General features: G+C 45.4%; 2 protein-coding genes across 2 annotated transcripts; one reads left to right on the forward strand and one right to left on the reverse strand.

The window, feature by feature from the left end:
- Positions 1–19,450: 19,450 nt before the first annotated feature.
- LOC141050113 (olfactory receptor 11L1-like) lies at positions 19,451–33,182 on the reverse strand. The gene is made up of 2 exons (XM_073546946.1): positions 33,135–33,182; positions 19,451–20,371 (listed from the first exon to the last, which is right to left on the reverse strand). The coding sequence occupies exons 1-2, from the start codon at positions 33,180–33,182 to the stop codon at positions 19,451–19,453; spliced, it is 969 nt and encodes a 322-aa protein (XP_073403047.1).
- Positions 33,183–52,810: 19,628 nt separating this feature from the next.
- On the forward strand, positions 52,811–69,425 carry LOC141050114 (olfactory receptor 1500-like). The gene is made up of 3 exons (XM_073546948.1): positions 52,811–52,920; positions 52,966–53,153; positions 68,449–69,425. The coding sequence occupies exons 1-3, from the start codon at positions 52,811–52,813 to the stop codon at positions 69,423–69,425; spliced, it is 1,275 nt and encodes a 424-aa protein (XP_073403049.1).
- The last annotated feature ends 2,664 nt before the right edge of the window (positions 69,426–72,089 follow it).

Genomic DNA, 72,089 nt, shown 5'->3' on the forward strand with positions numbered 1-72,089 from the left:
TTTGTGTCATCAGCAAATTTAATCAGTTTACCCTCAATTCCTTCATCTAAATCGTTGATAAAGATGTTGAACAATACAGGGCCCAGGACAGAGCCCTGTGGTACCCCACTGTGTCACTGTAGCTGCATCCTGTCCCTATGCTAAACAGATCAGAAATACAATACAAGAAACTTGAACCAGAAGGAACAGGTCAAAGAAGAGGAGGAGGTTGACATGGCGGTACAGGTGGAAGAAGCAGGGCAGCGCGGTGGCTCAATGGTTAGCAGTGGGGTCCTGGGTTCTAATCAAACCAAGGACAACATTTGCAAGGAGGTTGCATGCTCTCCCAGTGTTTGCATGGGTTTCCTCCCACACTTAAAAGACATACTGATAGGAAAATTATATTATGAGCCTGAATGGAGACAGTGCCGGTAATGGCTGTAAATGTCTGTAAAGCGCTGTGGAAATAATAGCATTTTATAAGTGAGTAAAATAAACAAAATCAATAAAGATTCAAGAGAGGAGTAATACAACACTGTTTTTTGTTTTTTCTTTTTTTTTCTCTTTTTATATTGTTTTTTTTTTTTAGAACTGACTTAAAACAACCTAGAAAACTGTCAAAACTAAACCTAGAAAACAATCAAGACCTAAACTAGCAATCTATAATAAAGAGGCCTAGGTCCAAATGGAAGGAAAGGTAGATGTGGGGATATAGGTGGAAGAGACAAGGGAGGAGTAATTCGACACTGATTCTTTTTTTTTCTTTTTTTTTTTTTTTTAGGGAACTGACTTCAAAGAACATAGAATGGACCCACAATCATAAACTGACGAACTACAAGGAGGGACTGGAGGTCCAAATGGTGAAGGGGGTGGAGGAGGTAGAGGAGGTGGGCTTGGTCGTGTAGGTGATAGAGGCAGAGGAGTAGGTAGCCAACACAGTTCTTTGGGGTTCTTTATTTGGGGAGGAGGCACCCAAATGGAATGAATGGCAAATAGAGTTGAAGATTGCCTGGGTTCAGCTGTTATAGTTGTCTAGTCATCCAAAGATATGACCAAGTCCTGTGGGATCCACACCTGGTTCATTTTAAGGAATGTTAGGTTCCCCACGTTTTATATGGACAGACAGATGCATCTGTCTGTGATCACACCATCTGCTGTGCTAACAACATGTTCCGAAATGACACTTGCCGCAGGGTGGGCCAGCATTTCCAAGGCATGAAAGGCCAGATCGGGTCATGTGTCCAATTTGGAGACAAATAAGTTAAATGGGGCAGACCCTTCTGTTAGTAGAGGAGATATATGGACACAAACTCTTCCATGATTTTGATGTAGTGATGGTTTCTGCTAATACGTACCCTATTGCATGGTGGTGCAGTATGTTGTGTCATGCTCATAAAGTTCTGCCATATTTTTGCCATGCTGACCTTGCCTTCTGAAGTATGTGTACTCCACTGCACGTCTTGCTTGGAATTCAGATGTCTCATCATACACGTGGTGCACAGGTTCAGAACATTAAAGTCTTGCTTCATGGTCTGACTGCACAGAGTGCAAACTATCTGGCAGTGTGACCACCTCCTCCTCTCCCAAAGTGACATGTGGGGTCTAGGACCTAATCACCGTGAGATCATCTTCCACCAACTCCCCATCCCTGCTCTCTGTGCCGGTCTGCACACTGCAGAAATACGCTACAGTTGGCAGCTGAATTTTGTCATCATCTGACATGTCCTGTGGTGGTCCACTGAATGTGTGCACTAACCATCACATGTACTCATCCTCCAACATAAAAAGTGGTTGTGCATCAGTGCACACAGTTTATATCACTTCTTGGGCAGGGCTAGTTGGATGGGTGATGAAACCAAAGCCAGCAGAGTCATAAAAAGCAGAAGAGACTGCTGCATGTCTTGAAGCTCAGACTACTTGACTGGTTTGCAAGGGTGTGAGGTGAAGCTGGATGGCCAACCGTGCACTTTCTGCAGTGGACCAGGTGGAAGATAATATGAAGGAACTGAAGCCTCTCTCAGCCATCCAATCTAACATCTTCTCAACTTGTGGCCTCACCATTCGTGCATCGGTACTCGGGCATATAAAAGGACGCATAATGTCCTGTCGTTTGTGTGCTCCAGAAGAAGGTGTTGTATTTTGGCATGTAGCAGGTACAAAATGACCACATCCTCCCCCTGCATCAGCTACATCACCATCAGCCGCTACAACAGCACCACCATGGCCATGGCCGCGTCTTATATTTGATGCTCTCCTAATTTTTGGAAGTGCTTTTTATAAACACTATTCACAAAGAGATGTCGGAAGTGTAGATTTATTCACAACACTACTAAAAAAGACAGCAGTACAAAAAATTTTTTTCTTTGGCCTAGAAATGGCAACTAGATGGCTTTTTCCAATTATTTGTTTCCCAGACTACTAAAAGACACACACCAGTACAGAAAAATTATTTTATGGCCTGGAAATGGCAGCAAGACAGCTGATGCGATATATTTATTTGCAAAACTATGAGAAAACACACAGCAGTTGTGAAAAATGATTTTTGTGTACTGAAGCCTTTCAACAACCTTTATTAGACTGGTGAACCTGAATAGAAATCTATCTCCCTCTTTCTCGCTTCTGTAGAGCATAAGCTCTTACTATCACTTGGGTCCTCTCTCTCTCCTGTAGAGTGAAAGCTCTTATGGTCAGTGAGGTCCTCTCTATCTCCTGTAGAGAGTAAGCTGTTATGATCAGAGGGGTCCTCTCTCTCTTGTAGAGTGTAAGCTCTTATGGTCAGTATGATCCTCTGCCCCAGTAGAAAGTAATATCTTTGGTCAGTGGGGTCCTCTCTCTCTCCTGTAGAATGTAAGCTCTTATGGTCAATGGGGTCCTCTCTCTCCTGTAGAGTGTAAGCTCTTATGGTCAGTGGGGTTCTCTCTCTCCTTCAGAGTGTAAGCTCTTATGATCAGTGGGGTCTTCTTTCTTGTAGAGTGTATGCTCTTAGGGTCAGCAGGTTCCTCTCTCTCTTGTACTGTGTAAGCTCTTATGGTCAGTGGGGTCCTCTCTCTCGTAGAGTGAAAGCTCTTATGGTCAATGGGGTCCTCTCCTGTAGAGTGTAGACCATTATGGTCTGCAGGTTCTCCTTTCTCTCCTGTACTGTGTAAGCTCTTATGGTCAGCAGGATTCTCTCTCTTTAGAGTGTAAGCTCTTATGGTCAGTGGGGTCCTCTCTCCTGTAGAGTGTAAGCTCTTATGGTCAGCGGGGTCCTCTTTCTCCTGTAGAGTGTAAGTTCTTAACGTCAGCAGGTTACTCTCTCTCTTCTGTACTGTGTAAATTCTTATGATCATTGGGGTCCTCACTCTTTTTTGTTGAGTGGGTCATGGTTTGCACAGGAGTTCTTTGGCAGTGCTTCTAGGGTTACCACCATGTGGCCTCTCTTTGATTGGGGGAGGGCTATATTTACCCGCCCCTGTGTATGTGCCCATTGTGAGTTATACATCCAACCTTGGCTGAACAGCTGACCCTGTGAATACCTGTGTGTATTGCTTAGATCTGTTTGTGTGCTTGTGTGTGACCTGGACTGTTCCTCGTTTTGCATTTGTCTCCTGATTCGGTACTTCTCGTGATACTCCTGGTTTTGATCTCTGCTTTGTCCCCCGACTGTCTGCTTGTTAGTCCCTCTGGTACTTCGTATCTCTCCCCTTGGCTACCGCGCTGTTCTCTGATCTAACCTCGGCTCGCCTGACACTTCTCTGGGCTTCCCCACCTCCTGTCATCATCCCTGGGAGTTCAGGATCTAGCGCCATCTCCAAAACACTCCCACGGTGGTCACGTGCTGCAGGTCCTGTTCACCTGCAGGCGTGCTCACAGCAGTATCCCATGTTACAGCAGAAGTTCCCGGCTTTCCCAGCACGTCCCCAGACACTCGTATAGTCTCAGGGAGTAAGTCTGTCACGGTGTCCATTACATTAAGCTCTTGTGGTCAGCAGGTCCTCTCTCTCACCTGTAGAGTGTAAGCCTTTTTGGTCTGTGGGTTTTTCTCTCGTTTGTATAGTGTAAGCTCTTATGATCAGTGGGATCTTCTCTGATCTTCTCTCTTTCTACTATAAAATGTAAGTTCTTATGATCACAGGGGTTCTCTATCTTTCTCTTTCCTGTAGAGTGTAAGGTCTTGTGGTCAGTGGGGTTCTCTCTCTTTCCCGCAGATTGTAAGCAGTTATGGTCAGCAGGGTCCTTTTTCTCTCTCTTGTAGAGTGTAAGGTCTTACAGTGGGGAAAATAAATATTTGATACACTGCTGATTTTGCAAGTTTTGCCACCTACAAAGAATGTAAAGGTCTGTAATTTTTTTCATTGGCATACTTCAACTGTGAGAGACAGAATCTAAAAATAAAAAACAGAAAATCACATTGTATGTTTTTTTAAATAATTAACCCCTTTACCCCCAAGGGTGGTTTGCATGTTAATGACCGGGCCAATTTTTACAATTCTGACCACTGTCCATTTATGATGTAATAAATCTGGCAGTGTATCCCGGTGATTCTGATGTTGTTTTCCTGTGACATATTGTACTTCATGATAGTGGTAAAATTTCTTTGATATGACTTGTGTTAATTTGTGAAAAAGACAGAAAGTTGGTGAAAATTTTGAAAATTTCACAATTTTCCAAATTTGAATTTTCATGCCCTTAAATCACATTGATATGTCACACAAAATACTTAATAAGTAAAATTTCCCACTTGTCTACTTTACATCAGCACAATTTTGGAACCAAAATTTTTTTGTTAGAAAGTTGTAAGGGTTAAAATTTAAACAGCAATTTCTCATTTTTACAACACCATTCTTTAGGGACCACATCACATTTGAAGTCAATTTGAGGGGTCTATATGATAGAAAATACCCAAAAATGACACCATTCTAAAAACTGCACCCCTGAAGGTTGTCAAAACCATGTTCAAATAGTTTATTTACCCTTCAGGTGCTTCACAGAAATTTTTGGAATGTTTAAAAAAAAGAACATTTAACTTTTTTTCACAAAAAATGTATTTCAGATCCAATTTGTTTTATTTTTCCAAGGGTTGAAATTGGACCCCAATGTTGTTGAACATTTGTCCTGAGTACACTGATACCCCACATGTGGGGGTAGATCACTGTTTGGGCGCATAGCTCGGAATGGAAGAAGCGCAGTTTGACTTTTCAATGCAAAATTGTCTGTAATTGAGATCGGACACCATGTCGTGTTTGGAGAGCCCCTGAAGTGCCTAAACAGTGGAAACCCTCCACAGTTGACACCATTTTGGAAACTAGACCCCCTAAGGAACATATCTAGATGTGTGGTGAGAACTTTGAACCCACAAGGGCTTCACAGAAGTGTATAACGTACAGCTGTAAAATTAAAAAAATATTTTTTCACAAAAATAATTTTTCGCCCCCAATTTTTTATTTTCCTAAGGGTAACAGGAGAAATTGCACCCCAAAATTGTTGTGCAATTTGTCCTGAGTATGCTAATACCCCATATGTGGGGGTAAACCACTGCTTGGGCACATGGCAGAGCTCGGATGGGAAGTAGCACTGTTTGATTTTTTCAATGCAGAATTGGCTGGAATTGAGATCAGACGCCATGTCGCTTTTGTAGAGCCTCTGATGTGCCTAAACAGTGGAAATGCTTGGCTGCTCATGAATGTTGGGCCCCTGGGAGAGATGCTTGGCTGCTCATGAATGGGGCAGTTCATGGGGGGAGAAGAAACCTGAATCAGGCGGCCCACATAGGAGGAGAAGCAGCATAAACTGGGGGGCCACATGGGGAGAAGCAGCATAAACTGGGGGTGCCACATAGGGTGAGAAGCACTATGCCAAAAGTAGACTGCATTTGGGGGACAGCATTATGAAACAAAGGGAAACGGGGGTGCCTATATATATTATCTGGAGGCTGTTTTGGGCTATATATATTATACTAGCTGAAGAGCCTGGCGCTGCCCGGGCATAGTAACTAACTGTGGATAGTTATAACAAATTATAATTATCCTCCATCCCATAGTCCTGTGCCCATATACTCATCACACATCCTCCATCCCATAGTCCAGTGCCATATACCCAACATACCTATCCTCCATCCCATAGTCGAGTGCCCATATACCCATCACACATCCTCCATCCCATAGTCCCATGCCCATATACCCATCATACATATCCTCCATCCCATAGTCCCGTGCCCATATACCCGTCATACAAATCCTCCATCCCATAGTCCAGTACCCATATACCCATCACACATCCTCCATCCCATAGTCAACCATTATGACATCATAATGAGCGGCGGGGCTTGCAACCTATGATGACATCAGCGTCGCCATGGCAACCATTGTGACATCATAATGAGGGGCGGGACTTGATACACACACACTTATTCCCCATTATGTAGATAGGGGCAAAATTGTTTGGTGAATTGGAATGTGCGGGGTTAAAATTTCGCCTCACAACATAGCCTAGGACGCTCTCGGGGTCCAGATGTGTGACTGTGCCAAATTTTGTGGCTGTAGCTGCGACGGTGCGGATGCCAATCCTGGACATATACACACACACTTGAGCTTTATATAATAGTGCTGGGCTGTATATATCACCTGGAGGCTGTGGTGGGCTGTATATATTACCTGAAGGCTATGCTGGACTCTATTACCTTAAGGCTATGCTGAACTGTATATATTAACTGGAGGCTTTACTGGGCTGTATTATATATTTCCTGGAGTCTGTGCTGGGTGCTGTTTATATTACCTGAAGGCTGTTGCTGTACTGTATATATTAACTGGAGTCTGTGCTGGGCTGTATATATCACCTGGAGGCTGTGGTGGGCTGTATATATTACCTGAAGGCTGTGGTGGGCTGTATATATTACCTGAAGGCTGTGCTGGGCTGTATATATTAACTGAAGGCTATGCTCGGCTGTATACCATATTTTATTTAGAGGCTGTGCTGGGCTGTATATATTAACAACTAGAGGCAATGCTGGGCTAGTGGGCTATATATGTTATTTGGAGGTTGCAACTGGCAAATAATAAATACAGTCCAGCAGCACCCTACAGATATTATATCCAGCCCTGAATAGCCTCAATATTAGATATACAGTACATTTACGGTGGGAAAATCCACAGCAAAAATTGACATTGTGCAGATTTTCCCACTCTAAAAAACGCAGCATATCCGCTGTATATTTTAGTGGCACCATGCGGCGCGGATCTAGCACAACTGCACTTGCCGCAGCCGGCCACAAGCCCGATAGAGAATGAATGGGTCTTGCCGGATCGGTGCCACAAGTCGCCCTTTAGGCGGCAGAGGTGCGGAAGTCTGCCGGATCTGCTGCTAGTAAGGGGGGGGCCTGAAAAATTTCTTGCACAGGGGCCCACTACAGTCTGTGTCTGCCCCTGAAGAGGACTACAACCCCCAAAACACTGACCCAATCATGAAGTGTAGTGGGTGAAACATCGAACTTTGGGGGTGCCTTTGCAAAAGAGAAAGGACGACTGTAACATATTGAAGAGAAGATGGATTAGGTCATGTATCAAGAGATTTTGGCCACCAACCTTCTTTCCTCTAACAGCATTGAAAAGGTGTTGTGGCTGGGTCTTCCAGCATGACAACGACCTGAAACACACAGCCAGGGCAACTAAGGAGTGGCTCCATAACAAGCATTTCAAGTCCAGTCCTGAACCTATCAAAAAATCTTTAGTGGGAGCTGAAACTCAATATTGCCCATCGACTGCTCAAAACTTGAAAGACAAAATGCAAAATAATTATGTGAAAGTCCTACAATGTGATTTTTTTTTTTAGTTTCTGTCTCTCACAACTGAAGTGTTCGTATGATAAAAACTACAGACCTCTCTATTCTTTGTAGGCAGGAAAACTTGCAAAATTGGCAGTGGATCAAATACTTATTTTCCCCAGTATATATTCCCAACTTTCCAATTTCACAATGAATCTCTCCCAATCAGAAGTTCTAAATGTTAACCTCCAATCCTCTCTTGTAAATAAACTGAAGATCGCAACCCGGGGTCCACCGTGTGGTGATGGAGAAACCGCAGTGAGTAGACAATGGTGGAGCAAAGCTGTGAGCAAACACTGTAAACACACCGAGCTAAATGTCACTCAGTGTGAACAGAGTGCAAAGTACCTGACTCTGTTACTTCACAGAGTAGTAACAAACTGAGGGCACTCTAAGCTATGCCCTGTTAGACATCACAGGTGCACAGCAGTGATAACGCTAGTTGGAGTCTCTATAACTTAACCCCCTACTGATCTGGTGATTGAGCCTGCACTGACACATGGTTTGTACAAGTCAGCACATGCGGCGCCGCCGCCGCCCAATACAGGTGCTAAGCTCAAGTGGGAGTTCCCACCTTACATTTCCTGTCAAAGAACAAACTAGTAGAGCAGTAGCAACACACATGCATACAACTTCTGTCCGGAGGAGCCGGAATAAACTTGTCGTGAAGCCGGCCCTAAACACATGCACACTGGTTGGTAACAGTCCCACCAACACACACCATTGTAAGTGATCTTAGCGCACCAACGGGTATCCCAAAGATCCTTTTTTAGACTACACCTAAGTCGGCACAGGATCTCAGAAGCTGATGACCAACCACCTCACGAGCATGCTCAGTAGAGCGAATCCTGGACTTTTCCTCAGGAATGACTGCTCGCAATTGTCTATTGTTAGTTACCATAGCTGGACCTGGATGGGCATCAGTAACAACGTGCACAGCTTGGGTCTGAGCCAGATACTGGGACCGACATCTTTGCCGAGCAACATCCACTGTGGTCAAGACTGAATGGGAGACTTTAGGGGAAGATAAGGCTTGGGATCCACCCTATGCAGAGGGAGAATCCTGGCTCCTAGCAGATGGGCTTTTCAATTTTTAATTTTTTTAAGAATAAATCTGTAGCTTAACTCCTTTTCCCTATATCAACATAATTTTCCAGAAATTATGAACTCTATCTGAGCAGATTGTGATAGATAGTCAAAATCTACTTTCACGCGATTTGGTAGATGTCAGATTTTGAAATGAATATCCTTCCTTGAATGATCTATCTTTTTCAATCTCTTCCCATCAAAATTCCCTCCTCTTTCTTTAAGGGTATGTGCACACGTTGTGGATTTGATGCGGATACACAGTGGATTTGCCCCTGTGTCAAATGCAAGATGTCAAAAGCAATAATAAAGGATTTTGGGGATATGTCAAAAGTAAAAGAAAAGTCAAAGATGCTATAGGATTTTTACAGGATGAAAATGATGAAATGGTAAGACAGGATGTTGAGAAGGCTGAACTTTTAAATTCCTATTTTGCATCTGTTTTCTCTCAGAAAGGAAATGCAACATCAACTGTTATTCACTGTCCTATTAAGGGAATAGAAGAATCCAGGATATCTATAAACAGAAAGATAGTGAGGAAACACTTAGCTAACCTAAATGAATTCAAGTCTCCAGGTCCAGATGAATTACACCCCAGAGTACTGAAGGAGATAGCAGAAGAAATTTTTGAACCCCTCTCCATAATCTTTGAAAATTCTTGGAGAACAGGAGAAGTGCCAGAAGACTGGAGAAGAGCAAATGTTGTTCCTATCTTCAAAAAGGGGAAGAAGGTGGACCCAGGCAACTATAGGCCGGTGAGTCTGACTTCTATACCAGGAAAGATCTTTGAACAAATTATTAAACAACATGTATGTCAATACCTGGATAAGAATGAAGTGATTAAACAGAGTCAGCATGGGTTTCTAACTAATAAGTCATGTCAGACTAACTTAATTTCCTTCTATGACGGTATCACTGATTGGGTGGATCAAGGAAATGCTGTAGATATAGTATATCTTGACTTCAGCAAAGCATTTGACAAAGTCTCTCATACAATCCTTATTGAAAAAATGACTAAGTATGGAATGGACAAGGCAACTGTTAGGTGGATTCATAACTGGCTTAGTGATCGGACCCAAAGAGTGGTCGTAAATGGCTGCACATCCAGTTGGAAGAATGTCTCAAGTGGGGTACCACAGGGCTCTGTCCTGGGCCCTGTATTGTTCAACATCTTTATCAACGATTTAGATGAAGGAATTGAGGGTAAACTGATTAAATTTGCTGATGACACAAAGCTAGGAGGGATAGCTAATACTAGAGAAGAGAGAGAGAGGATTCAAAAAGATTTAAATAAACTGGAGAAGTGGGCAGCAACTAACAGAATGGTTTTTAACAGGGAGAAATGCAAAGTACTACATCTGGGCAATAAAAATGAAAAAAGCATATATAGAATGGGAGGAATAGGGCTAAGTGACAGCACATGTGAAAAAGACTTGGGTATACTAATAGATCACAGACTGAATATGAGTCAACAGTGTGATGCAGCAGCAAAAAAGGCAAATGCAATTCTAGGATGTATTAACAGAAGCATACAGTCTAGATCACGTGAAGTCATTATTTCCCTCTACTCCTCCTTGGTCAGACCTCATCTGGAATATTGTGTCCAGTTTTGGGCACCACATTTTAAAAAAGACATCAACAAACTGGAGCAAGTTCAGAAAAGAGCGACCAGAATGGTGACCGGTCTGCAAACCCTGTCTTATGAGGAAAGGTTGCAGGATTTGGGAATGTTTAGTTTGCAAAAGAGAAGACTGAGAGGAGACTTAATAGCTGTCTACAAATATCTAAAGGGCTGTCACATTGTAGAAGGATCAACTTTATTCTCATTTGCACAAGGAAAGACTAGAAGCAATGGGATGAAACTGAATGGGAAGAGACACAGATTAGATATTAGAAAAAACTTTTTGACAGTTAGAGTGATCAATGAGTGGAACAGGCTGCCACGAGAAGTGGTGAGTTCTCCTTCAATGGAAGTCTTCAAACAGAGGCTGGACAGACATCTGACTGGGATGATTTAGAGAATCCTGCTTTGAGCAGGGGGTTGGACCAGATGGCCCAGGAGGTCCCTTCCAACTCTACGATTCTATGATTCTATCCGCTGCAGATCCGCTAGTGATTTACAGTACAATGTTATTCTATGGGGAAAAAAACCGCTGTGCAGATGTTGCGGAAAAATCCATGCGGAAACGCAGCGGTTTATTTTCCGCAGCATGTCAATTCTTTGTGCGGATTCCGCAGACTGTTTACACTCATTCCATTATAGGAATCCGTGTAAAAATAATAGGTGTAAAAATGCATGCCAAATCTGCACAAAATCCGCAATAAATCCGCAGGAAATCCGCATAAAAAATGCACGGATTTTGACCTGCGGATTCTGCCAAAAAAAAGCAGATTCCATGCAGAAAATTCCGCACAGCAATCCGCAACATGTGCACATACCCGAGGGGGCGTTGAAAAGACAAAGCAAAATCACTCCTGTGTCCCTGAGTTCTGAGTCGCCAACGAGGTCGCTCATCGTTGTTATGGCGTCAAACACAGCGATGAGTGTTGGCCAGCGGGACACCAATCATCAAAAAATGGCCTAGGACTTTCAAGCATGATCAATGATATCGCAGCGGGGGGTCGGTCACCGCTATGTGTCACACATAGCGAGATCGCTGGCGAGGTCGCTGTTGCATCACAAAACCTGTGACGTTTCAGCGATCTCACTAATGATCTCTCTATGTGTGAAGTACCCTTAAGGCATAGGTACAGAGAGAACAAAGCTTCAGGCCTCCCCCATTGCAAACTCTTCCATGGTTGCATCCTCCGCATGTAATTATCTGAGAGATAAACAAGGGAAAAAAACGGCACAACCAATTATAGGGGATCAATCTATAGCAAACTCAACAAACATGAACTAGCAAAAAGGGAAAAGACAGTATGCAGTGAAGTAGGGATCGCCCAAATAAATAATATATTTTTTATTAAACAACAGGTTTAGGCCTGCTCTGGCAGTTGGTTTATTCGCAGAAGCCCTGACACTGCCCTCCTGCACACTGCACGTTCCCTTGGAAACCAACTGATTTTCTGCACGCTGTTGTCTTTTTATCTTAGCTATGTCCCCTACTCCTAGGTGCAGAGGTCGGTCCGGGGCCCTAAGCTATCCCCCGTAAAACCTGGGGACAGCCCCGACAGTTTCGGATCCATCACGGAGTAGGTAGGCCTGGTCCGGGTCTTCTCCTTACATTCTCCCACTCTTTGTGGTTGCCATTCCACGGGCGAGAGTTCCTGCAGTAAGCGGTTACATTCTCCCATTCCTTGAACGATTTGTCGCCAAACAAAATGATCCTGATCATACCATTTAGGGGTTTTTCCTGCTGTCGAAAGTTCAGAATGTCGTAAACTAGGAGTTTCCGTCAAATCCAGTTGAGTAGTTGAATCACATTGAACTGACAGGGACGGGGACATGCCCATTTATGGTGAAGCAGCCATTTCAGGAATTTCATAAGTTCCAGGTGTTTCGGATATTAGCACTCCTTTCGGCCTCACTATTGGTAGCCTCGGATATTCTTCTCCTTCATTATTGCTATGAAATAAGGGAGGGCTCTTGGCAACATTGGGTATTTGTTCTAAAATGGGATCCCTGGACACACAGGGGCAGAGCATGTTTCGGTGTACTGTGAGAGTGGGAGCATCTTCTTCCCCCTCTGGATGGACTTTGTAGACAGGTCCTTCAGAACTGACCTACCGCTTTACCAGGAATGGTGTTTTTTCCAAATCGATAGTCAAGTTTATCTCGAGGGCGCTTCTCTCGTACCAACACCCAGTTTCCGGCCTGCAGAGCTGTCCCTCGTAGAGGAGTTTTCTCAGAATGCTCCAACTCTTGAAACTGAGTCTGTACCAGGCGATGTAGTGTTTGCAGCCAATGGCAATGTTCTTGTACCGAGGTGGACATGCCCATCTATGGGTAGTCCTCCTCTGGGTCCAGCTCCAGCTCTCTGATTCGTTGCCTGTTCTGCCAAATAGCAGGGTGTAAGTGGTGTACCCTGTGGTGTGATGTACTAGGTTGGTTTATACCCACACCAGTTCTGCTACAAATTCAGGCCAGCATGTCTTACAATCTTCCTCCAGGGTTCTCAAAATCTGAATGAGAGTCTGGTTGAATAGTTCACATGCTTCATTACCCTGTGGATGATAGGGCGTCATTTGAGACTTCCCAATTTGGTACGTACAATGTAGTTCCTCCATCACTCGTACTAGAAAACAGGCTCCCTGGTCCGAGTGTATCCTCTTCGGACAGCTGTACATCTGCATAAAGTTTTTACAGATGGCATAGGCCACGGACTCCGCAGATTGGTCTCGGGTAGGAGTCACAATGAGAAATTTGGTGAAATGATCCACTATTACCAAGCAGTGATCATACCCTTGATGGGCCGGCTCAAATGTCAAATAGTCGATCATCAAGACCTCCAGTGGGGCCGAGATCACAATAGTTTGCGTGGGGGCCCTCTGTTCAGGGAGTTTAGGACAATTTACAGCTTCTACAATGTTGACACGCTTCTTCTACTTTCATCCTCAGTAAGGGATGATAAACTAATTTCTGTAGCCATTGATAGGTCTTCTCTTGGCCGAAATGTGCTCCTTTTTCGTGTGCCTCCCCGGCCAGTTTGTGCAACAGGGCCTCGGGAACTACCACCTGCCAAGTGATGGATAGGGCTCTCTATAGCTGAATTTTCCTGTACAACAGTCCATTCTTTAGGTGTAATCTCTCCCATTGTTGAAGAATTTGTAGGGCCCCAGGAGACAGGGCCTCCCTCTCATTCTTGCTAGTCAGATGTTTGCGAGCCACCCACTGCCAAATTTGTGCAAGCTCTCCATCTTCCTGTTGAATCTGCACCCACTCATCCTGAAGTTGTCCCAATATATCTTCCTGGGGCTCCATTTGTACCTGCGTAGCTGCCAACGTCCTGGCAGGACTCCAGAACCCAGGGACCTCTTCAGCCTCAAGCTCTTTGTTTCAGCTAGTACCAGGCTTCTCATGTGTCACTCTGGACAACACATCCGCATGAGTGTTTTCAGCTCTCCTTCTGTAGGAGATCTTATACTGGTATTTAGCCATTCTTTCCACCCACCGTTGTTCCAGGGCCCCTAACTTGGCGTTTTCCAGGTGGGCCAGTGGGTTGTTGTCTGTGCGCACCAGAACTTCAGACCCCGACAGGTATTCCATGAACTTCTCCGTCATGGCCCACACTAACACCAACAGATCCAACTTGAACAAACTGTAGTTTTCTGGATTTCATTTGGATTCATGAAGAGAAGGACTCGCGTAAGCAATCACTCGCTCCTTCCCATCCTGAATCTGTGACAACACAGCTCCTAGTCCATGCAAGCTTCTATCAGTATGTAGAAAGAAGGGCCAAGAGAAGTCAGCGTATGCCAGGACGGGTGCTTCTGTTAAAGCCACTTTCAAGGCTTAAAATTCTTTCTCCTGCCGTTCTCCCCACTGGATTTCCCGTTTTTTGGATGCAGATGGAATTCCTCTCAGTAGCTCTAATAATGGATTCACGATGCGAGTGAAGTTTTTCACGAACCATCGATAGTACCCAGTTATTTCCAGAAAAGCCCGGACATTCTTGACAGTCTTCGGGGTGGGCCAGTTTTGCACTGCTGCAATATTTCATGAGACGGATGTACTCCTTCCGCAGAGACCACATGTCCTAGGTATTCAATTTGGGTTCGGAACTAATGGCACTTGGACAGTTTTGCCATTAGTTCATGTCTCTGGAGCCGGCTCAGTACTTGCTCTAAACGCTGCAGGTGTTCTTCGAATGTAGTTGCATAGACAATAATATCATCTAGATAGATCAAAGTGGCATCGAAATTCAGGTCACCCAAGCACCTGTCCATCAGTCGCTAAAAAGTTCCAGGAGCTTCGTCCAGCCCAAATGGCATTCTATTAAACTCAAACAGGCCCATATATAGTATGAAGGCCGTCTTCGCTTGGTCGTGTTTGGACATCGGCACTTGCCAATAACCACTGGCCAGATCTAGTGTAAAGAAGTATCTCACTTGTCCCAGGGTGGATAAGGACTCTTCAGTCCAAGGTAGCGGGTATGAATCCCGTACAGTGCAGGCATTTAACTTGCGATAGTCTGCACAAAATCTCAGAGTGTCGTCTTTTTTTCGAACTAGGACTATAGGAGCAGCCAATGGGCTTTGACTTTCCCAGATGACACCATTCTGTAACATCTATGACAGCATTCCCTTCACCTCCTGGTACAGCTGTGGAGAAATTTGATGGTATCGTTTTCTTATGGGCTCAGAATTACCCATTGGGATCTCGTGAGCAATTACAGTGGTGCACCCAAAATCATACTCATGACGAGCAAATACGTCTTGATAGCGTCTAACTACATCTTCCACCTGCTGTATCTGCTGCGGTGTGAGCTCTGTTAGTTAAGCCCGCATTTATTCTAAGATTCTTTGCCCTTTTCTTTCCCGTGGGGGTTCCGACATTGAATGAGATTCTACTGCTACAGTCCAAGGGTTTCCTTTTTTGCAGTCAACTGTACGGTCTGTAATGGTATCAGCTCCTCCGGCATGCCGACTATTTTTGCTATTTTACACCTGGGGAAAATTGTCAGTGTGTCCTCTCTCAAATTTACACATCTCATGGGCACCTTCCCATCTTGAACGGTAGCCAATGTTCGGGCAATTAGGAGTCCGGGTGGTAGGTTCTCTATAGCAGCTGATTCTAGTTGTACTTCCACTTCATCCAGAGCGGTGCAGGCCCAGACAGGGACAGAGAGCACGGTCTGCCCCGGAGGTATTTCAAGACTGTTCACAGCCGGAATGACCACTTTGCCCAGCACTTTTCCATTGCAGGAGACTTCTTGTGTCTGAGCCGTCTGAATCAACTGTTGAAATATTTTCCTTTGAGGTGTTCGAGGGCTACATTGTCTCAGAAACAGGTCTGGGGACTCGTTGATAAGCAAACTTCTGAACTCCTTAAGCACATTCATCACCAGGGTAACAGTATATCCACACTCATTGTCACCTGAAGTCAATACCACACCTCTGCATCCCAAATCTTTGCCACCGACTTTAATTTGCATTCATGCCACCCCTGCGACCGGGATGGGGAGCTGATTGGCGAGTGTCAACTTTATTACCTGTCCCCACTCAGGCCTCATCGCTTCAGGGAAATGGTTTCTGAAATACTTCTCGGGCATCGTGGTTACTTGCGAGCCGGTATCTACTAGACAGCGTACGGCCCATTCATCTATTTCGGCCAAGACTAACGGACACATTGATACTAAATTGGTGGGATTTCTGGTTCTTCTTATTGGCTGTTCTGGCTCTGGGTGGCGCTGGAGAGGGTGCTCCCATTGTGGGCACATCCGTGCCATGTGCCCCAGCTCTCCACAGAGGAAGCAGGTAGGAAGTTTCTCCTGCCTAGATACTCTTCTGCCCCTTCAAAGTTCTGAGAAAGCTCTGCTCCCAGATGAGCTCAGCGAGGTCACCTTCTTTTAAGTTTCTGTTAAGTCTTCCCTCAACTATTGGATTTCTCTCCACAAATCTTCCACCCATCTGGGCGCAGCCACTGCATTCATGGCCACCTCTCCGCTCTGGATCTTCACCACCGAAACTGTCTCCCCTTCTTCTTGCTTACGTGCGCATGCCTCACTTCCAACTTCTCCAAAGGTCATGTGTGGGTTCACATGCAAGCGCTCCCGCAGAGCCTGTTTCAGCAGCGCATCTCTCAAACCGGTCACTAATTAATCACGCAGCACCAAGTCAATCAACCCTACCCCCACTCCATCTTTCCGGGATATGGCAGTGTGTATTTCCTGCAATACATTCATGAACTGTGTCACGGTTTCCCCCTCTTTTTGAATCCAGCTAAACAGTCGCATACGCAGCTCTCCTTCATCTGTGGGGTTCCCATGTGTTTCCTCCAGTATACATAACACCTTGTCAAGCATATCCTGCTGTCTGGGGAGCCATAGCATCACTGAGTCCCTCGCCTCCCCTTCCAGGGCCATCATGGCAACCTCCGCCTGTAGGGTTGGTATCTTAGAGTGCATTTTCATCATCCCTTTAATACGTTCAGTTCAGCTCCACAACCTGGTGTTACTCCCATTAAATTTAGGTAGGTTGTTTAACATTGTGCCCAGAGAAATGCTGGACTTAGAGCTCTCCCCCGACGCTTGGTCTGCCCCCTCCAGTAGACTGCATCCTGCCGACTATGCCAAGTGTTAGCAGGTATTAAGATGAGGTAACAGGTCGGAGGAAGAGCAAGGGTTAACGTGGGGTTTAATTTAACAGGTATACTCCTCGCAGGGAAAACAGTATAAAGGGACACAGGGTATGTAACCCAGGGGGAAAGGGTGTGAAGAATAGGGAAGGAAGTTCAAGATTAACAAACTTATCAGTCAGACGACTTCAGAATGCGGTTAGTTCAGTATGTGGACGTTGGCACCAAAGCAGTGGCACGTAAGGGGTCCTTTATGGTCATGTAAAAGGTGGCATTCTGGATCCTGGTGGCAGCGGTGATTCCTCATGGTCTGGTGTAGTCCTGGAAAAGATGACATCTTGGCTCCTGGCGGCGAAGGTGATTCCTCGTGGTCCGGTCGGTGATCGGTGTGTCAGGAAATGACGAGCCGGACAGAGCAACGTCTTTCCTCCTGTCAGTGTACAGGGACAATGAGTCGACTCAGGTACAAAGGGAAACCCCTCACAGCGGGTGTCCCAATTCTCCCATCGCTACGTGCGCGCACTGATATCCTGACTGGGCGTCCTGTCACTCACGGTCAGCGTTGTCAGTGGGGACCAGGTACGTCATTGTCGGCAGTCTCTGTTAGCGGCTTTTAGCCTCTGTTGGTTTAAGCCTGCTCTGGCAGTTGGTTTCTTCGCAAAAGCCCTGACACTGTCCTCCTGCCCTCTACACATTCCCGGGGCAACCAACTGCATGCTGTCACTCTTTTATCTTAGCCAAGCCCCCTATTCCTAGGTGCAGAGGTCGGTCCGGGGCCCTAAGTTTTCCCCCGTGAAATCTGGGTGACAGCCCCAACAGTTACGGATCCGTCACGGAGTAGATAGGCCTGGTCCAGGTCTTCTCCTTACAGAAGCATCTCTGACTAATCAGACCTCTAATGAGAACAATGGTGTAACACTTTTACTCCACCTAAAGGACTGACAATAAAACAATCCAAACCGACAAGAATAGAGTTTACTGGAAAAAAAAAGTTAAGAAACATTCTTTATAGCATAATGACTTGTAGATAAGATTTATTTAAAATTATAATTTAAGCAAACCAAAATTTATTTGGATGCTTATGTGGCCACAAAATGTACCCAAGTAGATGTAATATAATGAACACGTTTTTTGAGGGTTATATACCAACAAAATGTAATCCAGACCATGGAATAGTCTAAGGGTGAGCAATATAATACCAATACATTTTGATAAGATTTTGGAGGGTTATATACCTAGGAAATGTACCCAAGAACACGTAATACTGTATGGATGAGTAATCTAATCCTGAACTATGTTTATACCTTTTTTTGTAAGTTTTACATGACAATGTAATGCAACACTAAACTGCATTTTTTATGAAAATACAGTATTTTTACACTGTAATTGATGTAATTATATAGTCATAATGTCTGTTAATAACCAAAGTATGCATGTGCACCTACATGTCACACTTGTACAAAAAGGTGCGATATCGCTTGTTCTCTTGCAAAAAGGGTTTTAACCATATAAAAAATGACCAATTATTTAAATCAGATATATGTAATATTTGTATTTCTAATGTTTTAAGACAAAATTGAAATCTAGTGATTTTCACACTGGTCACAGTAGATCTTTTACCTTAACCAAATTCCAACCTTAGACGTATAGTTACGTCCGAGGATGGCCCCCAGTGTTTGCCACTGGCTCTGGTGATGAGCCTGCAACTTTTATGGCACCTGTCAGCTGATTCCATGTTCGTGTGGTTCTTACCAGGAAATTGAATGTCCATTCTGATACCCCACAACTAAGGTAAAATGTTTGGTCCTCTCGCACTGCACCTGACTTCCGAGTGTCATGGTGTCCAGAATTGTTCTATGCAGGACAGCAGAATGTACAATGTCGTTGACCTCCCTCGCACTCGTGCAGAACCATTCGGGAGCTATGACAACCTGAGTCTTGCGCAGTGCCAGATTACCGAAGATTCACATTTTTTTTATCATTTTAACCTATTTGATGGCACAGTATGGTTCATAAAGAAATGGCAGCTAGTGGATGCCATGTTGGTGAATCCGCACAGAAGCAAATTTTAAAAAATACGCAATTAAATTCCACTCAAATTTATTCAATCATCCCTAGCACACAGTATACACTATAAAAACATGAATTACGGTATATTTAATTAATTTCCATAAATGCAATAAAAATTGTTTATTTTTTACTAAAGAAACATCATGAACAAATATGTTTATTGATAACGTTTTCAGAGGTTATCACAATCTACAACAATACATCAACAAAGTCCAGTAAAATCATGGAAGCTGAATTAAACATAGTTTGACCATTTTTGACAAGTACTCTACCAGAGATTAGAGATATTTCAGAATCGCTTCCTGCACGGCTTTATTAATATCTTTATTTCTAAAACTATAGATAATGGGATTGACCAATGGAGTAACCACAGTATATAACAGTGATAGGATTTTATTAATATCTGGTTGTGCTTTTGTTAGAAAAATATAAACACTGAACAGAGTCAGGTAGAATATGAAGACCACAGCGAGGTGGGAGCTACAGGTGGAGAAGGCTTTCTGTCTACTGACATTGGACTGAATCTCTAAGATGGCACGGACAATATTACCATAAGAAATAACAATTATCACGCTGGGAATAATCACAAAAGCAATGCTTCCTAAACATATTAGCAGTTTTAAAGGAAATGCATCAGAACAGGAAATTTCCTGCAAGGGAACAAGATCACAGAAGAAATAGTCCATGATATTTGGCCCACAGAAATTTAGCCTTGATGCTGTTAATGTATAGATAATTGTAGTAAAAAAACTAGCCAACCAAGAATTGACTACTAATCGCAGGTACAATCCATCTGTCATGATAGTGGTGTATCGGAGGGGGTTACAGATGGCCACATATCTGTCATATGACATAACTGTGAGAAGAAGACATTCAAATAATTCTGTAACACAGAAGAAAAAATATTGAGTCATACAGCCGGTAAAAGTAATGGTAGCTCCATTATTCAGTAGAATGTAAAGTGTGTAGGGGACAATATCAGTGGGCAACAAGATGTCACTGATGGACAGTTGTGAGATGAAGAAGTACATTGGAGTGTGGAGGTTCTTGCTGGTGGACACCAGTGTGATGATCAGGACATTCCCACATATCGTGACCCAGAAGACTACAAGAAGCAGACAGAAGATTAAAATTCTTAGTTGTAGCCTGGCTTGAAAGCCTAAGAGAACAAACTGTATGACATCAGTCAGATTGGTAACCTTTAGAAAAAAAAAAGAGAGAAGACCTAAATATCAACTTTTGTAAGGAAATATATTTGGGTAGTGTCAATCAAGTCTTGTGAGCCCTCAGCAGGACATGCACTGGAGAGGAGGCATATGTCTACTATGAAAGTAAAGGTACTGTCACACTTAGCGATGTACCAGCGATCCCAACCAGCGATATGACGCGGTCAGGATCGCTGGTACATCGCTAGGTGGTCGCTAGTGAGCTGCCACACAGGCAGATCTCACCAGCGACATCGCTGGGGACGGGGGTCGCTACTTACCTGTCACACCAGGCGATCCTGCGTCCTCCCGCCCGGCTCCACGCGTTGCTCGTCCTCACAGCAGGAAGCGCCGCAGGAAGCTGACGACGAGAAACAGTCCTGAACGTTCTCGCGCGATCAGCGATAACCAGCGGGGGAGCCGGTCGTAGGTAAGTATCAGACACAGAGATATCGCTAGCAATATCGCTATAACGTCACTAGTTATAGCGATATTGCTAGCGATATCTCTTAGTGTGACATGCCCTTTAAGCAAGATGAAAGATCTAAAGGAAGCTAGAAATGTCAGACAACTGGTTTTCTGAGTTTTTTGATTAGGGTTTTCTCTGGGCCCATAATTGGATGACCAAGCCAATAAAAATGTAAATTAGTTATGGCCTCTGGAGTGTAAAGACATAAATACTGTATTTTATATGGAAAAGGAATGAAGGAAAAGTTGTGAAACAAACCAAAATGTGTGTGTTAGGCGTCAAGTTCCCCCCACTGCACAGGGGGAATCTCAAGCCATGTTCTCTGCTGTCTCCCATTCTTCAGCCGCAGAGGTTCCTGCTCAGCAGAGATGTTGGTACCAGCGTTTTGCTCAGGCTAATGCTATGTGTTTGGTTGCTGCTGTCGGCCCAGTTTCAGCTATAGCAACCAGCATTAGTCAGCGGCGAGCAGATGCTTCGGGGTCTAAGTCCTGCCTTTCTCCATCTGAGCATGCCCGTGAGTTGACCGGTCACTTGTGGTCGGAGGTCACATGTTCAGGTCCTCAAGCAGCTTGGATTGGGCCATCAGCAAGGTCCCAGAAGGCTGCAGTTATAAAAGGATCGCACGCCTGTATGCTAGTATAGACCATGTGTTGTCTGTGTTGTATGCACCGATGAATGTCTCTGGTGACTGAGTCATTATGAAACCCCAACCCTTGGTAGGCATGTGTTGTGCAGCCCTGCCAGCTAGTGCATAGGTTGATAGCACAGGTAGGAGGCAGAGTCAGCGCCTAGCACCAGCACCCAGTAGGGGCATTCGCCAGTGCAACGTCATGTTCTTAGTGGGTCTAGAGAGGCTCTTACCCCGCATTCTTGGGGCCGAGTCTAGAGATCGAACACTAGCGCAGATTCAGCTGTGCCCAGTGACTGCTAACAGGGTCCAGTATCTGTGCTCTGTGCAGCTCTGTGAAAGAACAGAGCTCTTCGCAGCTATACACATGGTGGCGTTTAACCCATGTGTGTCCAGTGCAATACTGCCATTTTATGTCCGCCATTACCGAGCAGCAGTTAGCATCTCTGCACGGTGGACCCCGGGCTGCGAACGCACCTTATTAACATCTTTATATTATTTGGTGGGTTCCGCCTGCCCTAACATTATACTAACCAGAGTTTTACTAGTAATGGCAGATGAACAAGGACTACTGTGGTACATCCAGCAGCTGGAGGGAAGGCTGTCGGCTCTCGAGCGTACAACCTCAGCTGTGGATGTGACTGCAGTAGCTGTTCAGGCAGCTACTGAGGATGCAGCCCATATCTCCATTGTCACACCTGTTCCGACCTTCTCCTGTCTCCCACTGCCTGATAGGTACTCAGGCGATAGCAAGTCATGTAGGGGATTCGTGAACCAGTGTGTGATACAACTTGAACTGCTAACTGCACATTTCCCCTCAGAGCGGGCTAAAGTGGGATTTATTACTTCACTTCTGTCGGACAGGGCATTGGATTGGGAGCGAGACGATCAGAGTGCTCTGTGATTTTTGAGCACTCTGAAGCAGGTCTTCGTTGGACCGGTAGTCACTCATGATACGGCTCTCCAACTGCTGGTATTGACTCAGGGCTCATCCATGGTCAGTCACTTTGCTGTCGACAGAGGGGACTGGCTGACCAGGTGAAAGATGTTAAGGCCAGTAGGGAGATTCCGGCCACACTGGAAGAGCTAATATCAGTCTCCACTTGCATTGAACTTCGATTCTCCGAGCGAAGGTAGGAGTCAGCAGAGGTAATGGTTGGCTCCTAGCTTCACCGAGCTGCCAGAATTCCTGGTCCAAGCGTCAGAGCCTCAGGAGGCCATGGGGGTATCACGAGCAGAATCTAAGTCTCGGACCGCTTGTGCACTCATGGTCTGCCATGTCTGTCAACAGGCTGGACATTTTGCCTCCAGATGACCTCAGCAGTCGGGAAAGTGTACGCATCTAGTTGCTATTGGAGGAGGCTAACTAGACACAGCGGCCTTTTCGTCCAAATTGTCCTTCAAGGGGATACTCACGCTAGGCCCATCCACTCATGCGGTAGAGGTTTGTGTAGATTCTGGGGCGGAGGGCAATTTCATGTCGTCAGCCTTCACCCAACGGCACGCAATACCTCTGGTGATGATCACCAAGCCAGTGATCGTCCAAGTGGAAAATGGGTTGACACTGCCCTCACAGATCACACACGAGACCATCCCATTTACTCTCACCATGTTTCCAGCCCACCAGGAGATAATCTCCCTATTAGTCATACCCGAGGGTATTGATGAAGTGTTATTAGGAGTAACATAGTAACATAACATAGTAACATAGTTTTGAAGGCTGAAGGAAGACCTTATGTCCATCTAGTTCAGCCTATTTTTAGTGCAGCTGTTCTGCATTGTTGATCCTGGGGAAGGCAAAAAACCCACGGAGTAGAAGCCAATTTTCTCCATAGGGAAAAAAATTCCTTCCCCTAAGCTGGGTCAACCATCTACCTATAATATTATGTTATTCGTAACCTTCTATACTGTTACTCACAAGAAAAGCATCCATTCCTTTCTTAAATTCATTTAGTGAGTTGTCCATCATCACTTCCTCAGGAAGAGAGTTCCAGAGCCTCACTGCTCTTACCGTGAAGAACCCTCTTCTATGCTGGTGCAGAAATTGTCTTTCCTCCAAAGGAAGAGAATGCCCCCTTGTTCTTGTCACAGTCCTTGGTACAAACAGTTCATTGGAGAGATCTCTGTATTGCCCTCTGATATACTTGTACATATATATTAAGTCTCCCCTAAGTCTTCTCTTTTCTAGAGTAAATAGACCTAATTTTGATAACCTTTCTGGGTATTGTAGGGAACCAACTCCATTTATCATTTTAGTAGCCCGCCTTTGAACCCTTTCAAGTTCAGTAATGTCTTTCTTGGGTACCTTGGTTCTGCTACCATTCTCCTCATATTGAGTGGTCCTCTGGGAGAATATTGGGATGGAGTGAGTCTTGTGAAGGTAGATGTCAGAAGGAATGTGTTCAGGTGGCTTCTACAGCAGTGCCCGCAGGTCTATCCTCTCTCCCCAAACACTATTGGTCATATGCGGACGTATTCTTCAAGAGAGCTGCGGAGACCCTTCTCCCCACCTCTATGACTGTCCTATTGATCTCTTACCTGGTGCTGAGCCTCCCCGGGGTTGAGTCTATCTGTTATATCTCCCGGAGTCGGAAGCAATGTCTCAGTACATCAAGGAGAACCTAGCAAGAGGATTCATTAGGAAGTCAGTGTCACCTGCAGGGGCTGGGTTCTTCTTTGTGCAGAAGAAGAATGGGGAGTTACGTCCCTGCATAGACTACAGGGGTTTCAATGCTATAACCATCAAAAATAAATACCCTCTGCCTCTAATCTCTGAGCTCTTTGATAGGTTGCGGGGAGCGAGGGCATTTACAAAATTTGATCCGTGGGGTGCTTATAACCTGATACGCATCCATGAGGGGGATGAGTAGAAGATGGTATTCAACACTAAGGATGGTCATTATGAGTGTGTTGTGATGCCCTTCAGGCTTTGCTCCTGCCATTTTCATAGACTTTGAATGACATCTTCCGGGATCGGTCGTAGTCTATCTTGATTATATAATCCTCTACTCTCCAGATATAGATTCCCACCGGAGAGATGTCTGCAAAGTGTTCAACCTCCTACAGGCTAACTTCCTCTACACAAAGCTTGAGAAATGTGTTTTTGAGCAGGAGTCCTTGCCTTTCCTGGGCTATATCATCTCGGCCCAGGGATTGGCCAACGATCCTGTCAAACTGGAGTCTGTAATGAACTGGCAAGAACCCCATTCTCTTAAAGCGGTGCAGTGCTTTATGGGGTTCATTAACTACTATCGCCAGTTTATTCCCCACTTCTCAACTTTGGTAGCTCCCCTGGTTGCCCTCACCATGAAGGGAGCTGACCCCAAATTATGGTTGAAGTCTCCAAGGTCTTTCTGTCTATAAAGTCACATTTCGCTAGCGCTACCATTTTACATCGCCCCAATGTCGATAAACCCTTTGTCATGGAGGTGGATGCTTCTTCCATAGGTGCTGGAGCTGTCCTCTTTTAGAAGGATGCCCAAGGTCGGAAGCATCCTTACTTCTTTTTTATCCAAGATCTTCTCACCGGCGGAGAAAAACTATTCCATCGGGGACAGGGAATTGCTAGCAATAAAATTGGCCTTTTCTGAGTGGAGACATTCTCCTGGAGGGGGCCTGTTACCCCTTCCAAGTATTTACGGACCATAAAAACCTTATCTACTTGCAGACAGCCCAGCGGCTAAATTCTCGCCAGGTGAGATGGTCTCTGTTCTTCTCCCATTTAGACTTCACCCTCCATTTTCTTTCTGGGGAGAAGAACTCTCGTGCCAATGCTCTCTCTCGCTCCATAGTGTCATCTGACACGGGAGATGAGCCTCGACTTATTGTCCCTTCAGAGAGCCTGAGAACCATGGCTCTGGTTTCCCCTGAGTCCGTGCCTTCAGGCAAGACTTTTGTCCCTCCTAATTTGCGACCGGAGGTTCTCTCTTAGGCTCATTCATCCAGGGTGGGTGGATATTTTGGGGCCAAAAGGACATGCTCTTGACGAGGTCGTACTGCTGGCTGCATATAGCCCGTGATGTTGGAGACTATATTAGGGTCTGTGTCTCCTGCGCCAAGAATCAGTCTCCCTGGCAGCGGCCTGCGGGTCTACTGTATCCCCTGCCGGTGGTGGCTAGGCATGGGCACAGGTATCTACACTGTTACAGGGGGTCAATGGAAATGAGCATGTGAAAGTCCTACCTTTCCACGTTCTGTTCTGATTCTGATTTAAGTCACAGCTGAAATTTTTCTCTGGCTACTGTAACATCCTCTAAGCATATTTGTAAAGATGGACAGAAGAGATGGTGAAGGAGTATAGAGTGAATATCAGACCCTCAATGTCAGATACCTGTGATAATTAGTTTGCCATGTGAGCCCAATAAAAGGAAAACTGGATGATCCACACTATTGAGCAGGACACAGTTTTCAAGTAACATGGGAAAGATAAAGGATCTTCCTGCTGCAGAAAAGCATCAAATAGTGCAATGCCTTGGTCAAGGGATGAAAACATTAGATATTTCCTGAAAACTTAAGCATGAACATTGTACTGTTAAGAGATTTGTGGCTGATTCTGACGTGTTCGTGCTGATAAAGGCAGATTGATGAAGGTTTCTGCCAGGCAAGTTCATCAGATTAAGAGAGCAGCTGCTAAAAAGCCATTACAAACCAGCAAACAGATATTAAACCTTAGAAAGAGTTCAGCCTAACCCTTACTTTAACCCTAACCCTAATCACATAAGACTTAATGGTTAAAGCAATGTATTTTAAAAAATGTTTGGGGTCTCATAATTTAGCCAAGTTTTGATTAATTTGTATAGTTTTTTCTATTATTTTGTTGCTGTAAATTATATTAAAAATTATTATGTAATAGTGTCATTAAAAATACAGCTTATCCTGAAAAAAAAGAATGTCAATAGAAAATTGGAAAAGTTGACTCATTAAAGGTTTGACTACCGCAGTCTTCAGTGGCCACAGCAGAGAAAAGTTGGCCATTTATTGGCTGGAATCATTAAGAATCCACAGAATCGAAAGAGGAACAGAGGAGAAGGCTGGCAAATTTCACCAGCAATAAGGAGAATCAATATATTGTTATTTTTTTATTTTTCATTATTTTAGTTTTTCAGAATAAAAAGCAGAGGTGAACAAGCTGTTTAAACGTATGATATGGTTTTGATAAGCTGAATAAATATGATATTTATTCTCTTCATTTCAAAATTGGTCAGTGCACTCGAGAAGAAATAAGGCCGCCTTACTGCGGCGCCCAGAAATTGTCGAGAGAAGATGGAATTAGTGAACTAGCTAATTTTCCAGAAAAGAACAAACAACACTTGAAAACCATTTTTTCGTTAGCACTCTTGGACAAAATAACAGGTAGATTTGTCATGGGAAATGATAATTTAGATGGTATGAACACAACTTTACGTAGATTCCTGCTGATACTGTGTACAGTGAATATCTAATAATTTACTATAAATATGATTCCTGTAGATTTGTGTTTATATGATTTTATAAAGTGAAAATCATAAAATTACAAATACGTTAATTTTTGCTCTGTAGGAAAATGATAAATATAAATTGCTCCAATAAAGATGGGAAACTATCAGAAGCCAGTGAGGAAGCAAAGACTAAACAGAACATAAAAACATGGACTCACAAGTTTACAGTTAAAAAGGAAATATTTTCATTTCTTTACATTAATTCTGTTATATATAATATTCAGTATTATTGAGATTTAGAATATTATTTTTCCAGGAGTCTGAACTCAGAGCATTCTGCTTGTACTTACATCCGGTGTTTCCATGCTGCTGTTTGGTGAAGTTCATCCGCACCTAAAAGAAAAAAATATTCATCAATTTGATCAATTTTTTCCAGATGAAGTGACCCAAAGACATAAACATTTACTCACAGAGCAGAAGCTACGATAGGACTCCGTGGGCATTTATATACGTTTATGCTCTCTTATGATTCGGTGGAGGGAACATATGATTTTTTTATTCTAAGTCTCCTGAGTTAAAGTCCAAATAGAAGGAAAATAAAATAATTACCAATTACTAGATAATTGCTAATATGACGCAAGCTGCATATTGAAGTAAGTTATGCTAGGTTAAAGAAAAGAAAAGTGTTTATGTAAGAGAACAGCAAATCTTTTGAAATCTGAATTTGATATCTTTATTAATTATATTAAAAAAAAATTCTGAATAAATTGATTCACAGAGAATTTCAAGTATGGCAAAGTTACTAATTGACCTGAAAAACATGTGTGTAACACTTTTAAGTCCCCTCTGAGTGTACTGAGCACTTTTCAAGCTTTTTACAATGTCAAAGTGAATGCCAAATGGACAGTGACTATTATTCACTGCCCGGCTGTCACACAATGTCACAATTCAGTGTTTGGTGAGTTCTATCTTTATCTTCTGAGTTGTGAGCTACATTGTTCACTCACTTTTCATATTCATAACATAATATCTGCTGCATTCCTGCCTTCACTTTTATACAATAATAGTTCTTCCTAATTGGCTGTGCTACTGTTACGCCGCCTGTCACGCTGCTCTCACCTGGGGCTGGGACCCCATGCCCGGCGTCACCACTTCCGGTGCAGCGGCTGCTTCGGGAGTCCCGTTGGATGCGCACGCGCACCTCTCGCACCTGGTTCCATGGTTGCTCAATGTTGCTAGTGCGCATGCGCGCTCTTCTCGGCTCAGTCTACCTCTCTATGGTCCTGGAGGACCTGACCCGGAGGTCCCTGTGCTCTTGCCCTATATCAGGCTACCTTTTCCTATGGGAGGTGCCTGATTATTGTTGTGCTTCCTGGCTTAGTCTGCTTGGTCCTTGCTTGACAGCTTGCTGTACTCAGGTCCGCTGCCTTGTTCTCTGTACCTGTACTCTGCCTTGTGCTCTGTTCCTGTACTCTGCCTTGCCGTGCTTCCTAGCACATGTTCCGTTCTACACTCTGCCCTGTGCTCTGTTGCACTTCTTGGCACACCTTCTGCATTGGCTTACTCTCAGGCGTGCTTCCCAGCACACGCTCTGCCTAACCCTGTGCTCTTGCATGCTCTCTTGCACGTGCCCTGCTTTGCCCGCACCCAGGTGTGCTTGTCAGTGCGCGCCATACGTGCTCCCATGTACTCACCTTGCACTACCCAGTATCTAGAGCACTCCCATGTACTTGCCTTGTATTGTTCTGAACCCACCGTGCTTCCGTACACTCACCCTGTACCGTCCTGTACCCTTCGTGCCCCTGGTACCAGCAGTCGTGATACCTTACCCCCTTGGGCTTGCCCATGACACTCCCTGTATAGGGGGTGGTCCTCACTAGGACAGCTTGCCCTGGGTGGGTTGGTGCCATGACCCAGAGGGTCCACTCCAGTAGTCAGCACAGTATAATCAGGCCATGGACCCCGCTGGTACCATAGCCTTTGCCTAAAAGGAACTGGTGTTCCTACAGGAAAACCAAACTAGGATCATGCCCTTTTGAAATCTATGAAGTCCCGTTTGTTGGCCTTACAGTCCTCTGACCCTGGGAATGCTTCCCAGTTGGCCAGTTTCCAACAAGAGCTCACTCAGCAATGCGACACCCAGGCCCATATCCTCAACTATATGGTGTCGGTAGATAACCGGCTCCTTTCCCTACAAGCTGTTGCCTCTGTTTCAGCCCAAGCCTCGGTCTCGCCCTCAGCGCCCTGTTTACGCAAATCAACCAGGGATTGAAGCTTGAGGAAGATAATTTGCATATTCCAGGTGCTTTGTGGAAAAAGTGAAGAGTCTCCCTAAGCAAGAGGATCGTTGGATACAGCCAGGACCAGCTGCTTGGAAAGCATCGCCGAACCAGGGATTGAAGCTTGAGGAAGATAATTTGCATATTCCAGGTGCCTTCTGGGAAAAGCGAAGCGTCTCCCTAAGCAAGAGGATCGTTGGATACAGCCGAGACCAGCTGCTTGGAAAGCATCGCCGAACCAGGGATTGAAGCTTGAGAAAGATAATTTGCATATTCCAGGTGCCTTTTGGGAAAAGCGAAGAGTCTCCCTAAGCAAGAGGATTATTGCAAGAAAGCTTGCCTGAGTACATTACACAAGAAGGAAGACATGCAGCAAGTCAGCTGGATCTAGGAGCAACATGGCGGATGTGGCAACCTACATGGTGAGCTGCAACATGTGCTACATGTTCACAGATCGACCAGAAGAAGAATCCAACTTCACCTGCCAGAAGTGTAGATTAGTGGCCCTTTTAGAAGAAAAGGTGCGTGGTCTGGAAAAAAGAATTGCAACTTTGAAACTCATCAAAGAAAATGAAGACTTCCTAGACAGAACAGAAGCATCTCTACTGGTCACAGAAGGTGAAGAAAGTGTCAGAGAACCTCGAAAAGCAGACGAGTGGAAGCATGTGACCAAAAGAAGCAAGAAGACCATAGAGACATCACCAACCACACTACTGACAAACCAATACCAAGGCCTTGCGGAGGATGACGATGGTACACCTAAGGATGAGGCACAACCAGCAAGCAAAGAAGAAAAGGGCACACAGCAACACCCAGAAGTGACAACAAAAAGTACAGCCAAGAAGCGAAGAAGAGTTGTAGTGGTGGGAGACTCACTACAGAGAGGCACAGAAGCAGCCATCTGCAGATCGGATATAACCGCAAGAGAAGTATGCTGCCTCCCTGGTGCAAAGATCAAGGATGTGACCGATAGGATACCAAAGCTCATCAGTTCCAAGGACGTCCAGCCATTTCTTCTGATACATGTTGGCACCAATGACACTGCAAGGAAGGACCTACCAACAATCTGCAAAGACTTTGAAGAGTTGGGGAAGAAATTAAAGGAACTGGATGCACAGGTAGTTTTCTCTTCTATCCTTCATGTAGACGGGCATGGCACCAGGAGATGGAACAGGATCCTTGATGCGAACAACTGGTTAAGACGATGGTGCAGACAACAAGGATTCGGATTCCTGGACCACGGTGTGAATTACCTGTACGATGGACTCCTCACCAGAGACGGACTACACCTCAACAACCTGGGAAACACAAATTCGCCAGAAGACTCGCTACACTCATCAGGAGAGCGTTAAACTAGAAGAAGAGGGGATGGGAAGAAAAACGTTAGACACAAACATGAAATCAGATATTATACTGATGAATGATATGAGGTGCGGCAAAGAAGATCCAAGACAACATACTCAGAAGGGAGGTAAGAAAATTTCTAAAACAACAGGGAAGAGATTTGAACAAAGCAAAATTCTCTAAACTGCATGCTTGCAAACACCAGAAGCCTGACAAACAAGATGGAAGAACTAGAAGCAGATATATCTACAGGTAACTATGACAGAGTGGGAATAACCAAGACATGTTTAGATGAAAGCTGTGACTGGGCAGGTACCTTACAGGGTTACAGTCTGTTTAGAAAGGATTGTAAAAATCGGAGAGGAGGAGGAGGGGTTTGTCTTTATGTGAAGTCTTGTCTAAAGTCCACTTTAAGGGAAGATATTAGCGAAGGGAATGAGGATGTCGCGTCCATATGGGTCGAAATACATGGAGGGAAAAATAGTAACAAAATTCTCTTTGGGGTCTGTTACAAACCCCCAAACATAACAGAAATCATGGAAAGTTTACTACTAAGGCAGATAGATGAAGCTGCAACCCATAATGAGGTCCTTGTTATGGGGGACTTTAACTACCCGGATATTAACTGGGAAACAGAGACCTGCGAAACCCATAAAGGCGACAGGTTTCTGCTAATAGCCAAGAATAATTATCTTTCACAATTGGTGCAGAATCCGACCAGAGGAGCAGCACTTTTAAGGTACTGTCACACTTAGCAATGCACCAGCGATCCCGACCAGCGATATGACGCGGTCAGGATCGCTGGTGCATCGCTAAGTGGTCGCTAGTGAGCTGCCACACAGGCAGATCTAATCAGCGACATAGCAGCGGTCGGGGGTCGTTACTTACCTGTCAGACGAGGCGATCCTGACGTCCTCCCGCCCACGTCCACGCGTTGCTCGTCGGCGCCACAGGAAGCCCAGCAGGAAGCTGACGACGAGAAATGGCCCAGGACATTCTCGCACGATCAGCGATAACCAGCGGGGGAGCCGGTCGGAGATAAGTATCAGACATAGCGATATCGCTAGCTATATCGCTATAACGTCACAAAAACCAATGACGTTATAGCGATATTGCTAGCGATATCGCTTAGTGTGACAGGCGACCAGTTTAGAGATGCCCTTAATCTGGTTGACTGGGACAATGTCTTCAGAAATAAGAATACAGAAAATAAATGGGAAATGTTTAAGAACATCCTTAATAGGCACTGTAAGCGGTTTATACCTTGTGGGAATAAAAGGACAAGAAATAGGAAAAACCCAATGTGGCTAAACAAAAAAGTAAGAGGGGCAATTAACAGTAAAAAGAAAGCATTTACACTACTAAAGCAGGATGGCCCCGCTGAAGCTGTAAAAAACTATAAGGAGAAAAATTCTTTAGCTAAAAAAATAATTAAAGCTGCCGAAAAGGAAACAGAGAAGCACATTGCTAAGGAGAGTAACACTAATCCCAAGCTGTTCTTCATCTATATTAATAGTAAAAGAATCATAAGTGAAAGTGTAGGCCCATTAAAAAATTGTAGGGAAAGTATGGTTGTAGATGATGAGGAAAAGCTAATATATTACACACCTTCTTCTCCACGGTATTCATGGTGGAAAATGAAATGCTAGGTGAGATGCCGAGAGACAAAGAAAACCCTATATTAAGGGTCACCAATCTAACCCAAGAAGAGGTGCAAAACCGGCTAAATAAGATTAATATAGATAAATCTCCGGGTCCGGATGGCATGCACCCACGAGTACTAAGAGAACTAAGTAATGTAATAGACAAATCATTATTTCTTATATTTAGAGACTCTATAGCGACGGGGTCAGTTCCACAGGTCTGGCGCATAGCAAATGTGGTACTCTAAAAGTGACCTGGAAATTACAGGCCAGTAAGTCTAACCTCTATTGTTGGTGAGATATGTGAAGGGTTTCTGAGGGATGTTATTCTGGATTATCTCAATGAGAATAGCTGTGTAACGCCATATCAGCATGGGTTTATGAGGAATCGCTCCTGTCAAACCAATCTAATCAGTTTTTATGAAGAGGTAAGCTATAGACTGGACCAAGGTGAGTCATTGGATGTGGTATATCTTGATTTTTCCAAAGCGTTTGATACTGTGCCACACAAGAGGTTGGTACACAGAATGAGAATGCCGGGTCTGGGGGAAAATGTGTGTAAATGGGTAAGTAACTGGCTTAGTGATAGAAAGCAGAGGGGGTTATAAATGGTATATTCTCTAACTGGGTCGCTGTGACCAGTGGGGACCGCAGGGGTCGGTGTTGGGACCGATTCTCTTCAACATATTTATTAACGATCTGGTAGAAGGTTTGCACAGTAAAATATCGATATTTGCAGATCATACAAAACTATGTAAAGCAGTCAATACAAGAGAAGATAGTATTCTGCTACAGATGGATCTGGATAAGTTGGGAACTTGGGCCGAAAGGTGGCAGATGCAGTTTAACAATGATAAATGTAAGGTTATACACATGGGAAGAAGGAATCAATATCACCATTACACACTGAACGGGAAACCACTGGGTAAATCTGACATGGAGAAGGACTTGGGGATCCTAGTTAATGATAAACTTACCTGGAGCAGCCAGGGCCAGGCATCTGCTGCCAAGGCAAACAGGATCATGGGGTGCTTTAAAAGAGGTCTGGATACACATGATGAGAGCATTATACTGCCTCAAAATATACAAAAAACGTTTAGTGTCTGCTCACCTCCTCCTGGAGCGCACGGATCCTGTTGTGCAGCAAGTTTTCAGAACTTAGAAAAAATAAGTCCAGCACTGCCTCTGTACAAATCCCTGGTTAGACCGCACATGGAGTACTGTGTACAGTTTTGGGCACCGGTGCTCAGGAAGGATATAATGGATCTAGAGCAGGTACAAAGGAGGGCAACAAAATTAATAAAGGGGATGGGGGAACTACAATACCCAGAGAGATTAGCAAAATTAGGATTATTTAGTCTAGAAAAAAGACGACTGAGGGGCGATCTAATAACCATCTGTTTATACCAAGGAAGGTGACGGTCACAAGGGGGCATTCTCTGCGGCTGGAGGAGAAAAGGTTTTTCCACCAACATAGAAGAGGATTCTTTACTGTTAGGGCAGTGAGAATCTGGAATTCCCTGCCTGAGGAGGTGGTGATGGCGAACTCAGTCGAAGGGTTCAAGAGAGGCCTGGATGTCTTCCTGGAGCGTAACAATATTGTATCTTACAGTTATTGTTAGGTTCTTTAGAAGGACGTAGATCTGGGGATTTATTCTGACAGAATTTTATAGGATGGACTAATGTTTTTTTTCAGCCTTACTAACTATGTTACTATGTTACCCTGATATAGTGGTGACCCCAAGTTGTGTTGGGTTTTTTTGAACCAATGCCGGTTACATTTTGAGCTCTTGCCACAGCACTACCCCACCGATCATGCTATAATAGCCTTTACAATTTCCCACTTAGAGGAAGAGGCATTAGCGTGGGTGAATCCCCTCCGGGAGCGTGATGATCCACTCGTTTTTCAGCTTTCCACCTTTCTGGACACCTTCCGCAAGGAGTTCGATGAGCCGGGTCATCTGGCTTCAACCACCGAGTCCCTCTTTAACCTCCATCAGGGTACTCTATCAGTAGGACAATATGCCATCTGTTTTCTCACCTTGCCCTCTGAACTCGGTTGGAACAACGAAGCCTTGGTAGGGGCCTTCTGGCGTGGCCTGTCCGGTCAGATTAAAGATGAACTGGCTGGTCGGGATAACCCCACCTCTTTTGAGGATCTGTTCTCTCTTGCGACACGTATTGACCAGCGCTTCCAAGAGCGTAACTGTGAGGCAGCCAGAGAGAGAATATCTCCTCATCCCTCTCCGTCTACTTGCAGTCCTCCCCACTTGTGACCTGTGCCTTCTTCTGCGGGTCCCGCTTCTGAGCCTATGCTGGTGGAGCAGTTCAAGAAGGCCGAATGGCGTCACAAGGAGAGGCTCACACAAGGACTCTGTTTTTACTGTGGGAGTCCTTCACATCTCCTTCGCTCCTGTCCCGAGAAGCTGGGAAACTTCTCTGCCTAGGAGTGGTAGGAGGGGCCTCCCTAGGTATACATGACTCCTCCCCCTGATCGTGTCTGCTTTGTTGAATTTGGACTCTAAGCGTTTCTCTGAAGAAGTTTATATAGACTCAGATGCGGCAGGGAACTTTATTAGGCTTGAGGCAGTTAAAAAACATTCCTGTCAGATCCCTGGAGACTCATAGGATGATTGGTCGGTCAATAGTAAACTCTTGCAGGACACCATTAACCATATCACCGAAGAAATCAAGATGCAGATTGAAGCCCTGCACCGAGAGAAGATCTCCTTCCACGTCTTGTCGACTATGTCTCACGGGCTTCCTCTTGGTCTCCCTTGGTTACAGACTCATGAGCCAGCCCTGGACTGGCGGTCGGGCGATATACTCCCCTGAGTACCATCCTGTCAGAAGAAGTGCCTGCTATTCATCCATCCAATGAATTCTGCCTGTCCATCCTCGGCACCTGCAGGTCTGCCTTCGGCTTACTGGTCTTTTGCAAATGTCTTTGACAAAAAGGAGGCCGAGACTCTGCCTCTTCATCGGCCATATGACTGTCTGATTGACCTCGTTCCTGGCTCTACCCCTAAGAATCTTGCCAGAGGTTTCATTCGTAAGTCTTCTTCACCCGCAGGAGCAGGATTTTTCTTTCTCAAAAAGAAGGATGGCTCCCTCCGTCCCTGCATAGACTACCGAGGGCTGAACGACATCACGGTCAAGAACAAGTACCCACTGCCATTGATCTCAGAGCTCTTTGACTGGCTAAGAGGAGCACAAATTTTCGCGAAGCTGGATCTTCGTGGGGCCTACAACTTGATCTGTATTCATTCTGGTGACTAGTAGAAGACCACCTTTAACATGCGAGACGGTCACTACGAGTACTTGGTCATGCCCTTCGGCCTCTGCAATGCTCCAGCGGTATTCCAGGATTTTGTGAATGACATCTTCCAGGATATGCTGTACTGCCTCGTGGTAGTCTACCTGGACGATATCCTGTTTTTTTCTCCAGATCTGTCTGCCCACAGAACGAACGTGCGCCAAGTACATCTGTGTTTGAGGGAGAACCGCCTTTACGCCAAGCTCGAGAAAAGTGTCTTTGAGCTGACATCCTTGCCATCCTTGGGGTACATTATCATGGACTCTGGTCTATGCATGGATCCAGTGAAAGTGTCTGCCATTCTCGATTGGCCATGGCCCCATGGGGTGAAGGCAATCCAACGCTTCCTTGGCTTTGCGAACTACTATCTGCAGTTCGTTCCCCATTTCTCTTTGTTGGTTCATCCTATCTCATCCCTCATCTGCAAAGGAGCTAACCCTAATGCTTGGTCCTCTGAGGCAGAAGATGCTTTACAGTCCTTGAAACAAGTCTTCGCCTCTGCTCCAGCGTTTCATCGTCCTGAGGTTAGTAAACCTTTTACTCTCGAGGTGGACGCATCCTCTACCGGGGCAGGTGCAGTCCTTTTTCAGAAGTCTTCTTCTGGATGCCAAGTCAACTGCGGCTTCTTTTCTAAAGTATTCTCTCCTACTGAGTAAAATTACTCCATTGGTGACAAAGAGCTATTGGCCATTGAGCTGGCCTTGGAGGAATGGAGATACTTACTGGAAGGTGCCGTACATCCATTCAAGATCTTCACGGATCATAAAAACCTGGTGTACATCCAGTCTGCACAAAGACTCAATCCCCGGCAAGCCATGTGATCTTTGCTATTTGCCGCTTTGACTTTGAACTTCATTTTCAACCCCGCGATAAAAACGTTAAAGCAGATGCGTTATCAAGATCTTTCCAGTCGACTGATACTGAAGAGGAACCTTCTCATATCATCGACCCGTCCAAGATAATGGCTCCTCTCAAGTTGACCATGTTACCTCCAGGAAGAACCTTCATAGCTGAGAACAACCGAAACCGAAGTTATCTTGAAATGTGCGTAGGGGCGCCAGGCTTGGGGACACCAGCTCATTTCTTTAATATGTAAGTACTTAACCGCTGATTAATATTGATACACATGTAATCACATGCATAATAGGCAATACTTTTTGCTTTTTTATGTGAGCTCTTAATTGCTGCTTTTATCGATTCATAGGTAATTGGAAGCACGATGGGCACAGTTTGCACTTTATTCATCGTGGTTAAAATATAATATTTATTCTATTTTGGCACTTTATATACTTATAATTTAATGGGCTATTAATAATTACCTTTTCTCTGTGTAATTATGTATGATTATGAAAAATAGATAATTTTATATTTGGCACTTTTTGTCATGATTTTGAGTATGGCATTTTATTATATTTCCACTATTGTATTGCTCTTGAGTAGAACTGAGGGGTGTAAAATGTGTCAAGTTTGATGTCATCATGATAATAATTTTTCATTGCGGTTGGATATTGAGACTTATGTATTTTCTGTGATTAAATTCCCTATATATATTTGAGCAAGTTTAGTATGTGGTGCTCTACATTTTATTATGGTTATAATTCAGTAAAATAAAAGTTACATAATTTTTCCAAAAAATAACCACACCAGTGAATCGTCTACCAAGTCTCCCTTCTTCATTGTCTTTGGACAGCATCCCAGTGTGCCTCTACCAGTACTTCCTGTCTCGGGGGTACCTGTGGCCGACTCTCTGTCCGTGGAGTTCTCCAGGGTATGGCAGGAGACCAAAACCGCTCTTGAGAAAGCACTTGACAGGATGAAACAACACGCTGACAAGAGGCGCCTGGATGTTCCTCCTTATCTTCCTGGTGACAAGGTGTGGCTCTCCTCCAGAAACATTCGCCTTAAGGTACCATCTTACAAACTGGGTCCCCGTTACTTGGTCCTTTTGAGGTCCTCAAGCGTATTAATGACGTAGCATACAAATTGAAGTTACCCTCCTCGCTTCGTGTTCCCAATTTCATCCATGTGTCCGTCCTAAAACCCGTGGTACTTAACCGGTTTCATCTTTCTCCAGGCCACACACCCCAGCCTGTTGGCATGGGGGATGAGTTTGAGGTAACTGATATTCTGGCCAGGAAGAAGATAAGAGGGGAAAACCCTTTTCTTCATTGATTGGAAGGGTTTTGGTCTTGAAGAAAGGTAATGGGAACCCAGGGAGAATATCCACGTACCCCTGATTTTGTCTAAGTTCTTCTCCAGCCTTAGAAAGAGGAAGCGTAAAGGGGAGGTACTGCTACACCATCTGTCATGCTGCTCTCACCTGGGGCTGGGACCCCGCACCCGGCGTCACCACTTCCGGTGCCGCGGCTGCTCCTGGGGTCCCGTCGGGTGCGCAAGCGCACCTCTTGAACCTAGCTCCATGGTTGCACAATGTTGCTAGTGTGCATCTGTGCTGTTCTCGGCTCTGTCTACAGCCATGTCCTCTCTATGGTCCTGGAGGACCTGATCCAGAGGTCCCTGCGCACTTGCCCTATATCAGGCTACCTTTTCCTATGGGAGGTGCCTGATTATTGTTGTGCTTTCTGGCTTGGTCTGCTTGGTCCTTGCTTGGTGGCGCGCTGTAATTTGATCCTCTGCCTTGTGCTCCATACCTGTACTCTGCCTTGTGCTCCGTTCCTGTACTCTTCCTTGCCGTGCTTCCTAGCACATCTCCATTCCTGTACTCTGCCTTGTGCTCTGTGCCTGCACTTTGCCTTGTGCTCCGCTCCTGTCCTCTGCCTTGCCATGCTTCCTGGCATATGTTCCGTTCCTACACTCTGCCCTGTGCTCTGTCGTGCTTCTTGGCAAACCTTCTGCATTGCCTTACTCTCATGCGTGCTTCCCAGCATGTGCTCTGCCTAACCCTGTGCTCTTGTGTGCTCCCTTGCATGCACCCTGCTTTGCCCGCACCTGGGTGTGCTTGTCAGTGCGTGTCATATGTGCTCCCCTGTACTCGCCTTGCACTACCCAGTATCTAGCGCACTCCCGTGTACTCACCTTGTATTGTCCTGAACACACCATGCTTCCGTACAATCACCCTGTATTATCCTGTAACCTGGGTGCCCCTGTGTCGTCGCTTTGCACGTTCCTGTTTCCTGCAGACACACTCACTCGTGTCTCCTGTGAGCCAGCCACCTGGTGCCAGCAGTCATGGTACCTTACCCCTTTGGACTTGCCCTGACACTCCCTGTATAGGGGATGGTCCTCACTAGGTCAGCTCGCCCATGGTGGGTTGGTGCCACGACCCAGAGGGTCCACTCCAGGAGTCGTCACAGCTACACCCTGTGATGTGACTGCTGCAAGCATTATGGGGTAGCTCGCACAGCAGCGCCTGAGGTAGCGCTATTATTGTTATTATTTATAATAACCAGCTTTCCTCTTTACTCTCAAGATCACATCTCACCACCTGTGCACTTGACCCTATCCCATCTCACCACATCCCAAACCTCACCACAATCTTCATTCCAACCCTAACCCATCTCTTCAACCTATCACTAATGACTGGTGACTTCCCTTCTTGCTTAAAACATGACTTGATGACACCCAGCCTCTGTGTCTAGCTATTGACCCATATCACTTCTCCTCTATGCCTTAAATCTCATGGAGCACTTCCATCTTAAACTGTCCTTCCAACTCTCCTCCTGCTCTCTCTTTGATCTCTTACAATCTGGCTTTCGATCGCATCATTCCACTGAAACTGAGGGAGACTTTCGCTACTAATTCTCTGGCTATATATTTCTAAAATTGGACGTATGGTATAGCAGGATTTTTGTGGGAGGTGTAAGGGGGTGAAGTACAGGAAGAGCCGTGAGAGAGTTGCCTCCTCTGCTCCATGCCCGGAACCATTGAGCAGGGCAGCAGGGGGCGTGGCCTGACTGCAGAAGAGACAAGATGTGTGAGCTGAGAGCTCCAATACAAAACTTGGGAAATATAAAGATTAAGCGAGCTTCCTGCTACAAATTGACCCCCTAAACTGACCTGAACCCATCTGGCACCCCTGGGTGACAAAACCAGAGCAGAGTAAATACCTCTGCCTACTCCTGCAGAGACAACTGTACGGGTGATGAGACGCAACTTGGAGAGGACAGGCGCCATCTTTAGAGGCTGCAGAGGAGGGCAGACCACAACAAGGGGCTTTTATAATGAAGGTACCTCTTGCTTCGGCTTCGGGCTTTCCTCTCCCTCCCCCCAGAGACTCACGCTGACCGACCTCACACCGCTCCCCGAGCCCTGATGCGATAGGCACTGCGGTGCTTCTTCCCTGTCAGTTGGCCGCTCCTTCTTCCTCCCTCCTGCTCCTGTGCGCGGGCAGGGGAATTCCTTTGATGCTGGGCCTCTCTGAATCAGCTTGCTGAAGTGACAGACGGCTCCTCTCCAGCTGCACTCCCTCCCCCGGTAATCACTGATTTATGCTCTCCTGGGAGAGGATCCTAGGCTAGTGACTGCCAAGATTACTTGCTTCCTGCCACAGCGGGCGCCATCTTAAATAATGCGCTATAGCACAGAGTGAGACTGTGGCACTCGGTGCACAGACTGAAGACACGGCACGGCCCCCCCAGCCACTCCTGCTAGTCCAGGCGGTTGGGGTGATCTAAGAGGGGTGAGAGGGATCCATATCAAGCAGGAGGACTTTTGATTTCTGGGGCAAATATCCCCGCTCATTAGGGTCCCCTCGGTGCTGCCTTTGTCTTGCTGTCTTCGGCGCCCCCGCACCGCTCTGTTACAGATAAACTGCAGCCTTTGGATCTCCTCTGTCCCCACCGAAGGGACTCCTGATTTGCCTGCTATGTCAGAGGAGCTGAAATAAGTGTTTGAAAATGATTAATGCTTCTTGCCTGCCTCGGGTAGCCCCCACTACACACAGCATCTTTTGGTCTCAGAAGGCAGAAAGGAAAAAAAAAAAAAAAGCCCTAATATACTCTGTCAATAAGGGAACTCGCCTCCCCTCACCAAGGCCATACTGCACAGCTGATATGAATGCCTAGACTGCCATCTAGCAACGGCCAAGGGGGAATGTATATTTAATACATATACTTTTTTTTGTGTGGAAAACCTATAGCTCTCTGTGTGCAACAATGGGGAAAACCGGAGTCAAAAAACAAAGTACCACATCCAAATCCTTGAAATCTATTACACAAGCAGATGTGGACAAATTCTTGAACAAACAAACTGCCCCACCGGACCCCACCAGAACCCCGGGACATGCAGATCATGACTCAGAGGAAGACTCGGATTCTGATCTTGAAAGCGACGCTGATGCGGGTGGTGACTCGAGAGACAACCTAGTCACACGCTCCTTCATTAAGCGGATCCTGTCCAAGGCCCTTGAACCCATCGGAAAAGAGCTTTCTGAAATTAAACGGGGCCTATCGCAACAGGGACACAGACTGGAAGACATGGAACAAGGTCAAACAGCCTTGGCTCAGCATTCTAACAGCCTACTAGACAGCTTAAAAGTCCACGAAAACCAATTGCATGATATACAGTCCACATTAGAGGACCATGAGAACCGCGAACGTAGAAACAACATTCGAATCAAGGGCCTCTTAGAATCTGTTGCATCGGATGCTCTGGCTAAAGCGGCCAAAGAGATCTTTGGAAAGCTATTGATAGAGGGGGATCCTATGGACATTGAGCTTATTCGAGTCCATAGGTCCTTACGCCCCAGACCAAAACAGGGCGACCCCCCAAGAGATGTTCTATGCCGCTTCCTAGACTTTCATACAAAAGATCTGATTATGCGCAGAGCTCGAGAGTCAGAGGAGATTGTCTATGAAGGCGCAAACTTGAGACTGTTTCAAGACCTTTCAACCACCACCCTTAAGAAGCGATGGCTTGTTAAACCATTTACAGAGGCTCTAATCCAGAAAGGCTACCGCTTCTGCTGGCTGTTTCCTTTTGGAATCTCTATCTCTGCAGATGAAAAAAGACTCCAGGTCAGGTCGTCTGCTGACATCAAAGATGTTTGCAAAACGCTGGATATCGTCCTCGAGACCTACCCCGACTTGGAGGCTTTCCATACAGCTTCTCTTCTTTGCCCTCTTCAACCCCCTTCTCCATGGCTTACTGCGAAGACACCATCATCAAAAGGGGACACAGAGGCAACATGAAAGTGTGACCTGCCTCTCATTTGATCTGAGTGCTTCCTTACTGTTATTAAGTGTTATATAACTTGAATGATCTTCAAGTTTGAGTTATATCAGCTAATGTCCTAATGTACCTTAAGCTGGAGTCACACATAGCGACTTACCAGCGATACCGATATCAAGGTGTCAGGATTGCTGGTAAGTCGCTCTGTGATCGCTGGTGAGCTGTCACACAGACAGCTTCACTAGTAATCAGCACAGTCACGCCGAGCGCCAGGCATCGCTGGCCATCCCTGTAAAAAATAGAATTGAAATAAAAAATATTGTTATTCTCACCTTCCGACGTCCCGTGCAGCCATCCTGCCTCTCTCCACGCTCCGGTCCCAGTGATCCTTTGCGAGAATGACGACGAGACGTCACGGCCTCGCGGGAGTGCGAAGTCTCGCGGTCATTCGTGCAAAGGATCACTGGGACTGGAGCGTGGAGAGAGGAATGCTGCGCGGGACGTCGGAAGGTGAGAATAACAATATTTTTTATTTTAATTCTATTTTTTACAGCTGATCTCTGGTCTCCCGCCTGTCACACGCAGCGATGCGTGCTGGCCAGCGGGTGCCCAGCGACCAAAAAAATGTCCAGAGGTTTCTTCCAGCGATACCGGCAGGGGGGCTGCTCGCTGATCGCTGTCACACACAGCGATCTGGCTGGTGAGATTGCTATTACGTCACAAAAGTTGTGACTCAGCAGCGATATCGCTAGCGAGATTGCTGTGTGTGACTTCCGCTTTACCCTTTTTTTTATTTTATCCCATCTCTCCCCTCCCCACCTTACTGGAACCAAGTATCTGCCTATAACTCTCAAGTAGCTATAGAGTTTGCATATCTTTTCTTATTGAGTTAACTTACTTGATGTGCTAATATAGTATTTGTCCATCTAAGCTACAGGTGCTCCTCCACGTTTTTTGGAGCTTTAATATTTTCCCCTATCAGTCGACAAATATGACTAACTAATCGATAGTTATGTTCTATAATAGTTCGTTAAGAATTGTATCAAAACTGAATCTAATGATGTTCATCTTTTACTTCTTTTCTTTGCTCACCCTTTCTTCTCTTCCCTCCTTCTCTTCCCCCGCATATCTGACTATCTCTGACATCACAGCACGAATGAGGCAACAAAGGAAATCTACTAAGTGTAACCCGGCCACCTCCTACCTTACCACCCATGGATACTCGAGATAAGGTATTTACCTTTGCAACATTCAATGCACATGGCATGAACTCGCCGTCCACTAGGCGCCATATTGACCCTACTTAAGAAGCAAAAAGCAGACGTTCTATTAGTACAAGAAACTAACTTTAAGCCAGACAAAATTCCCTACTTTGAGCGATCACATTATGACACGTGGTTTCATGCAACCACCACGCAGACGGGCTCGAGAGGTGTCTCGGTGGCTATAGCGAGGGGGGTGCCCTTTCAGCTACACAAAATGATGTCTGACCCTCTGGGGAGGTATTTAATGATTAAGGGTATGCTAGCTGGGAACTTGGTCACCTTCTGCAGTCTATATGCCCCTAACAAGAAACTGCTGAAGTGGCTGTTGGTGACATTGAAAAAAATCAAAGACTTTAAAGAAGGTAGACTCAAAGAAGGTATACTCATAGGAGGTGACCTAAATGTCGCGCTAGAGCCATTAATAGACACAACGAGAAAGAAAAGTGCAATATCCCTCAGAGATCTTAGCAGAATAAAACAACGGATCCAATCTTCACAAATAATTGATATCTGAAGATACCTGCACCCGACTGACCTAGATTTCACTTTTTATTCTCACCCCCACGGTTCCTACCACAGGCTTGACTATATCTTTATTCCCAAAAGACTTCTTCCCAATGCAAAAAGATCCAATATCATACCTAATATATTCTCCGACCATTCAATAGTAACGTTAGAGATGTCTCTGGCTAAACCTTTCCAATCCTGTAGAACTTGGCGGCTCAATGAATCGATCCTGAATATTCCCTCAACATGCGATCGAATTACTAAAACACTGAACCAATATTTTGATCAAAATGACAATGGTGATGTCTCAGCCCCGACTTTATGGGAAGCTCATAAATCAGTTATTAGAGGAGAACTGATTTCAATCTCCTCCTACCTGAATAAACAAAAACAATAGCAGGTAAACACATTATACGCTGAAATAGCTACACTTGAGATTCAACGTAAAAAAACAAACTGAATCCCAAATTCTGGCCCAACTTTCTCAAAAAAGACAGCAATTAAAGGACATTTTAAACTTACAGTCTGCAAAATGGTACACTTCTTGGCGAACCAGAATGTTTGTACATGGAGACAAAGCTTCTAAGCTAATGATCTCAAAAATTCGGCAGCGCCAGTCTCGCACTTATGTCCACTCGATTAAAAATTCGAAAGGCACCCGTACCCTCGATTACGATCAGATAAAATCAGAGTTCTTAAATTATTATAAACAACTCTACAACCTACGTCCACTTGAATCGTCCCAGGAGAGGGCCAAGAGAAGACAGCTTATCGAGTCTTTACCCGTTTAAAATTATCAAGGCTCTCGGATTCGCAGCGGAAGTGGCTTGTTGAACCTTTTCTTCTGGACGAGCTCCGGTCCACCCGGTCAGGCTGCCCGTCAGGTAAGGCGCCAGTCCCAGATGGACTCCCCTCCATCTATTACAAGACTTTCCCCTCGGTTCTCATCCCCCGCCTATTAAACATGTGCAATTCTATACTGGGGACGGCTCTTTCCCTACTCAGGCTCTAGAAGCCAGAATATCTTTAATCTATAAAGAAGGCAAGGATGCCGAATTGTGTAGCAGCTACCGTCCGATATCCTTGCTGAATGTTGACCTAAAGCTGTTCGCTAGTATGGTTGCACGAAGAATTGCTAAATTCTTACCAGAACTAATTTCGTTAAACCAAACGGGCTTTGTTGGGGGAGGAGAGGGGAGAGATAATACACAAAAAAATCTTCATCTTATGCATTTTGTGAGGCAGAGAGACCTCCCTTGGTGCTTCTTGGGACGGATGCGGAAAAAGCTATCGACAGGTTGGACTGGACCTATCTAGGTGAGACGTTGGCCCGCTTTGGCTTCCCCCCAACTCATCTCAGCCATAATGAAAATGTATAGAGACCCCTCAGCACGTATTGGGGTCAATGGTTCCTTGACTGACACATTCACTATTAAAAATGGCACAAGACAGGGCTGCCCTCTCTCTCCAATTCTTTTCATCTTAACAATGGAACCACTATTATGTGCAATTCAGCAGTACTTGGAGATTGAGGGCATCACAATAGGTAAAATCCACCATAAGACTGCGGCATTCGCTGATGACCTGTTGGTCTTGTTGACGAACCCCCTTCGAGACTTTCCTGCTCTGTTGGGAATCCTTGAGGAGTATGGTAACCTCACCAACTTTAAGGTAAACGCGTCAAAATCTTAAGCTTTAGACCTAAATATACCCGCTCACATGTTGGATAAGTTAAAAGAATTATATCCATTTGCTTGGCCCAGCAGAAGTATTACCTATTTAGGTATTAAAATTTCCAGATCCGATAAAGATATCTTCCAACTAAATTATTACCCCTTATTGGACAAAGTTCAGACCTCTATTTAGTCATGGAGAGATCCTTTCCTGTCATGGATGGGGAGGAAGAACCTTATAAAAAGCCTGATACTCCCCGAATTTACGTACTTATTTTCAACTCTACCCATCCACGTCCCAAACTCTTTTCTCTCTACAGTTAACTCCTTATTTTTCAAATACATTTGGAAGGAAACGAGGCCCCCTATAAACTCACACACATTGTCGCTGCCAAAGCGCAGGGGGGGGGATGGGAGCCCCTGACATTAAAAACTATTATTATGCACCTGTGCTTTCCCGGTCGGTAGACTTGATAAGAAACACAAGTGACAAATATTGGGTCAACATAGAAAACATTATCTCACCTGTGCCTCTTAGGTCCCTTTTACTAACATATACCAAGGGAGGGAAGTTCTCCTCTTTCTCCAACCCCCTGACCCGAGCTTTGCTTACGGTCTGGTCGAATCTCCATGCCTTCTTGACTCCTCCCTCGTCCCCATTGCTGAGACTCTCAGACATCGTACAACCTCCGTTGGATATTCTAAGGGAGGGAGGGAACCTAGCGCGGAGACTGAGACATATTTCCAATGATCGGATTATGACTGGGGGGGCGCTCCTCCCGTTATCAGAATTGAATGACCTCTTGACACCCTCGAGCCTTAATTTTCTGCAATATAACTCCCTGAGAGAGCTATTGAAACACATACGTTACTGCCCAGACACCTTGCGCAAACTAACACCATATGAAATCCTCTGCTCTAAATCGTCTAGGCCAACTAAGGTCCTATCAACAATCTACCTGATGCTTCTATCTAAAGATCTGCCACCGAGGAGAGCTTACATTGCACATTGGGAAAAAGACCTGGGTTATAAACTCTCACAATCACAAATTGATCACATCTATGCACATTCAGATGGCCCAACGAGCTGCATGAAAATTCAAGAGAATGCTTTCAAAATTGTATCACGATGGTACACTACACCAGCGCAGACCTGTGCTTGGCGATCTGGAGTGCAAGATAGTTGTTGGCGCTGTGGAGGGGGTAGGGGAGATTTCTTACATATTTGGTGGACGTGTCCTGCCATCCAACCCTTCTGGGCATCAACAGAGAAACTTGCTAGTGACATAACGGAAGTCTCAGTGTCGCTAACGCCGGGAACAGCTTTATTAAACCTCCCTTTGGGTTCCAAGCAGAAGGGGACTTCCATCCTAATTTTTAACATTATTGCTGTGGCCAAACTTTTATTCCCCACCTATTGGGGTTCAACCCAGACCCCTACTCTTCACCAACTGCTTTCAAAAGTAGATCAACTGTATCATATGGCCGAAGTTGTTGCCTCTGTGAATCATTCACAGCATTCCTTCGAAGAAAACTGGCGTTTATGGATCAAATATAGATCCTCCTTCAATCCATGAACCGCACGAAATCCAACCTGTGATATTGTCAGACCCCGCCCCCTCCTATAGCCTCTCTTATTGCTTCCTCTACTTCCTCTCTACTTATTTCTCTTTTTCCTTTCTCTGTCCTTTGTTTACCGCAAAAAAAATAAAATAATTTATCTTTGTTACTGGTATTACACCGTCCGTACACTTGTGTATGAAAACTGATTCTTTCTTGATTGGTGTTGTTATACTCTGAATCTATCAATAAAAAGACCATTGAAAAGAAAAGAGCAGGGCAGCAGGTCCCCCAGGGGACAAAAAAGCAGACTATTCAGCAGCCAGGAACAGGAAGGGAGGAGAGCTGAGAGCGGGAAAAGTGCGCGTGCTTTCCTCAGAGCAGTGCAGACATCACAGGGGAGGACGCTGACACAAACCGGGAGAGAGAGAGACCTCCGGTACAACCGCCAGAGTCAGAGAGACCGCAGACAAAGACTGCAGACGGTGAGTACATGAAGCTGGGTACTGCAGTGACAGGAAGGTTGCGCACTCACCCCTGTGATAAGACAATTCCCTGCAAAGAGACTGTGTTCTGTGATAAGACGTTTCCCTGCAAAGAGACTGCGCTCTGTGCTAAGACTTCTTCCTGCAAAGAGACTGCATTCGGTGCTGAGACTTTTCCCTGCAAAGAGACTGCACCCAGTGACAGAGCTGTGACCTGCTTAGAGAGACTGTACCACGTACGAAGTTCTGGTGACCCTTGTGTTAAGGGAGAGCTCCTGATTCCAGTGGTAAAGCACCACTGCGGAGTTGGAAAGAAGGTCCTGGAGCATAGGGGATATCTTTTGTCTCATGCCCCTCTGGCTCCCGCAGTAACCCCGCATATCTCAGCTGGAAACTGTTAAAGGCAAAGGATACAGAGTACTTCAGACTACAAGCTCTGCTGGTGATTCAACGCCAACGTTGGAGAAGAGTGACCTTTCAATCAAGACCCCTTCAGACTGATAAGTTCCCCGTAGGAAAATTACCTTTATTACTGTTCAATACTGTTCATGCCTTTTGTCTGCTTAACCTGTTTTCAGTACATTCATATTTACACTGTTAATTTTGTCAGTGTTATCCCCTGTAAATAAACCTCCCTTTAACTGTTGGTCCATCTGATCCGTGGTGACATACTCATCTCCTGCACTCTTATTACATTTGGCGTAGTCGGCAGGATGTCACACCAAGGCGTGGAAGGGGCGGACGAAGCAATCAGGGAAGGCCCCAGGACTAGCATTTCCCTGGGAGCCATGTTGAATAGTCTGCCGAGGTTTACGAGGAACAATGTGTTGTGGAACTGGATGGAGAGAATTCAGGTGGTATTGCGGATACACCCCTTGGCACCAGCATTAGAAGCAGAGATAGCATTGATGGCCTTGGAGGGGGAGGCATAGGACTCTGTCATGCATAGGCCCCCCCAGGAAAGAAACAATCTGGACTAGGTGCTGCGTATACTGGAGGAGACACATGGGGACCCCACTGACGTAGGAGAACTCTGCATGCAACTGTTCCACCGGGTACAAAGAGAGGGGGAGATCGTGACTCAGTTTATTAACGCTCTACAAGAGCTCCATACTGCTATTAAATGGAAGGATGGGGTAGGCGTAGAGTCAGTAGACGTGGTGCTCAGAGATCAGATGGTGACGGGGCTGCATGACAAAATGATGAAGCAGGCTATGTGAGAGCGACTGCGGGTAAAGCCAGACATGACCTTCTCTGAAGTTGGTTGTGAGTCGCGCACACGGGAGCAGGAACAGGATGTGACAGGGCCCGTGGGAAAGGTGCAGAGTGGGGAGGCAACCACCACTGCAGACAAAGTCCCCCGATGGGTAGAAGACCTGAAACAGTATAGCTGACTGCAAAGCCAGAAGACCTGTGGATGATGACTGTAAAGGCAGAGGCCAGGCCAGATACTAGAGCACATGCGGACGGAATTCTCAGAACTGCCCTCTCAACAAGTTCCTCAGGTGGAAGCCTTGTTAAGAACATATCAGGAGGTGTTCTGAAAAGATGAAGATGAATTTGGAGACAAGATGGCTATCACCCACGAGTTACCCACTGGGGATGCGGCACCAATACAGGAACTGTACCGCCTGATACCCCCACAAATGTATCAGGAGGTAAAAGGAATGCTGTCGCAGATGTTGAAGAAGGGAGTGATCTTTGAGAGCCAAAGCTCATGGGCTGCTCCCATCGTCTTAGTGCAAAAGAAGGATGGAACCTTATGCTTCTGTGTGGATTACCGCCGGCTTAACGCCTGTACGGTGCGAGACTCGTACCCACTGCCAAGGATAGAGGAGTCCCTGTCGGCACTGGGAAATGCCGGGTACTTTTCCACGCTAGACCTGGCCAGCGGATACTGGCAAGCACCAATGTCTGAACAAGATCGGGCCAAGACAGCTTTCATCCTTTCAATGGGGTTATATGAGTTCGACCGCATGCCCTTCGGGCTAACCAACACCCCGGGGATGTTTCAACACCTCATGGAGAGATGTCTGGGAGACATGAACTTTGAAGCCACACTGATTTATCTAGACAATATCATCATCTTTGCTCCAACCATTGATGAACATCTACAAAGACTGGAGCAAGTTCTGAGTTGGCTACAAAAGTTCCGGTTGAAGGTGAAACCCCAGAAGTGCCACCTGGCACTCATGGCACTCATCATGGCCACTGCACTCTGTAAACCTACTCTTATGATTTCAAGGGACAATTTATTATTCTGGAATCATCCGCAATTTCTCATGGACTCCGCTTCTTGGAGCATGATTGCTAATTCAACAATTGAGTACATAAAATCCATTACTTCTGTGAAACCTGTGGAGGTGTACTGCAAGAGAGGTAGGAGAGGAGGTATCCTGGCACGCCTTCGGAGGAGAGGGTTCAGAACAGCTCTTCCTTCACTCCACTTGGCTAATGTCCATTCCTTATCTAACAAAATGGAGGATCTGAGCTTACTTTGTAACATGAGACCTGATATGGCCAATTCAGCTGCTCTTTGTTTTACTGAGACCTGGTTGAATGAGACCATCCCTGATTGTAGTCTGGATCTACCTGGTTTTGTTATCTACAGAGCTGACCGTGATTGTGTAGCATCAGGTAAACAAAGGGGGGTGGGGTATGTCTCTACATCAACACTAGCTGGTGCTGTGATGTTAACATACTGGGAAAAGGTTGCTCTCCAGATCTAGAGTACCTTGCACTCAATTGTAGACCATTTTACTCTCCAAGAGAGTTTTCATCTATGGTTCTGGTTGCAGTATATATTCCCCCTCAAGCATCTGTTAAAGCTGCTATTGGTGAATTAGCTTGCAAAATATGAGAATGGGAGAAAGGATCTCCAGAAGCATTTGTGATTGTAATGGGGGACTTTAACAAAGGAAAACTCAACCTGGATCTCCCCAAATTTACTCAACATATAAACTGCTTCACGAGAGAGAGCAATACGCTTGATCACTGCTATACAGTCATAAAAGAGGCCTACAGGGCAGTGAGGAGAGCAGCAGTGGGCTTTTCAGATCATTGTCTAATTCATTTAATTCCAACCTACAGGCAAAGGTTGAAAACATCCAAACCTACAGTTTATACAAAGAAGACATGGTCTGAGGAGGCAAAATTGCAACTACAAGCATGCTTTGAATGCACGGACTGGGAGGTATTCCAGGAAACATGCTCGGGTCTTGGATGAATGGGTTGATGCAGTGTCCTTATATATCCGTTTTTGTGAAGACACGTTTATTCCATCCAAATCTGTCCACTTTCGGGGAAACAACAAGCCGTGGTTTACAAATAAAGTCAGGTTGATCCGTAAGAGAAAAGAGGAGGCTTATAAAGCAGGCGATATTACTGAATTCAAGAAACTTAGGAACTCGCTATCTAAAGAGATCAAGTTAGCCAAACACGAGTATGCAAAGATTCTGGAGGAAAGGTTCTCATCAAAAGATACTAGATCTGCTTGGAGAGGATTAAGAGAGGTCACCAATTATAAAAGCCACCCCACTATAGTGAACCCCAGCAGAAGTCTGGCAGCAGAGTTAAATGAATTCTACTGCAGATTTGAGGCAAGCTCTACACACAGTGGCTATTCATCTCTAAGCTCCTCAGTCTGTTCATATAAAGATCATTCATTGTGCAACACCCAAGTAGTGATCTCCGAGGCAGAGGTGATACGCATCCTGAAGGGACTTAAGGTCAAAAAGGCACCTGGCCCTGATGGTGTATCTCCAATGTGTCTGAAAGTATGTGCTACCCAGCTTGCCCCTATACTGATAAATATATACAATGTGTCACTGAAAGAGTGCGTTGTACCTCAGTGTTGGAAAAGTTCCACAATTATCCCTGTCCCCAAGAAAGTGGGATCCTCTGAGTTGAACGACTATAGACCAGTAGCACTCACATCTGTAGCTATGAAAGTCTTCGAAAGAATTATGATGTCCCACCTGATAAAATTCACGCAGAAGCTATGGGACCCGCTTCAGTTTGCCTATAAGGAGAATCGTTCTGCAAACGACACTGTCAATCTGGCACTGCAGTACATTTTGGATCATACAGATGAACTGCACTCATATGTCTGGATTCTTTTCATGGACTTTAGCTCAGCGTTCAATACCATTGATCCGAATTTACTTCATAAGAAAATGGTAGTTCTTGGAGTCCCTCTCAACTTATGCTTGTGGATTTATAACTTCCTGACAGCCAGGATACAGAGTGTAAAAGTTGGACCATTCACTTCGGACACCTTGGTCACAAACATCGGGGCACCTCAGGGGTGTGTTTTGTCCCCGTTACTGTTTTCTCTCTATACGAATGATTGCATCTCTTCAGCAGACTCAGTAAAAATCTTGAAATTTGCCGATGATATGACACTGATTGGTCTCATCAGGGGAATTGCTGAAGACTTGTATCGGAGTGAGGTGAAAAGAATATGTGACTGGTGTAAAGCCAATAATCTTGTTCTCAACACTAAAAAAACTGCTGAGACGGTTGTGGATTTTAGGAAAGATCAACATGAGATACTTCCAATCTACATCCATGACGAAGTGGTTCTTAGGGTCACAGAGACCAAATTCCTTGGTGTTATCATCTCTCATGATCTTAAATGGGGGAAAAACGTGGATGCTGTTATAAGAAAAGCACAACAGAGGATGTTCTTCCTGCGTCAGCTGAAAAGATATAGTTTGTCTAAGAATCTGCTGATCTTATCCTTTAATGCTGTCATCAGATCTGGGATTTGTTCCTCTCTGATAGTCTGGTATGGGGGAGCCACTGCGCATGACAAACTCCGCTTACAAAGGACTTTCAGAACAGCAGAGAGAATTATAGGTTCCCCCCTACCAAAAATCCAGGATCTTTATGATAAGAGTATTCGTTCCCACGCATTGAAAATTTCATTCGATCCCTCTCACCCGGGACACTCCTCATTCCAACTACTCCCTTCAGGACGTCGCTTCAGAGTCCCCAAATGCTGTACCAACCGCCATATGAACAGCTTCTATCCACTCTCTGTTCAACAATTAAATCATCATGTGTAGACTATATACTGTATCTGTCTTGTTAGATGTTACTTGTTGTATCTGTTGTTATATATTATGTTGCCTCTTTGCCACAAAGAATTCCTTGTATATATGTAATATGTACTTGGCGATAATAAATTTGATTGATTGATTGATTGATTGTTCCAGACTCAGATTGACTATCTGGGGCATGCTGTCTCTGCTGTAGGAGTAAGGACCTCTCAGGAGAAAATCGATGCTGTGCAGGAGTAGCTGACCCTAAAAACCGTGAAGGATGTGCGAGCATTCCTGGGACTCATAGGATACTTCCGGCGCTTTGTAAAAAACTTTACCCGCATCGCAAATCCCCTCCTGGAATTGTTGAAAGGAGTACCCTCATGTGCGAAGAACAGGAACATACACTGGGGAGAGCACCAGGAGACAGCATTTCAAGCCCTGAAGAAAGCCCTGACAGAGGCCCCTGTGTTGGCCTGTGCTGACTTTACACAGCCGTTTATCTTACATACCGATGGAAGCCTACAGGGACTCGGGGCAGTGCTTTCACAGATGCAGGACGAGAAGGAGCATGTCAGTCATAGCATGCGCCAGCCGCTCCCTACATGACTCGGAAAGAAATCTGGATAATTACAGCTCACTCAAGCTGGAGTTGTTGGCACTGGTGTGGGCAATGACTGAGAAGTTTGCAGAGTATCTAGCCGGCTCGGAAGTCCATGTGCGTATGGGTAACAAGCCGTTGGCTTACCTCGAAACAGCAAAGCTAGGAGCCCTAGAGCAACGGTGGGTAGCATGAATGGCAAAATTTCAGTACAACATCTCCTACAGGAGGCGAGTGGAGAATACTCATGCTGATACCTTTTCTCGAATGAACTATCGGAAACCAGCACCCAGTCGGGGTGAAGAGTTGGAGGCTATAGAGGTTCTAGAGTTTGGAGGGACTGCCAGGACGATGGCAGCGACACGGGAAATAGTTCAAGAAAGGACACAGGAGAGTTTTTTGGATCAACCCTGTGGTAAGTGGGTCCGTAAGCAGCAGGAAGACTGGGAGATTGGGAGATAGCTCAGCTGAGGCGGTGGCTCATATCCAGACAAGTGCCTAGTCAGAGTGAGAGGATATCTATGTCCCCTGAGATGTTACATATGCTGCGTCAGTAGGAACGGCTACAGTTGCAGGATAGTATCATGTACAGGAAGGTGTACCTACAATCTGAACCTATTATCGCTTTGCAGATGATCATCCCCTCGTCCTTGGTAGAACAGGTGGCTAAGGAGGCGCATAAGAAAGGAGCACACTTCGGGACAGATAAAACATTCCAGTGGCTGCAACGTTTATTCTACCACCCCCACTTGAGGAACATGGTGGAGAGGGTATGCCAGCAGTGCTGGAATTGTGAATTAGTCAAGCCGCTGGAGCAGTGAGCTCCCACAGAGATAGTGAGATCCTTTAGTCCCATGGAACTACTGGCCATAGACTACTTGACGATTGGACCAGCACATCAGGGCTATGAGCATTGCCTAGTAATGATAGACCACTTTTCCAAATTTGCCGTAGTAACGCCCACTCGGGACCAGACTGCCGAGTCTGCAGCCTATGCCATCTGTAAACACATCATCCAGGTGTACGGGTGTCCCAAGCGTATCCATTCTGATCAAGGAGCCTGCTTCCTAGGGAAGGTGATGGAAGAGTCACTGTACATCAGCTGTACAAAATCGATAAGTTCTGGACCACCCCTTACCATCCACAGGGGAACGGGGCTTGTGAAAGATTTAACCGCACCCTGATTTAGATGCTGAGGACACTGGAAGAGGACCAGAAAGCGCGGTGGACTGAGTCTGTCCCCGAATTGGTGTGGGCGTACAACAACCGTAAACACAGTACCACAGGATTCGTGCCCTATTCACTGTTCTTCAGCCAACCCGGGAAGGGACTGACAGAATTGGCACTGGAGCCTGAGGAGGACTACCCGCGGATGGGGGTGTACTCCTGGGTTCAAAAACATCGTCGTCAGCTGCGGACCATTCAACAGCTGGTGCAAAACCGACTCGTGAATTGGAACACCCTCAGGTCACTCCTCAAGAAGGGACAGCTCTACGACCTGGGGATCGAGTCTTGGTAAGGGAGAAGTGCCCCCACAACAAGTTGGAGTACCGGTGGCAGAAGAGGCCGTATAGGGTGAAGCGACGGCTCTGTCAGTATCTAGTCCTAGAATCTGTTTTTTCTTGCCCTTAGACTTGCCCTTAGTTAACATGGATCTCGATGTTTCACAAGTCGGCCATCTTGCTTCCTGCCAAAGCTGTATATAAAGCCAGCACCTGTTCTGTTTCATTGCTTGAGTATTATGTTTTGGACTTTGTGCCTCTGCAGTCCCAAGCCTGGACTTACTATCCCTGTTGGTCCTCTCTTATCGGCGGAGTCCTCCGTCAACCTGCACGTCTGGATCCCTGCCTGCTGATCGAGTGATTGCTGAACACCTGACTTCAGAAACCTCTGCCTGACTACACCTACGGTGAAGTAAGAACTCCAGCCAGCTAGTGTGTTCCTCCGCTCTGCAAGAGTCTGTGTCTTGTGCCCGCATTGCTCAGTGACTTTGCATGCTGTGTCGCAGAGTATCAACTCTGCTATAACCGTTTATCAGATTGATTGAACATTTATCTGGACTTATTATGCTATCAGATTACTAATACAATATTGCTTGCGCAACCCATTGTGTCTGCAGTCTCTTTGACCTAGCCACTGGTGTCCAGTTGTCTCCACTAGTATCGTGACAGGCTCGGTGGAAGGGGTCCCGTCTATGAGATTCAACCAGAAACAGGTGAAGAGCTGCCCACCCGTACACTGCATCGGGATATGTTGCATCCCTGCTTGTCTAGGCATCCCCAAGTGGTTCCATCTGCCCCGGTGCCCCCGGCAGCAGAACCAGTGTCCACTGCTGATGACGAAGATGAGGGAGACTTACAACCCCTCCTGGGGAACCTGGAATCAAGGCTGGTGCCTGAAACTATGAAGTAACAGAGGAGTCCTCGACTTCCACTCCTCCAGTGACTGATTCCACAACCTCTACTGAATTAAGACGCTCTGAACGATCAATGGCGGGTGTACCCCCCCATACACTACAACCAGGACGAATTAATCTGGCAGCAAATTGTACAAGGGTTGGAATATTGTCAACAGGAGCTCCAGAAACTCTCGCCCGTGGAATGGTGAGCTCACAAAGAGGGGGAATGTAAGGGGGTGAAGTACAGGAAGAGCCGAGAGAGAGTTGCCTCTTCTGCTCCGTACACGGAACCATTGAGCAGGGCAGCAGGTTCCCCGGGGAACAAAAAAGCAGGCTGTTCAGCAGCTAGGAACAGGAAGGGAGGAGAGCTGAGAGCAGGGAAAGTGCGTGGGCTTTCCTCAGAGCAGCGCAGACATCAGACATGGGAGGATTCTGACACAGACCGGGAGAGAGAGACCTCTGGTACAACCGCCAGAGTCAGAGAGACCGCGGGCAAAGACCGTGAGTATGTGAAGCCGGGTACTGCAGTGTCAGGAAGGTTGAGCACTCACCCCTGTGATAAGACGCTTCCCTGCAAAGAGACTGCGCTCTGTGCTTAGACTTCTTCCTGCAAAGAGACTGCATTCTGTGCTGAGACTTTTCCCTGCAAAGAGACTGCACCCAGTGACAGAGCTGTGACCTGCTTAGAGAGACTGTACCATGTACGAAGTTCTGGTGACCCTTGTGTTAAGTCAGAGCCCCTGATTCCGCTGCGGAGTTGGAAAGATGGACCTGGAGCATATCGTTTGACTCATGCCCCTCTGGCTCCGCAGGAACCCCACGTATCTCAACTGGAAACTGTTAAAGGCACAGGATACAGAGTACTTCAGACTACAAGCGCTGCTGGTGATTCGGCACCAACGTTGGAGAAGAGTGACCCTTCAATCAAGTCCCCTTCAGACTGATAAGTTCCCCGTAGGAAAATTACCTTTATTACTGTTCAATAGTGTTCATGCCTTTTGTCTGCTTAACCAGTTTTCAGTATATTCATATTTACACTGTTAATTTTGTCAGTGTTATCCCCTGTAAATAAACCTCCCTTTAACTGTTGGTCCATCTGTTCCATGGTGACATACTCATCTCCTGCACTCTATTACATTGGCACACAGGGTCAGTCGAGGGCTGGACAGTGGCAGGGCTAGCTGTGGACCGCCCTTGTAAGGGCAGGAGTTCTGGGGTACCAGGGTCAGCCAGAATAACAGGGATTGTACTGGGACCCAGACTCCTTGAATTGCGGTTAAAAGAGAAAAAGAAAAGAGAAAAAACCTACAATTGGTGAGTTTGTTCCTTTTTATTCTCTATAACTTGCAGCAAATGATATGCGGCAGATAAATCTCTTTGATACACTAACACATGTGGACTATATAGGTAAGATTAGCTCATTTTGAATTCCCCATGGTGGGGCTTTGGGCATTATATGGGTTCACAGAATATTATATATGATGTGAAAATGTCCTGAACCTACTCCTCTTCACGGACAGAGAGTTGAGATATTGGTAATATTTCCCAAACAGGGAGTTGAAATATATATTTGTGCAATTTGTGTGATGGTAAATTATTCACATTGATTTTATGGAGGATATAGATTTCTTTTTAGAAACTAACTAGTAAAAGTTATGTTTTAAAACCACATTTTTTGCTATTATTTTTTATTTTTTTCTCTGATAGAAATGGTGAGGGAGACTTTTTCTACTAATTCTCTGGCTATATAGTTCCACTGAAACTGCCCTGATTAAAGTTACCTATAACCAACTATTCCCAATACCTAGCGACATTACATTGTCCTCCTCCTCCTGTACCTGTCCTCTGCCTTTGAATCAAGTGGCGATTCCCTCCTACTACAATTTCTCTCATTTCTTTTCATCACTGACTTGGACCTATCTTTACCCTTTTCATACACACGTATGACACACATATCTACATCTCTGGACCTGATAACACCTCCTTACAATCCAGAATCTTACAATGTCTGTTCAGTATTTCATCTTCTCTGGTAGATTTCTAAGACATAACATGGATAATACAGAATTAATCATCTTTCCCCGATCTGACTCAACCCCCCCAACAGAACTACCCATCAAAGTAAATGGCTGCTCACTCTCCCCAGTACTGCGAGCTTGCTTCCTTGGGGTGATCCTTGACTCCCTTCATTCCTTCAAACCACATATCCAAGCCCTTTCCACAACCTGCTGACACCAACTCAAAAACATTTCCTGGATCCACATGTTCCTCAACCAAGAATCTGCAAAAACATTAGTGCATGCCCTCATCATCTCCTACCTCTATTACTTTGCGACTTCTCCTCTAACACTCTCACACCCGCTCAATCTATCCTAAACTCTGCTGTCCGACTAACCCACCTGTCCCCCACTATTCCCCAGCCACTCCCCTCTGTTAATCCCTTTTCTGGCTCCCCATTGTACAAAAACTCTAGTTTAAGACCCAACCCATGACAAAAAAAAATCCACAACCTGTCTCCTCCACACATCTGTGACCTAGTCTCCCGTCACTTACCTGCACGAAACCTCCAATCCTCACAAGATCTCCTTTCCTGTTCCCCTCTTATCACCTCTTCTCACAATCACATACAAGATTTCTCCCGCGCATCTCTCCTATTCTGTAAATCTCTACCCCAACATATCAGACACTCACCTACCATGGAAACCTTCAAAAGAACCTGAAGACCCACCTCTTCTGACAAACGTACAACCTGCAGTAACCCTCCTACCACAATACTGCTGCATGATGAGCTCTCCCCTCGCCTACTGTATCCTCACCCATCCATTGTACACTGTGAGCCCTCGCGGGCTGAGTCCTCTCTCCTCCTGTACCAGTTAGTGACTCATTTTGTTCAAGATAATCATACTTTTTTTTATTATGTATGTCCCTTTATAAATGAAAAGATCCATGGAATAAATGATGCTATAATGATAAATAATAATAATAAAAATAATATAAAGAGCACCATTGTTTCCAAAGTGCTCTACATGAGGAGTGGTCAGATACAAAATACAAATTTAAATTACAGTACTGTGAACAAACTAATAATGCCAGACAGAGGGGAGAGGACCTTGCCCTTGCCACTTTACTGTCTACAGGATAGAGGGAAAGAGACAGTAGGGTGGTGGAATGCGTCAGCTCCATTGATGGTGAGCTGGACCCTGGGTAATTGCTGGCTGCAATCCTTCTTAAAGAGACAGGTTTTCATGTTCCTGATGAAAGTCCTGAATGTGGTGGATAATTGGTCATGTTGGGGCATAGAATTCCAGAGGATATGGAATACTCAGGAGAAGCCTTGGACACCATTAGGTTCAAAGATATATGGAGGAGACAGATTATGGACAACTTTGTAGCTCTATGTTAGCAGTTTGAACTGGATATGTTGAGGAATTTGGAGCCAGCAAAGGGACTTGCAGAGTGGAGAAGAAGAGGAATAGCAGGGAGAGAAGTGGGTTAGTCAGGCAGCAGAGTTAAGAAAGGGCTGAACAAGTGCAAGACTGTTAGCAAAAAGATCAGAGGGGGATATTGCAGTAGTCGAGATGGCAGGGGAATATGAGATCGTGGACTAACATTTTAAAAGATTCAGGGTTGAGGAAAGGAAGGATTTTGGAAATATTTTTGAGTTGGAGGTGACTGGTGGTAGTAAGAGATTTGATATGTGGCTTGATAGGCAGAGCAGAATCAATGGTTACTCCAAGGCAGCAGACTCCAAGTGTGGGGAAGGTGACTTGACGGACGGACTTGACTGGAAGTAGGAGGGAACGGTTGGTGCACTATGGACGGAGATTGACAAGGACAGCAGGGTGATAGCTGGGAAAGACAGACAAGAGAGTGCAGTACCTAGAAATGATCACAAGATGGCAGGGGGAGTAGTTCAGGACTCAACAGCAGCTTAGGGCTTCAGAAACGCTTAGTCATGGGGGGGGCGAGGAGATAGGAACCCAGGAGGGGAATTCCCGGTGAGAGAGGGGATAAATAGGATTGGTTGGGGTTCCAGGGAGGCTAGTCCCGGGAGGAGCTCGGCAGAAGATGGAGAACAGCGAAGAGCTCGACCAGGGGACTGACAGGAAAGAGACAGTCAGGGGGATGGCCCTGACCCGACGGACTGCAGGACAGACGAGGCCCCGGGGGTACCGATTGGACGAAGACCTCAAGCAGGTGAAGCGCTAGAACAGCCCCAGCGAAAGATCCGTGAGGGATGTTACTTTGACTGGAGGAAAGGTGCAGGTACCCGGGCCTGGAGACGGAGAACTGTAAAGAGGCTGCGGTGCGTGGTTGTGGTCGTCAGGAGGACGACGAATAAAATCCGGAACTGTTACAACTGAACGCCGTCTTGTCCTTCCTTCGCCTGGTGTCTGTGTTGTCCGGACATGGTAAGCAGTGGACCACCCCCAATCCTGGCCCCAACCACACAAGTACAGGGAAAAATGTGAAGTTATTTATTGTGATAGATAGATCACATAAGGAGTTGAGTGAGATGGAGTAAAGACATTAAGTTATTTTTTGGCCACACTGAACTTTAGGAAACGTAATGAGAAGAAAGAGCATAGGTATGATAAATGCTCTGGGATTCTAGACAGCAGAGAAGTGACTTTAGACCAGCAAAATGCTGAACATACAGGCATCACTAACTATTAGAGTTGCATCTATGTATAGATAATTCCACCAGATAAAAAAATCAATATTGCACTAATGTCTTAAATAAAAAAAATCCTTTATAATGAATCCAAATATATAAGCAAAAATAGTCTAAAAAAGCAGAGCATTGCAATGGAGGATCATACATTCATAAGGTAGTACATTAAATTATTATTAGTAGTGTGTATGTTTAATTTCAGTATGGTCCTGGCACCCCAATGAACGTTTCACCCTAGCTGCATCAGGGGTCATGTCTGGGCCAGAGAGTTAGATCTGAGTGTCATCAGCGTATAAATGGTTCTGGAAGTCATGGGACTTTATGAGTTGCCAAAGGTATAGATGGAGAAGATTAAGGATCTCAAGACAAAGCCTTGAGGAACACCAACAGACAGTGGGTGGATGAGGTAGTAGTATCAAAATGGGAGATGCTATATGTTTGGTTAGAAAGCAATGAGGAGATCCAGGAGAGGGTAAAGTCTGCTGCCAAGGAAAAAAGGATCATGAATTGTAGAGAATGGTCGACTGTGTCAAAGGCAGAGGGTAAATCTATAAGTAGGAGGATAGAGAATAATTTTTTAGCTTTGGTGGAAAAGTTACTAGTTAGTCATTTTGAATAGGGAAGTTTCCGTCAAAACGCAGGCCACATGCCGATGTAGGCAGAGCTGAACGGAGGCACGACAGGGGGCGGAGCTTCAAGGAAGAAGTCCCCATCCCTCCACAGCTCGTCCATACGCTAGTGTGAAACTAGCCTAAGACAAATAATTAACTCAGTGAGACATTAGGTCATCCAGTTCCTTTCACTGTCTGCTGATTTAGGGAGAAACAATGATGCTCTTGTGGATGTCTTCTACTATGCCCTGTCTTTTCATGTCAAAGATGAACTTGCGGGTATACTGTAGATTTGCCTTTTCACATGATGATTTAATTTCCCTTGCCACTCAGGTGGACTTATGTTATAAAGAATGATATAGGGAAAAAAATCAGTACTTTCATGTGTCTCCTCCAAGAGCATCTTCAAAATCCCCTCCCAGTGCTGCTGTACCAGAATCTATGAAAATCAGTTGGAAGATATCCCATTAACATTTACAAGGATTCAGTTTATATTTTGATGAGCAGCTTAACTCTTGCACAGACATTTTCAAACTGAAGGCCAAAAAAGGAAACTTTACTCTCTTGAGACTATATTTTTGGGCTCCCTTAAGACTCTGCACAGGCTCCACCCCAGCTCCATCTCCACCCCTCAAACCCTCCACAGTCCCAACGCCCACTTTGGAAAAACTCCACTTCTGCACCACGTCCTCACCAATCACACATTAACAGTTCCCATCTAATACCAGCTCACATACATAATCAACAGCTTTTGTTTGGGCTAAAACAATATTTCAGCTGCCACCACGACAAGGTAAACTTTTCTCATCAGGTACTAATTTACCTTAACCTATTAAAAATTTCATAAAATATCCAAGACTATTTTTATGGATATTTTTATTTCTTTTTCTTTCAGGGAATGTATCATATACTTTTTTAAAAATGATGAATAATACTATTAGGGCAGGCAGAACGCACCAAATAATATAAAGTTGGTAATAAGGTGTGTTCGCAACCCAGGGTTCACCGTGCAGAGATGTTAACTGCTACTCGGTAATGGCGGACACAATATGGCGGTAACGTACTGGACACACGTAGGTTAAATGCCACCCTATGTGTAGTAGTGACAGGCTCTGTTGCTTCACAGAGCCACGGTACTGCATAACACAGATCCCGTACCCTGTTAACTGTCACAGGGCACAGTTGAGTTAGCGCTAGTGTATGGTCACAAGACTTTACCCCAAGGACACGGGGTAAGAGCATCTCTATACCCACTAAGCACATCGTATTGCACCTGCGAATGCCACTAACAGACACTGGCTAATATGGAGTGCAGACAAAGTGCACAGTGGCGTACAGGCAAAGCCACTACTAGGCACTGAAGCTAGGCCCTGACTCTGCCTCCTACCTTGCAAGGCTGATCAACATATGCATACCAAGGGTAAGGGTTTCATTCTAAGTCATTCACCAGAGACATTCATACGTGCATACAACACTCACTCCACATGGTCTATACTAGTGATCCTTTTATAATTGCAGCCTTCCAAGACCTTGCTAATGGCCCAATCTGAGCTGCTTGAGGACCTGAGCATGAGACCTCCGACCACCAATGAGCGGTCTTCTCGCAGGCATGCTCGGATGGATAAATGCAGGACTTAGTCCCAGGAGCGACCGCTCGCTGCTGACTAATGCTGGATGCTATAGCTGAACCTGGGGCGGCAGCAGCAACCAGATGCCTAACAGTAGCCTGAGCAAGACGGTGGGACCGACGTCTCTGCTGAGCAGGAACCTCTGCGGCTGAATAAGAATGGGAGACAGCAGAGGGTATGGCTTGAGATTCCCCCTGTGCAGCGGCGGCAACTCAAAGCCTAACATTACCCCCCTCCTAGGGCCCCCCTCACCTTGGGCCTCGATACGCTCAAAGGCTGCAATGAGCTGAGGAGCACGAATGTGCTCAATCGGTTCCCAGGTCCTGTCTTCTGGGCCATGACCCTTCCAGTCCACCATATAGTACTTTCTGCCTTGTACCTCCTTGCACCCAACAATGGTGTTCATCTCATAATCGTCCATAGACAAGTCCGATGTCCCGGCAGATGACTCGGAAAACCGGGACATGTGAATGGGTTTTAGGAGGGACACTTAAAGCTGTCAGTGATACAGTGCCTAGGTGTGGAGGAAGGACCAGATGATAGACCACAAGGTTAACTTGTTCCAGGACCTTGAAGGGACCTATATAGTGAGGCGCAAACTTACTGGACTCAATTCGCAGCCTGATATTTTTGGTGGAGAACCACACTAAGTTGACAGGAGCAAAGGTCGGAGCGGGGCACCCGTGTGCATCGGCGGAAACTCTCATTCTCTCCTTGGAGGCCCAGATGGCATCCTGTGTGCAGTCCCAAATATCACGTGCCTCTACCACCCAGTCTGCTACCCTAGAGTTGGTGGAAGACACGGGTATGGGCACAGGAACCCATGGATGCTAGCCATAGTTAAAGAGTAATGGGGTTTGCCCAGTGGAATCAGCTAAAGCATTGTTAAGTGCAAACTCCACCCATGGTAGCAAGGATGCCCAGTCATCCTGCCTGGCCAAAACAAAATGTTGCAGATACGTTAACAGGGTCTGGTTGGCCCTCTCTACCAACTCATTCGTCTTCGGATGGTAAGCTGAAGAGAGATTCAACTCAATGCTGTGTAGGCAACAAAGCTTTCTCCAGAACCGAGACGCAAACTGGGGACCCCAGTCACTGACAATCTTGTCAGGTATACCGTGTAGGCAAAAAACGTTCTTAATTAACAATGCCACCAAGACCCATGCAGAAGGTACCCGCGGAAGGGGCACCAGGTGCATCATTTTGGAAAAATGGTCGGTGACTAACCAAATGACTGTGCAGCTATTGAACTTGGGTAAGCCCACCACAAAGTCCATCCTGACCAATTCCCAGGGCCTGTCTGCCACCAGCAGAGGGTAAAGTAGTCCAGCAGCAGGCTATTGTTGAGATTACCTATTTTTGGCGCAGGAGACACATGCCCGAATTAGGTCTCCGACGTCACGGGCCATATGCGGCCACTAGTACATCCTCGCCAGAAGCTCAGATGTCCTCTTGGCCCCAAAATGTCCACCAACCCCGGACGAGTGAGCCCAAGTGAGAAACTCCAGTTGTAAATTAGGTTGCATAAAAGTCTTGCCCGTGAGCACAGACTCAAGCGAAACTGGGGCCACGGTCCTCAGGCTCTCAGAAGGGATAATTAACCAAGCCTACTCCTCCTCCTCTGATGACACTACAGAGCGGGAGAGAGCGTTGGCACGAATGTTCTTCTCCCCACAGAGAAAATGGTGAAATGGAACTGGGAGAAGAACAGGGACCATCTAGCATGGCAAGAATTTAGCCGCTGGGCGGTTTGTAAGTACATCAAATTCTTGTGGTGTATGTAGACCTGGAAAGGAAAACGAGCCCCCTCCAGGAGGTGTCTCCACTCTGAGAAGGCCAAATTCATAGCTAGCAACTCCCTGTCCCTGATGGAATAATTTCTCTCCGCCGGTGTGAAGGTCTTGGAGAAAAAGAAGCAAGGATGCTTCCGACCTTGAGGATCCTTTTGGAAGAGGACTGCTCCAGCACCGACAGATGAGGCATCCACCTCCATTATAAATGGTTTATCTACATTGGCGCAATGTAAAATGGGAGTGCTACAAAGTGGGACGTGATAGAGAAGGAAGCCTTGGAGACCTCCTCCGACCACAATTTGGGATTTGCTCCCTTCTTTGTGAGGGCTACCAAGGGAGCTACCAAAGTTGAGAAGTGGGGGATGAACTGGCGATAATAGTTAGTGAACCCTAAAAACCACTGCATCGCTTTGAGAGAATGGGGTTCCTGCCAGTCCATCACAGCCTGTAGCTTGGCAGGATCCATAGCCAATCCCTGGGCGGAAATGATATAGCCCAGGAAAGACAAGGGCTCCTGCTCAAACACACACTTCTCCAACTTGGCATAGAGGGAGTTTGCCCATAGGAGGTCAAAGACTTTGCAAACATCTCTCTGGAGAGTAGATGAGAATATCATCCAGATAGACTACGACCTAGGTGGTGAGCATGTCCCAGAAGGTATCGTTTACAAAGTCCTGGAAAATGGCATTACAGACCCCGAAGGGCATCACCAGATACTCATAGTGGCCTTCCCTGGTGTTAAAGGAAACCTGTAACCCCCTCAGGATGTTTTTAATTAAAAGAGCCACCTTCAGCAGCACTAGGGCTGCACTCTGTGAAGGTGACTCTTCTGTTTCTGATCCCTAGTAATGCCGAAATATTGACTTTTAAAAATTGCTCCCCATACCTATAATGAGTCCCATAGGTATGGTGTGTCCCTCTGTATCAGCCGCTTCCCACCCTTCCATCGTCCCCCATTGTGTCTGTGCGCCGCCTCCTCCTGTGTTGCTGTTACATGCCAGCACCTGCACATTGCCAACAATTCTCGGGCATGCGCAGTGCGCACTGCCCAGGAACTGACATCAGGCTATCACATATGCATGTTGCAGAGGCCCCAGATCCTGCCCCCAGTGTGTTATGATGTATTCACACCGTGGGGCTGGGGATATGGCACCTGTGCAGTAAGCAACTATAGCTGCGCCTGCCCCCATCTCCCTCCTCCTCCTCTTTCTCTTTCCTCCCTCGGCAGTGTCTGATGAGCTGACCTGCCAGCTGAGCTCCCCACAAGCAGTTCACTATAGTTGGGGGCAGGCGCACCTGTAGATGCTCACTGCATAGGCACCAGATTCCCAGCCCCACAGTGTGAATAAATCATAACACACTGCGGGGAGGGATCTGGGACCTCCGAAACATGCAGGCGCGATAGCCTGCTGTCAGTTCCCTGGCAGCGCGCACTGCGCATGCCTGAGAACTGTTGGCACAGCGCAGGTGCCGGCATGGAATAGCAACACAGGAGGAGGTGGCGCACAGATACAACAGGGGGATGATGGACAGCTGGGAGGTGGCTGATATTGGGGAACACACCATACCTATGGGACTCAATACAGGTGTGGGGAGCAATTTATAAAAGTCAATATTTTGGCGTTACTAGGGATCAGAAACAGAAAAGCCGCCTACACAGAGTGCAGCCTTAGTGCTGCTGAAGGTGGCTCTTCTACTTAAAAACGCTCTGGGGGGTGACAGATTCTCTTTAAATGTCGTCTTCCATTCGTCCCCCTCACAGATGCGAATATGGTTGTAAGCACCCTGCAGACCAAGTTTAGTAAAAACCCTCGCTCCCCGCAACCTATCAAATAGCTCAGATATCAGGGGCAGAGGGTACTTGTTCTTAACGGTGATGGCATTAAAACCCCTGTAATCTATGCAAGGATGTAGTTCTCTTGCCAGATTCTCCTGGATGTACTGAGTCATTGCCTTGTTCTGTGGGAGAGATATTGGATAGACTCAAACCCGGGGAGGCTCAGCACCAGGCAAAAGGTCAATAGGGCAGTCATAGGGGCGGTGAGGGTCTCCTCAGCCTTCTTGGAGAACACATCCGCATAGGGCCAATAGTGTTTGGGGAGAGAGGAAAGATCTGCGGGTACCTCTGTAGTAGCAACCTGAACGCACTCCCTCTGACATCTACCCTCACAGGTTCCACTCCATCCCAGAATTCTGCCTGAGGACCACTCTATATGAGGGTAATGGTAGTGTAGCCATGGTATCCCTAAGAGGACCTCATCAATTCCCTCTGGAATCACTAGCAGGGAGATGATCTCCTGATGGGATGGAGACATGGATAGAGTAAATGGAATGGTCTAATGAGTTATCTGCAAGGGCAGTGTCGATCCATTTACCACTCATACGGTCACTGGTTTAGTGAGCATCACCAGAGAAATTGCGTGTCATTGGGCAAAGGCAGAAGACATAAAGTTGCCCTCCGCCCCAGAATCCACGCAAAGCTCTACCGTATGAGTGGATGGGCCAATGTTAATTGTCCCCTTGAAGGACAGTTTGGAGGAAAGCGCCGCTGTGTCTATTGAACCACCTCCTACGGTCACTAAATGGGGACGTTCTCCCGACTGCTGAGGACATCTGGAGGCAAGATGTCCTGACTGCCGGCAGACATGACAGACCTTGAGTGCACGAGCAGTCCGGGACTTAAACCCTGCTCGTGACATCTCCATGGCCTTATGTGGCTTTGATGCCTGGACCAGAGATTCCAGAGGTTTGGCAAAGGCGGGAGCAAGCCGAAACCTCTGCCTGCATTGGGCTCGCTCCAACCTTCGCTCGTTAAAATAAAAGTCGATGTGAGTGGAAATTGCTATTAGCTCCTCCAGTGTGGCGGGAATCTCCCTAGTGGCCAAAGCATATTTCACATGGTCAGCCTGTCCCCTCCAAAATACAGGGATAAGGACTTTGTCCGGCCACTTCAGCTCAGATACTAAAGTCCGGAAATGGACGGCAAAATGGCTGACCATGGACGAGCCCTGTGTCCGTGCCAGCGCAACTGGAGCACTGTATCATGGGTGACTCAACGTCCCAAGAAGACCTGTTTCAGAGTGCTCAGGAACTGTGGCGCACTCTAGACCACATGATCGTCACACTCCCACAGCACCGTGGTCCACTCCAACGCCCTGTCTGACAGAAGGCATACTATGAATCCCACCTTGGTCCACTCTGAGGGGAAACGTGCAGACAGGAGCTCAAGGTGTATAGCACACTGGCTCACAAATCCCCATTTTTTTTTACAAATAAGTGCAAGTCATATCGAAGAAATATTTCTGCTATCATAAAGTACAATATGTTACAAGAAAACATTCTCAGCAACACCGGGATCCATTGAAGCGTTCCAGAGTTATGACCTCATAAAGTGACAGTGGTCAGAATTGTAAAAATTGGCCTGGTCATTAAGGTGAAAACAGGTTTTGTCTTAAAGGGGTTAATTAGTACAACATTGCTAATTTCTTCACTATGTATGACTTTTTACATAACTTTATGGATAACTTTGTTATACACTGCATTTTAAGAATGTAAAAATATGTTTTGGGATTGTTAACTAATGCTGATGACTTACAGATTTATTATTCTTTTTTTCTATTGACTGGAACACTGGAGACTAATCAGAGAAGAAACATCTCCCGGGACTTCTTCTACCTGGCAATTTGTCTTCATGTAATCCATAAATATCCACAGATAATGAACCCCATTCTTATATTTCATGTCCGCTCTAAGCCGACTTCACTACTATCCATCCTGTAGAGCAACGAGAAGAAATAATGTGAAAATGACTGTGAAGAGCAAAGACATTCCTGATGTGAGAAACATTGGTCTAGCAATGCCCCGAAAGATGAAATCATTGTTACCAAGTGTCTTATACGTCATAATAATAAGAAGCATATTCAGAATTGAGAGTCCTCAGTGGTTGATACCTTGTAATGGCTAACTGAAAAGATGGTAACAAATTGCAAGCTTTCGAGACTCCTCAGGTCTCTTCATCAGTCATTGACTAATACAACATCTGAAGATTCACTAAACCATCTCAAACAGATGTCTGTCCAGCCTCTGTTTGAAGACTTCCATTGAAGGAGAACTCACCACCTATCGTGGCAGCCTGTTCCACTCATTGATCACCCTCACTGTCAACATTTTTTTTTCTAATATCTAATCTGTATCTTCTCCTTTTCAGTTTCATCCCATTGCTTCTAGTCTTTCCTTGTGAAAATATGAGTAATGGTGCTCCCTCTACACTATGACAGCCATTCAGATGTTTGTAGACAGCTATTAAGTCTCTTCTTAGCCTACTTTTTTAGTAAACATTCCCAGATTAGTCAGACATCCATTGTGTTTGACTAATCATGAAGTTCTAATAAAGTTGTAGTAATTATATCAATGTTGGGTTTAAGATCATAATGTCTGCATCTTATCATGTTATATTGATAGATACATCAGTACCACAGGGTCTATAGGATCAGAAAGCGAATAACAATTATACGAAAAGAGAAATTATAGGAGCAGAAGATTGAAAGGTGAAGGGAAAACATTATCTTTGTTTTATATAACAGGTTATAACTTCCACTTTCCCAGTCTACATGCAGAACAGGACGGTGGTTACAGAATTCATCCTCTTAGGATTTCAAGTCAGCAGAAGTTTAAGACTTTTCCTCTTCAGTTTGTTCTTTGTGGTTTATTGTTTGATATTATGTGGGAACCTCCTGATCATCACCCTGGTGTCCACCAGCAAGAACCTCCACACTCCAATGTACTTCTTCATCTCACAACTCTCCATCGGTGACATTTTATTGACCATGACCATTATTCCCAGTATGCTATACATTCTACTGAATAATGGGGGGACCATTGCTTTTACCAATTGCATCACCCAATTGTATTTCCTCTGTTCCTCAGAAGCATTTGAAGGTTTTCTTCTCGCTGTGATGTCCTACGATAGATATGTAGCCATCTGTAATCCTCTCCGTTACGCCTCTATCATGACAAGTGGGTATTGTGTGATATTGACCGTCTTCTGTTGGTTGTTTGGATTTTCCTTTAACTTGATCTACACCCTTACAACATCGCAACTAAACTTTTGTGGTCCAAATATCATTGACAATTTATTCTGTGACCTTGTTCCTCTTCAAGAACTTGCCTGTTCAGACATTTTTATTGTCCATTTGGAGATTTATATAGTAGGCATTCCAAATATATTAGCCCCAACCACTATAATTATAGCTTCATATACTTATATTGTCTTAACAGTTGTAAGGATTCCATCCAGTACCGGTAGACAGAAAGCCTTCTCCACCTGTACCTCCCACCTCACGGTGGTCTCCATATTCTACGGGACTATATTCAGTGTTTATGTTGTACCTAAAAAACAATCAGTCACCATCAACAAAATCCTATCCCTGCTATATACTGTGTTTACTCCACTGATCAACCCTATTATATACAGTCTGAGAAACAGAGACATTAGAAAAGCCGCACAGAAAACATTTATCCTTGTGATATGGAAATTTTTTAAGCAACATTTTATGAAGATAATCCACAAAAAAAGACAATAAACAAAAACATTTGCAGGAAGTTATGCCAGTCATAAATTCACAAAGTACATGAATAGACTATTTTATTGAATTTGTAACTTGTCTTCAGGTTTAATTAACCCATTCCTGACATTTGATGCACGATACCGTCCATGTGCCCTGTGCCTTAATGCCCATGGACGGGACAGTACGTCATACGCAATCAGCCGTGCTCATGGGGGAGCCCGGCTGATCGCTGCCGGGTGTCAGCTGATTATCACAGCTGACACCTGACACTTTGTTCCAGGAGAGGTCACAGGCTGCTCCCGGCACATTAACCCCCAGCATACTGCGAACAAACATGATCGCAGTGTTCCGTTGGCATAGTGAAGCATCGTGCAGGGAGGGGGCTCCCTGCATGCTTCCCTGAGACCCTCAGAACAACAGGATATGCTTGCTTTGTTCCGAGGGACTCCTCCCTGCAGACACCCAGATCCAAAATGGCCACAGGATCTTTCCGGGTCCAGCAGGGAGGTGGCTTCTCAGTGCCTGTTGAGAGCAGGCGCTTAAAAGCCGCCTGCACTGCCTGTCAGATTGCTGATCTGACACAGTGCAGTGCAAAGTGCCAGATCAACGATCTAACACTGTATAGTGATGTCCCACCCTGGGACAATGTAATAAAGTAAAAAAAAGTGTAAAAATAATTTTCCAAAAATTACTAAATAAAGAAGAAAAATATTCTCCAATAAATGCATTTCTTTATGTAAATAAAAAAACAATAAAAGTACACATATTTAGTATTGCCCTGTCCATAACGACACGTCCTACAAAACCCACTAGTTAACCCCTTTAGTGAACCCCTTAAAAAAAAAAAACAAGGCAAAAAGCAATGCGTTATCATCATACCGTCGAACAAAAAGTGCAATTACACATGATCAAAAAGACAGATATAAATAAACATGGTACCAATGAAAACGACATCTTGTCCCACAAAAAATGAGCCATGATACAGCATCATCAGGGAAAAATAGCTCGCAAAATGATGTGATGCAAAACTAATTATTTTTTATATAAAATTATTTTTATTGTATAAAAGCACCAAAACATAAAAAATTGATATACATGAGGTATCGCTGTAATCGTACTGAGCCAAAGAATAAAACTGCTGTATCAATTTTACCACACGCGGAACGGTGTAAACACCCCCCCCCCACAAAAGAAATTCATGAAATGCTGTTTTTTTCATTCTGCCTCCAAAAAAAGGAATAAAAAGCGATCAAAAAGTGTCATGTGCCTGAAAATGGTACCAATAGAAACACCAACTCATCCAGCAAAAAATAAGACCTCACATGACTATGTGGGCCAAAATTAAAGCTCTCAAAATGTGATGATGCAAAAACTATTTTTTGCAATAAGAAGCATCTTTTAGCATGTGACAGCTGCAAAACATAAAAACCCGCCATAAATAGTAAATCAAACCCCCCCGTTATCACCCCCTTAGTTAGGAAAAAATAATAAAATTAAAAAAATGTATTTACCTCCATTTTACCATTAGGGTTAGGGTTAGGTTTAGGGTTAGGGCTAGGAATAAGGTTGGTTAGGTTTGCGGTTAGGGTTATGGTTAGGGTTGGGATTTAGGGTTAGGGGTGTGTTGGGGTTAGGGTTGGATTTAGAATTGTGGAGTTTCCACTGTTTGGGCACATCAGAGGCTCTCCAAATACAACATAGCGTCCGATCTCAATTCCAGCCAATTTTGCATTGAAAAAGTCAAACGGTGCTCCTTCCCTTGCGAGCTCTGCCTTGCGCCCAAACAGTGGTTTACCACCACATATGGGGTATCAGCCTACTCAGGACAAATTGCACAACAACTTTTGGGGTCCAATTTGTCCTCTTACCCTTGGAAAAATAAAAAAAATTGGGGACTAAAAGATCATGTTTGTGGAAAAAAATATGATTTTTTTATTTTCACGCCATGGCGTTATAAACTTCTGTGAAGCACTTGGAGGTTCAAAGTGCTCACCACACATCTAGATAAGTTCCTTGGGGGGTCTCGATTCCAAAAATGGGGTCATTTGTGGGGGGTTTCCACTGTTTAGGCACATCAGGGGCTCTACAAATGCGACATGACGCCCGCAGACCATTCCATCAAAGTCTGCATTCTAAAACGTCACTACTTTGATTCTGAGCCCCAACATGTGCCCATACAGTAGTTTTCTCCCACATATGCGGTATCAGCGTACTCAGGACAAATTGGACAACAACTTTTGGGGTCCAATTTCTCCTGTTACAATTGGAAAGATAAAAAAATGTCGACTAAAATATCATGTTTGTGGAAAAAATATGATTTTTTTATTTTCACGCCCGGGCATTATACACTTCTGTGAAGCACTTGGGGATTCAAACTGCTCACCACTCATCTAGTCAAGTTCCTTGGGGGATCTAGTTTCCAAAATAGGGTCACTTGTGGAAGGTTTCCAATGTTCAGGCACATCAGTGGCTGTCCAAATGCGACATGCCATTCAATCTCAATTCCAGCCAATTTTGTGCTGAGAAAGTCAAATGGCACTCCTTCCCTTTTGAGCTCTGCCATGCACCCAAACAGTGGTTTACCCCCACATATGATATATGGTATCAGCTTACTCAGGACAAATTGCACAATAACCTTTGAGGTCCTGTTTCCCTTTGGAAAATAAAAATTGGGGGTGA

The sequence above is a fragment of the Dendrobates tinctorius genome, unplaced genomic scaffold, assembly GCF_039654945.1.
Source record: "Dendrobates tinctorius isolate UK_male_01 unplaced genomic scaffold, ASM3965494v1 ptg000151l, whole genome shotgun sequence".
NCBI classification, from domain to species: domain Eukaryota; kingdom Metazoa; phylum Chordata; class Amphibia; order Anura; family Dendrobatidae; genus Dendrobates; species Dendrobates tinctorius.

Bases quoted from the DNA above. Each gene is read 5' to 3' on its own strand.
- LOC141050113 (XM_073546946.1), bottom strand. From the start codon at position 33,182: ATGATCCTGTTTGCCTTGGCAGCAGATGCCTGGCCCTGGCTGCTCCAG. The intron at 20,372-33,134 runs GTAAGTTTATCA...TTTTTTCTAAAG, and splicing joins CCTGGCCCTGGCTGCTCCAG to GTTACCAATCTGACTGATGT.
- LOC141050114 (XM_073546948.1), top strand. From the start codon at position 52,811: ATGACTGAGAAGTTTGCAGAGTATCTAGCCGGCTCGGAAGTCCATGTG. The intron at 52,921-52,965 runs GTGGGTAGCATG...CATCTCCTACAG, and splicing joins CTAGGAGCCCTAGAGCAACG to GAGGCGAGTGGAGAATACTC. The intron at 53,154-68,448 runs GTAAGTGGGTCC...CCACTTTCCCAG, and splicing joins TTTTTTGGATCAACCCTGTG to TCTACATGCAGAACAGGACG.